Genomic DNA, 50,909 nt, shown 5'->3' with positions numbered 1-50,909 from the left:
AAGACCCAATACTCATACACCATTTTCAGTTTTTATAGTTCCAAACAATTTTTTTTGTTAATTAATAATGATCAACAAATAGTTTCTCGAATTCTTTCTTCATATACTAAATAAATAATAAAGTCACATTAAATTATTCATCGAAATTTTCCTTGGAAAGAGAAATTCCTCTCTTTTTTTCTTTTTTGGACGATTTGCATTTCCAATCTTTATAGAACAAAAGGTTTTATGATCTATGTGTTTAAATACTTTCAGTGTGCATTTTTTACTTCGAGGTCTGTTGCCCTGGGCTTCATCGGTCTACAGCGGTTTCTCGTGAAAATTTGCTAGTGCTTGCAAATGGACCACCGGCCCACGGTGTCCTTTGACCTCTTTTTAATTCCATTTTAAATTATACTTGTACATGACATAAATTATTGCATGCTGACAAACTTTATGTTGCATGTAGGGGACAGAAATATGCCATCATAAACACCAGTTTCTGACATCATAAATGCAAGCTTTAAGATACACATAATTATATTGACATGAAACTTATAAGCATGCAAGTTACATGTATTTATGTCAACATGCAAGTTAATTATGTTAAAATTCAGCTCAGTTATGTCAGTATGAGACTTATTTTTGTCAACATCCAAGATAATGAGTTGACTGTCAACATGTTCTATATGCTGACATTATCAACCTACGTGCTAACATAATAAAATGTACATGTACAGGGTGTCCCATAATATATAATATTATTTTAAATTATTGTCAGAAACGCATGTCTTGACCAATTTTCTTTGAAATTTGCCTCATTAAATATTTGAGTAAGTACAGTTTTTAGCGGGTACCTGTAAACTGCGAAACGAAATAGAAACGAAACGAAACGAAACGAACTGAAACGAAACGAAATCTGCCGAAACGAAACGAAACCTACCGAAACGAAACGAAATCAAGACGAAACGAAACGAAATCAAAACGAAACCTGCCGAAACGAAACGAAACAAAACTTTCAGAATGTTTTTTTAAATCAAGCTATATACATTTACATATAGTTACATTGTATATATAATGTGTAACTGCATATGGTCTGTTTTTACTTCATATGAAATTTATATAGTTCAAGCACCACAGGTAATTGTTTCGCTTCAAGCTCATACATAGGCGACCGAAGGAAATTGAAGGACTGAAAATAAGAGTAAGATATGAAAATAAGAAAATATTGCACATATTGAAATTATACATGCATAGTACGCTCGTGTATATTTGCAACTAGCAAACATGTAAATACATCATTAGACTGAAAAGGGAACATAATTTATCGGTAATTAAATTTTATATTAACAAGTGCTTGAACTATATAAATTTTATTTGAAGTACAAAAAAGTCCACATGCAGTTACACATATATACATGAACCTTGATTTGGGGGAGAAAAAAACATTTTGATAGTTTTGTTTCGTTTCGGCAGGTTTCGTTTTGATTTCGTTTCGTTTCGTCTTTGTTTCGTTTCGTTTCGATAGGTTTCGTTTCGTTTCGTTTTGTTTCGTTTCTATTTCGTTTCGCACTTTACAGGTAGTACCTGTAAAGTGCGAAACGAAATAGAAACGTCAGGTACCCATTTTTAGCAACTAATAATTTCAGTTAAAAATTCTCACAATGTTGGAATAATGAAGCAATATAATTACGCAAAAAAAAAAATCCTAAAAATTGCATTTTAATCAAAGTGGATTTATCAAACAAGCTGGGTACCCTCATTTCAAAACTGTAATTATCAATTCCAGTCTTAAAATATTGTTACAAAACCTTAGTCTAAATCTTAAATTTATCCAAAAGGGTACATTTCCAATGAAAATCTAGTTTATTACTAAATTATTACTAAAGAAAATCCCATCATTGTCTTCAGTTATGGAATTTTGTGTAATAACTAGACATGATCATTACATGTACCCAGATTGGACATCATTTAGGGGACATAATTTAAAAACCATCATCATTTTTCAAAGTGATCTCATTTTGTCATGTTCTTTTTAATGTCCCTCAAATTGTGTGAATAAAATTGGACAGTAAATGCAATGATTATAGTGCATTTGTTTTAATTAATATTCATTACATTATATTTTATTTAAGGAATGAATTTAATAGCTACCCATTTTATACGGTATAAACTGGGTTGGGGCAGTTTACGCTTTATAAACCGCGAAGCGGTTTATAAAAAAAGCGTTAACTGTTCCAACCCAGTTTATTCCGTATAAAATGGGTAGCTATTAAATTCATTGCTTATAATTTAATTTTCATTCATTTGATGCAAGAAAAAAAGGTGATTGTTCTAATAAAATGACTTCAACTTGTACCAAATTTGAATGTAACGTCAGGCGGATTGATACGTTTTTTACGTAAGTCATTGTGACGTAGGCAACCCATTTTATACGATATGAAGTAAATTTTTTATCCAATCAAATACAGCGTTACAATCAGAATTAAATTATATAATCATGAAATGGTATCATATATTCTGGGACACCCTGTATCTTCAATGTTGACACACTCGCATACTAACAGAATAATATTGCATGTTAAGAAAAGTAAGTTGCATGTTGGCATAAATACATGTATGTTGCATGTTAACGTCTATGTGAACTAAAAAGTTTCAATATGCAACCCTCGATATGATTCAAGTTAGAAAAAAACTTTTTTGGTAGTGTTTAGAGCTTCCTTAAACTCGGTTCAAAAACCTAATCAAGGTCCATGCATATATTTTTATTGTATTTCATGCTGCATTACTAGTGAACCCTGGACTGATCATTTATATGGTATGGACATTTTTCTAGTTTTATGAATTTATCTAATGAAAGCGGGATGAAGGTGACTCAAGTTTTTGGCCCACTGGGCCTCTTCCTACATAGGAAGACAAAGATTTACGGTTTAAGACAAGTAGCCTATTCTGACCAAGACAAGATTGAAGCATTGAATTCGTTTTTTTCTTCGATTTCATCTATTGATGATTCTAATGAAATATCACCACAAATGTATTATACTTGTAATGACACACTATGCAACATAAAAATTGACGAACAAGAAGTATTAGACATAATTTCAATACTTCCCGTGAATAAAGCTATTGGCCCAGATTGTATTAGCCATAAAATGTTAAAATCGACTATTTCTACTGTTGTTAAACCACTAACAATGTTATTTAATAGGTCGTTATCAGAAAAAGTTTTCCCATCTTTTTGGAAATTAGCCCATGTGATTCCTCTTTTCAAAAAGGATGACCCCTCTGTGGTGTCCAACTACAGACCTGTATCGTTACTATCTTGTGTAAGCAAAATTATGGAGAGAATTATTTTTAAACACGTGTACAATTTTCTTCATATCAAATATTTATTTTATCGATACCAATTAGGATTTCTACCTAGTCATTCAACTGTATATCAATTACTAGAAACGTCCCATTATATTGTTCAAAACATAGATGATGGCAAATCATGTTGTATGGTTTTTTGTGATCTTTTAAAGGCTTTTGATAAAGTTTGGCACAAAGGGCTTTTATTTAAATTGCAAACTTATGGTATATCTGGTGATATTCTCCAATGGTTTTCCAGTTATCTAAGTCAAAGGTCTCAAAAAGTTATGTACAAAGATTTGTTATCATCAAAGCAAGATATTTTTGCAGGTGTACCTCAGGGTTCTGTTTTAGGTCCACTGTTATTTCTTATTTATATAAATGATGTTGCTGAAAATATGATTTCAATGTGTAGACTGTTTGCAGATGGTAATTCCCTCCAACAATCATCATACAATATATTAGATATAGAATACAAATTGAATCATGATTTACACATATTGGAAATTTGGTCAAATAAGTGGCTACTCAAATTCAATCCATCTAAAACTAAGGTAGTTTATTTCAACAAGAAAAATATTTCTGCTATGCCAAAGTTATTTTTCAAAGGCGATAGACTTGAATGTGTTCCAGTCCATCGCCATTTGGGTTTGCTATTGTCGCAAAATCTTAGCTGGTCTGAATATATTGATGGAGTTGTAAATAGTGCCAATAAAAAACTAGGCCTTCTACAGAAGTTAAAGTTCAAAATGGGTAGAAAAAACTTAACAAAATTGTATATTACATTCATCAGACCTATGCTTGAATACGCTTCGATCGTTTGGGATGGCTGCTCGAAATATGATGCAGAAAAACTTGAAAAAGTACAATTAACCGCCGCTAGAATCGTAACTGGACTTCCTATATTTGTGTCTAGAGATGCACTTTATTCTGAAACTGGGTGGGAAACTTTAAAACACAGACGATATATTGCTAAAATGACTACTTTGTACAAAATTCATACGGGACGAGCACCGGAATATTTGAAAGATATTGTCCCCAATAAGCGTGAACATGTATTTACTTATAATACCCGTAACAAACAAGATTTTATTGTTCCTAGGTGTAGATTAGAACTATTTAGAAACTCATTCGTACCTGACGCTACAAAACAATGGAATTTATTAAAAACAGATACGAGAGAAGCCGTTTCAGTCAAAACATTTAGAAAAAACTTGACAACAATAATTGATATTCCACCACCATACTTTTCTTTTGGCAAACGATATACAAATATCATTCATACCAAGTAATTAAGACATTACTGTATACTAAACCATGATCTATATAAACGAAATATTGTACGTAGTCCATTATGTTTAAGTGGAAAAAATGAAGATGTGTATCATTACTTTTTTGCATGCACAAATTATTCCAATGCTAGAAGTACTCTTTTTAATCATTTGTTCATGCTTGATTTGGTTTCTATTGATATTAATGTATTATTGTGTGGTGATGTTAATTTGCCTTTACAGATAAATAACAGTATTTTTGCTGCTGTTCATAAATTTATTGACGAAACATGTAGATTCTCCAAATGATGTATTACATTATATTGTATCTATTTATTCATGTATCGATTGTATTAATTTTTTTTCTTTTTGCATGACATATTGTATTATATAAGAAGAGGAATTCACTAAGTTATTTAGAACTTGTTTCCAATCCTTTTGATTGATATAAATAAACTACGTTCAAAACAACAAATCAAAGATTTACAAATAACAATTAAGGAGGCTGGCGAGTCAACAAATTAACCACAAATTGACCACCAGATTTACCTTATTTTTTTAGATGTGATATCTTAAGCCGTCAACTATCATTTGGCAAAGAAAATTTTTTTAAAAATTTAGTTTCAAAATTTTACGATCTTCTATATCTTCATATGGAAGTCTTCTTCTAAAGGTGATCAATATAGTCAAAAAATGGCCACAACCCCCAGCCTCTTTAATTAAAAAATAAGACAAAAACACATCGCTTGCAACAATTTTAATTCATTTATACTTACATGTATCTACAATAAATGTACATATATTTAACTTTTTACAGGAAACATTGAATTTGGATAAAAAAAAAATAAACACCGAAGAAAAAAAAACATCAAAGAGAAAAACAAGACAAAACGTAAAAACACCGAAGATATAAAGAAAACACATTCAAGCATTGAGAAAAAAAAACATTAAGAGAAAAACACGGTGTGTGGTACATCGAGATGGGAATAGCCTTTAGAATCGCATAGACAGAAGTTGCCAAATTGGGGAGTTCTCAGGGATTTTTCTACCCTTTTTCCTGGGTGACCTGCAAACAAAAAAGGAGACCAAAATGTAAAAGGGTTGAAAAGACAACTTGAATTAGGCAAAAAATGTAATCAGTTTATTTGATAGGTTTATGACTACATGTGCTGTGCAATTAACACCACCATTATTTTTAAAATCATGTTTCATGTCACTTTGATTTATAAATATGTGCGCACTGACTTGATTAAATGTTTATAAATGTATAATAAATCTGTTACATGTAGCTGTAATAAAAACACAATATCAAAATAAATAATTAGAAATAATATGAGCAACTGGTATACAAAATACTAAAAAAAGCACTTGAATTAATTCATGCACAGAAGTTGTTATCCTGATCAACACGCCTGCCCACCTTAAACATCTTTGACATGTCTACCAAATCTGGTAGTCCTTCGCCCTATACATTTGTTAATTCAAATTTAATTTAAGAAAAGAAAAATACGAATACAGTAATATTAAATTAAAAAAAAAAGCACTCTAAACTACAACTGTAGATTCCTTAGTATAAAGAGGGTGTTCATTATTTTGTTATTAACACCATTCAAAAAGTGTAATTATATGACCAAATCTTTAATATGTGATAGATGCTGAAATTCAAAAAGTTAATAAATGTGAGAACACGGTAGTATTATTACATGTAATCGACACATGTTATTTTGGTTTAATTTATTTTAAATTTATATCAAGGAAATGAATTGATTGAGCTGTTGGTTATGATGTTCTCTCCAAAGGTCAAAGTATAAGATGAAAGGCATGTTTAAGTACATGTATTAGAAAGAAATCTACAATATGTCAACTTGTGAATCGTTCAAGAAGATTATGTGTAAATCATATAATATAAACAATAAGTTAGCCCTCCCTGTTTTTTTTAATTGACCCCCCTCCTCCGAAAAGAAAACAGAGAGCTATATAATTGCAGCTTATACATGCAACTGAGTTTAAATAAATGTTCATACAAAATTCGTCATTATGTTCTAATTCGTTTCACTCAAACGAACATAAATTATTTACAATCAAAACAAGAACACTTGTCTATATAGGTATGGAAGCGCTTGCTTGACAGTATTTATTAGACGTATACATTTACAAAACACAAGTCTTCAATGGTACCGATTCTCTACCTTTCTTCTACAATATATCAAAAATATGATTAATCACACATAACAGTACAAAATGCATTTTAACGCAATGCTTTTATATGTCCTCACTTCACCGATTAAAAACGTAATATAATGCATGTATGAACACAATTATGCTTCCCTCGCCGCCCAGGAAAAACCATAGATAAAAAACAACTTCGATTTATGCTGAAAAAACTATGGAAACCTGTAAGTCCGCAGCAATTGCGAGGTAAACAAAATGAATGGCGGACTCATTCTCACAAACTTACGTAAGTGTCATATATTATAATGTACAATTAATCGACTAGTTTAAGCAAAAAAAAACCTATGCAAAATAAATGTAAGTTAGAACTATCTGTAAACACATTTCGACTATATGTAGCTAATATGTACCATTACACAACAATCTTACATTTATATCAAATTTTACATAAAATTATCTAGAGCGACTAAGCAAATTGTTTCCCATCTTTGACAATCAATCTGTTGTGTACAAATCTTTTAATTTTCTTGTAAAGAAAACAATTACTTTCTTTATTAAACAAAATACAAGTAAAAGGGTGAAGTAAGTAAGAGGGTGGGTGGGTGGGTGTGAATGTCGCAAAGCAAAGCCTTCGAATAAGTTAAAAGCGTGATTAAAGTGAATACCTGTTCACCTGTTCTACAGGTATCGACCTTTAAATACTGACCAATAGCTACTGTCGCTTCTATTACATGTAGCACATAATAAACAAAAGCACGTGTTCCTAGTACATATGATAAATTAATTTATGTTCTAATTCGTTTCACTCAAACGAACATAAATTATTTACAATCAAAACAAGAACACTTGTCTATATAGGTATGGAAGCGCTTGCTTGCCAGTATTTCGAACATAAAGAAAGAGGGCTCTGGTTTTTCTACAAGCTCAAGAAGCAGTTAAAATTTAATGTTCATTTATATACGGAATCTTTGCTAAACATTTTTGTAAATGTTGATCTTTCTTGCATTTTTCTTGATCATACGTTTGTTTAACAAATTCTGGTGGAAACTTTATTTATTTATTTATTTTTTTTTTTTTAAGTAAAACTAGATATGCAATCTTAACCTTTATTTGTCCAAATAAATATAAAGCATTCAAAATGTTTATCCGATTCTTATGTTGAATTTATGTTTGGAACAATGATCCTTTTTAAACAACCTTTTGCAACAAAGCAACCATAGTTTTGACGCTGATACTGGAAATAAAAAACTAGATCGTACTCACTTTGTTCAGGTACGTTTTGCTTTTTCTATAAATGATAAAGAATAAGTATCATAAAATAACATCGAATCTCCAAACATTATTCGTTCAAGTAACACAAACATCCATCTAAGCTATCAAACATAAGAAACTAAACAAATCATATCTTAGTGTTTCATATTATTGATATGGATTTCACCATTAGCAAGATTGAACGCATACATGTATTTCTTTTATAAAAGTATAAGTCTTTAAGATTTCATTTTTCAGACATGACAGATGTTATTAGGTGTAAATCATCATAATATGCACTGTTAATACAGTTTTATTTTCCTTCAATTCACTTAATTTCCTATTAAAATTGACCGTTCAAAGATACAAACATCAGTATATTCTTTTAACTATATAGAACCATACAATTTATGTCTTATTCTTTTAGGATATAGATTTTGATTTTACCATTTGCCAGATTGAACGCAAACATGTATTTCTCCTATGCATTTATGAATTTTTAAATAAAAACGACATCTTTACATTCCAAGCAAAACAAATGACGATTGTTTATCTTATTATAAGTAATCATCATAATTTTCGCCGTAAAGCATTTTCCTTCAATTTGCTTGCCGAAAGTAAATAAGTTCTGAAAATCAATTAAAATTTGCAACAAGCCTTTTAGAATAAATACATGTATATCAATTTTGTATAGCATAGTATCGCTGTAAATAATTTGCTGGCTGCATCATTCTGTGCACCAGAAATCATCATAACACCACTGACAACATACTATTCGACCAGACCTTAACATGCTGCGACGTGCTACACACCAGGAAAATGTTTAGAACTCCACTGACTGCGTCAATACGCACCAGGACTTCCACTGGCTGCAACATGCTATGCACCAGGACTTCCACTGGCTGCAACATGCTATGCACCAGGACTTCCACTGGCTGCAACATGCTATGCCCCAGGACTTTTATAGGGTTGACAGATAATTGGTGTCACAAACGCATTCACTTTCAGTACGACAGCTCAGAAAGTTGGATGATGATCATTCCCACAGACACTTCAAACTTTCCTTGCACAATTTCTGAAAGAAAAGATGACCATTAAGATGCATCATTATTGATATCCATATAAATATATGACAAATAATAAACTAAAACTATACAAAACAATTGGTTTTTTCGACCTGGCAAATCAGTTTACCGTAGAATATAAATTCACTATCTTGCAATTTTTTGTTCAAATTAGGATTAATTCTGATAAATATAAAATTGTGAAAAGTTTATAGATGACAGACTTAGGCCTTAAAATGGTTCAGGTGAGCTAAAAAGAAAAGGTTAGAGCTCAAGCTCTATGCCTGACTGATACTGAAAAAGATGTGATTTTATTGACTTGAAAATAATTAAGAAATCTGACCTTTTGGGGTTTTTTTTTTCATACAGCTCTTGTCCTTGTGAGCATAGGGATTCCTGTAGAATGGATGGTTACTTCATAGTAGATGATTGCAGCATGTTTGATCTAAAATAATTATGCATGCCTGTGCAGTTAGCACGTTTAGATTACCTGTCAGAATTCATTGTTTTAAATTATTAGAATAAGGAATTTAAGCGTGTTAAGAATATAAACCTTTAAATTTTGTTTACATGGCAAACTTGCAATATTTTTTTTTAATCTTATGCTAATAGACATGGATTAATAAAATCAAAGTTAGTTTACTTGGTTTGAATGATTATTTGAGCTAGTTCTCACCATATTCACAAGCCTAGTGAATGATTTGCTAAGCATCTGCATCCACCAAGTTATAAAACGCCATCTCAGGCACTATGCAGCAACTATAAAATAATTAAAATAAGAGCTGAAAATGATCATGAACATGCATTAAAAATACATGTATATAATCTATTACATTGTACATCATACTCTGTAAATATTATCTTAATGCTTTACATCAGTTCGATCCCAAACGAGGAAATTCGAGTTTAAATCCATGATCTTAAATTATTAAAAGTTGAAATAGTGAACTAACAATTTCACCGTCGGGCAGTTTATGTGTGGTGACCGTGTCCAGACTAATGAACAGTAGCAGAAGCGTTCTTCATTCAAGGACACATAAAATACTGTACAATATTGTACCTACCGGGTCTTAAAATGTCTTCATCTTCTTCCATCCCAAGCTAAACATGATTCCCCTGTTCTAGACGTGCACCCTCTTTCCAACTTTCCTTCTGTGCAACATCAACATGGCATTCGATATTTTTGAATTTCGGCGTGTTGTTTAAATTAATTGTTCATCGAGCCCGACTTCGAGCCCGATGTTATTGTACTATTATTCGACAGTTAAAAAAATCTAAGTAATTTTCCACAGTTTTCCAGCGCAGAAAATGGCTAAGTTTCTCATTTTATCCTTTTTTTCCAAAGAATTCCACTACTTTCCAAACCAAAAAATGTCTAAGTCCAATTTTTTTTTCAAATTCCAAAATATTCCAAAAACTTCCAGACACACTTTTCAAGTTTGGTATAGAAATGATTGGAATTCCATGGAATTCCAAAACTTTTCCAAACCCTTTGGAAAATCTACATTAGGGAGGTCTACAGGTCTAGAGCGTGAAAGTAGACTAGAGGTAATGTACATTTTTTAAAAAAACGGAGCATTCCAATCCTTTATTGTACAAACAATTCATAAATCAAACACTTGACCTAGGCCTAGTGAAATTAAGACCGAAGTCAGCTTGAGTGAAACTGGAAGGCTGACGAAAATTTTTAATTCCTGGTTCAAGTAAGTATCTAGTTAATTGGTACATGGTGCAATTCGTAATTTAACAATCAGCTGCATGCACATTCGCAATAACCACGTGAATAGATTGTCACTTGGTGTAAATAACCACAAATCTACCCCTCACTGCCCCATCCGTCCCATTCCCAACCTACGGCCATACATTTTCCTAAAATTGAAAATCATGAAAATACATGGATCTATGTATGTAGATTGAACCTATGAAATGGAAGAAAAACTTACATTCAATTTTCTTCGCCTTTCCCATGCCTGCTGGGGGAAAGCATCCTCCCAGCAAAGAAAACTTAATGACCCTCGGTCGAAAACGTTCTCCATCTTGGTGTATAAATCACCATGCAGGCTAGTAACCGCTGTAACTAGGGAACTGTAAAATCTGAAAATTCCCGCTCAGAACACTTTGTTTCCGGAAGTTAGGAAGATTGAGAATTTAAAAAATACAAAACACAAAATATACAAACATGTCAAAGTAATTAACAACATAATAAATAAAACATAAATTGAATTTATGAAAACATTTAACGTACAGTTATTTTATTATTATTTTTTAAAAATATTTATTAAAAGTTTAAACACAAAAGTCCTAGATTTCCATACGGATCCAGAAGTTTACTAGAGGATGGGAGTTGAGAATAATTTTTTTTTTGGTCGGCACCCCCTCCCTTTGAAAATTTAAGCGTACATTGTATATTAGATATTTTAATAGATTCCAAAGTATCTTTAACAAATGGGATAAACCCATGACAATGGTTTAATTTGGGTACACTGTATATTCATGTTTTTTTTTTCTGAATTGAATGTAAGTTACATTATTTTCTCTGGCATTTTTGAAAAGGACCGATATATAAACTATACTGAAAATATTTTTTTCTTACATTTACATTTATTATAAACTATTAAAACATTTATAAATACCGGTAGATGTTTTACATTATTTGAAAAAAAAATGAATGTGTAAACTTATGTGTACGTTACATTAGAGTCTTTCGAACGATTCAGTTACAATGTATGTGGAAAAAAATCAAATAAATCTCAGAATGTATTTATATTACTTGCTTAGATTTTAACGTCTACCCGCTCTCTTTCTCTTTTTAACCCCTCCCTTTTTCTTGAAATTTTTTCTTTAATTCCATTTTCTATATAAAAAAAAGATATATAGGGTTGATTTCAACCATTACCCCCCCCCCCCCCCCCCCCCCCGGTTTATTGAATCTGCTTTTCCTGATTTTATTTTCGGAAATCTGTTTTAAACAAATGAAAAAAAGCAGACATTTTTTAATATAGGCCTAACAGCCTTGACATCAAATATGCATGACAGTCACAGTCATTTGACGGCATCTTTGACTGACTTCCACGCAAACAAAGAACTATAACTCCAACATACTTCTTCTTACACACAAAGCACACTCTGACACTCGATTCGAGTTTTAAAATTCCCTTCAACAGATTGTTCTATCTTCACACCAGTCAGGGATCGACAAATCATATATTCGCAATATACGATCAAGAAAAGATTTATTTCCTGGGGGGAGGTGGGGGGGGGGGGGGGGTTAGTCAAGAACAGCTTCTTTATTTTGTTTTTTCCAGTCAAGGCCTTATTACTCCAGTATTTATTTTCAATTTTTTCAAGGAAAGATTATTTACGCTGGGAAGATCTCAACCTTGGACTGCACCTTAAAATTAGAGGGAGAAAAAATTCATATCCATGCAGTCATGTTAAACACAAGTAAATTAATTCTAAAAATACCTAATTGGATTGAGGACGGGACATTTAAAGAGAGTCCGGTGGAGGAGGGGGGAGGGCATAGAGAGTAAGGGTGCATAATTTCTTGAGATATCGCTCGGAATTGATTTAAAGTATGGTACACAAACACAATGTATAAATTTATGAACTTGATCTTTGACCTTTTGGCCTCAAAATCAATAGGGGTCATCCTGGGTGTAACCAGTCAGAAAAAACAACAACAACAACATAATTAATGAATTGTGGCCACTGGATATCCTTATTTGAAACAGCTAACAAACGGCAATAACATTTGTGTCTAGGAAATATATAAGATAAACCCCTGATATATTTTTCACACTAAAAATATAATGTCAAATGGATAGAAAATAAAAAAAAATACCATTATAAGTTATACCAAAAAAAAAAAAAAAAAGGATTACAGAAACAAATACCTTGTATATGGATTGCACGGCCACACGGTATTGTGACCTACAGAGGATCACTCGATAGGTAAAAAAATTGTACAAAAATTTTCATTACATTTTCAGGACATACGCAAGGTACCTTACTTATTGATAATTTTTCAAGATATTTTAAATTTAAACAAATGATACCATCACATGTTCTTAGGCAAAAAAATCAGCATGTGTTACCAGGGCTTTTGAAAAGATATTAAAGTTTGAAAATTTTGCATTATTCAAAGAAAACTGTACAAAAATTACAAAACACAAATTTCACGGGTTTTTTTCATCAAAAATATTTTGGAAAGTGTGTACAAATCCATATATAGACTTTAAAAATATTGCACACAAATCCTTCATTTAGTGGAACTCTTCAACTCCAGGGAAGAACCCAATAAAGTATGAAACTACGTTGCGTATGACCTTAACGAGGCCGAGTCTAATTATTTCTGCCCTAGGGATTTTGATAATTTTTTTATAATTAATTTTTACTGTTATATTTATTATTTTAGGATTAAAAAATCGAATGTTTACCAGCCAGATTTCTTAGGGAGCCATCTTAAAAGTTGTAAAATTTTACTATTGGACCCTATGGGAATTTGTTGGAAAATCGCCAAATTATCACATTTTTCCCAGATTTTATGTATTTCTGCCCTAGGGATTTCTTTTTCATTCAAGTAGTTGAAAGTTAATGTAAAAAGTCACCAAATTGTGAAATTTCAAAAAAGTTCACCATCTAGGTTGGTCTAGGTAGTAATTACTACGTTTATTTTTTCGAAGTTCAATACCGCTAAAATTGCCATATTACGGTATAAATACATATCTTTGCATCTGACATTCTGTGAATCTTTTACTCATTTTACTTAATGTCAACACCTGTCATTTACTTGTTCTTCATTATATACATTTTAATGAATTATCATGTATTATTTCTTCAGTCTGGACTTAACGAAGGCCAGTCTAATTCACGTCCAACTCGTCAGGAGTCCGGAGACCACCTCGACCAATCCGACTCGTCAGGACTCTGAATCCGCAGGCCACCTTTACCAATCCGACTCTTCAGGACTCTGAATCCGGAGACCACCTCGACCAATCCGATTCGTCAGGACTTTGTATCCGGAGACCACCTCGACCAATCCGATTCGCCAGGACTCTGACTCCGAAGACCACCTCGACCAGCAATCCGATTCGCCAGGACTCTGACTCCGGAGACCACCTCGACCAATCCGACTCGTCAGGACTCTGAATCCGAAGACCACCTCGAACAATCCGACTCGTCAGGACTCTGAGTCCGGAGGCCACCTCGACCAATCCGATTCGTCAGGACTCTGAATCCGAAGACCAACTCGACCAATCCGACTCGTCAGGACTCTGAATCCGGAGACCACCTTGACCAATTCGATTCGTCAGGACTCTGAATCCGAAGACCAACTCGACCAATCCGACTCGTCAGGACTCTGAATCCGTAGACCACCTCGACAAATTCCATTCATGCGAACTCTGGATCCTGAGACCACCTCGACCAATCCGACCCGTCAGGACTCTGAATCCGCAGACCACCTCGGCCAATCCGACTCGTCAGGACTCTGAATCCGGAGACCACCTCGACCAATCCAACTCGTCAGGACTCTGAGTCCGGAGGCCACCTCGGCCAATCCGACTCGTCAGGACTCTGAATCCGGAGGCCATCTCGACCAGTCAGAATTAATCACATTTAACTTTTCTGTTGGTTGATCATTTGTTCTTTCTCTTGAAATATTTACATTTGCAAATGTTTTCCTTTATATAACACTATTGAAAGCAATGCGTATCTATAACTGTATAAATACATGTATGGGGTCAAGAGGTCATAGATGTGCGTATGGATAAACGTTTGACGTAATTTCTCAGTGACGTCATAAAGGGTCGACGCGCGTTCAGTGGAGTACATACATGCCGTTGGGTTGAAAAACAATGCATTTCACACGTTAAAAGTCAAAATCAGAAAAATATAAAGTATGTATATGTCACAAATGTAAATATAAGTAATAAAGTATCATTTTAAAACATCTATAGGGCTATAAATACGGGTTGGTACGAGATAAAATTCATCATAAAGCCCTTCGGGCTTTATGGAATTTAATCTCGTGACCAACCCGTATTTATATCCCGATAGATGTTTAAAAATGATACCTTTTTTCTTAATTCAACCTTATCCCCGAAAAACTACTCTTAACTCGACTCTGCCAATCTCAACAGTGGTTTATCAGGTTAATACATGTAGCATATCAGAATTCTGTTAATATAACTTTAATATCATTTTTCTTTTATTTTAACGCACTTATGAATATGAAATAGAGGTTGATAAATAAAATTTTTACGATTATATAAAATATATATAAAATGACTAAGTTATTTAAAGTGTTTGTGTTAATTTCTTTATCAAGTGTGTTAAATATTTTTCCCGTCAAAACTCCGCTGAGGGATTGGTGCAAACTTATCACATGACTGGAGACAAAAGACAGGTTTTTGAATTTCTCACGTGTGTTGATCACTCTTGTCCCGTACTGTTGTACAGTTTTTTATTTATCCTGGAAGGTTCAGTTTTGTTTCAGGATGAGATTTATGGATGTCTATATTTCAAATGGTTTAACTTGCATACATTGCTTCAAGGATATGTACTTTGATTTATGTACAGGGCCTATTATAATGATACAGATGTTATTTATTTAATGGAATATATACGAGTCATTTTCAAAATTTGTCCAAATTCCAACACCAGTATTTTGCAAAAATAAATGTAGCAATCTAAACTTTTTAAAGTTTTATTTTAGCATTCAAACATCATAGATGCAAAAACAATGTTAAAGCACAAAGAATTCTATTAACATATACTACAAAAAACATTATATGTACATGGACCCAACAATAAATGTCCATGGTGTTACTTAGTTAAAAGTCATAGTAAAATCATAATTAAAAAAAAAATTAAGGTTTTTAGAATAACAATCTCAACATAGTGATAAAATTATTCTTTTGAATCAAACTGAAGTTTCATAACAGAAAATTATCAGATAAAATATAGCTGGAAGTTGTAAGTGTTGTAACTTTTGTATATATTTTACACGTTTACTTAAGGCATACATCATTTACCTCAGCACAAAATACTTGCTTTGCAAATAAACTTAGTATTAGAAAACGACAGTATTGTGTTGCAAGTTTCAATAAAATTGTATAAAGATTTAGAACATAAATATAGGAAAAATGTGTTGGTAACACCAAGGATATTTGCATAACACAAAGGACATAAAGGTTACACTAAGGATATTTTGTGTAATACTTAGAAAGAAATAATAAAGTTGTTCTCCTTCCTTCCGAAAAGGATAGTAATGAAATTACCCTAGAGGTGAATATAAGAGTATATGGTTTTAACATAAAAAATTGGCGGGGGATTTCTTTCATTGTACATTTTGAGTCTGATTAGTAACACCAAGGATAAAACAGTAACGACATAGACATAACTATCCAATCATAAAATATATGACAGTAGAAAAATGAAATCAAATTGTTATGCCCGAATAATAAATAATTACTATCACATGACTTTGAATCATTGATCAGTACTTGTTAGTGTATTTACATATCCAAGCAGAAGCTGTAACATCAATGACAAAAAATAACACAAAGGACATCTTTAAAAGATTCAAAGGTTTACATAGATGAGTCTTAGATCAGCTAGAACTAATTTTTAATGAAGAAATAATTGTGAAACTAGAACATGTACATGTATTTGTAAATGACCAGATTTCAAATATATAGAATGCATTAATCTTTTTATGGATTTTACATTTTCATTTCATTTATCTACAGCTAGCCTCTTTCCACAATGAGCTCTCTACATAATACACATCTACAAGATATGATGGTGACAATATTATCAAAACATTAGCAATGCTATACCAGCTTTTATCTTTTACAGTTTTTGGCCTGTTAAAAAGGAACATGGTTTTAGGTTCTGTCTAATCCCGTGCATACATTCAAGTTCATTTTTTCTGTATCTTTATCCAGTCTCTCTTCCAAAGGATCTGATTTCTCTTCATCTGTAGTCTGATGTTCATTATTGACTCCAATTCTTTCTCTTCCAGGGTGTCAGTCTTTTCAGTTTCTTTAGTCGGATTTCCTATCAGGAACTCTTGACTTTTTTTAAATCTGTACTCTTTTTCATTTTTTTTAATTGATATTTTTCTGCCCTTTTTGCTCTTGTATCCACTGATCGTTTGCCAAACTTTCATTGACAGTTCTTCAGGGTAACAATCCAACAAAGTGGCTTGAAATGTAGTGGTCTGCCACCATATCTGGCCTTGTTGTTGTCCAATGCTGCCTCGACTATATAATCTTCACCACCACTTTCCAAAAGCTTATGTACATCCAAGGTTAAAAACTTCTTTCAGCACCAACTTTTACAGGATGGAGAACAGTCATGAGGGATTTCAGTTGGACAAATCTGAAGAACATCCTCAACTTAATGCAAAACTGTATTCTAGGGTGATGACTGGTACATTGTCTCCTTGAAAAAATCTTTTGAAATCCTTTTAGAACAGTTATGAACAATTTGTGACTTTTTCATCTAAGGGTTTACATGATTAAAGGACTTTAAATGCATTTGCAAAGAAATGTTCCGTATCTGATATAACTTTAAAGGTATTTTCAATTCAATGATATAAATCTATCTTTTACGTCTTGGATTCTATTGGCTTCATTGCAACTTTTTAATGTGTCTTGTTTACATCATCTTCATCAAGAGAACATAACTAGAATCCTCAGACTAAAGAAAACAAATCATATTCTGCCTTATTTCACATTCCCTTGTGTTACCTAAAACTTCCTTTGTGTTACCATTTTTAACCATCATATATTTTTAGCACTTCATTATTTATTGTTACTTGAATTGCAATATCCCACCACATTTGTTTTCTGCAATACAATGAACACAATTACCACTCCATATGCAATACGCTTGTTTCATTTTTCTATCTTTAATCCTTGCTGTGTCCCTTGAGTAACTGAATTTGTCTATGGTGTTACCATAGGTTACTTTAAAGAGCATTAAAGGGGATATGATTGCATTACATAATGAATTTTTATATTTCAATTTATTCAAAAGAAATAAAAGTTGTATATTTTCCTACAGAAACAAAAGAACATGCAAGAGTATATTAATAACATAAATATTTAATCGTTTTTACATCCATTGTGTTACCAAACATTGTCCTTTGTGTTACTCAAATTATTTATTGAATTAATTTATAGCTCATGGAAACATAATATGAAAAATAAATGCAAATTTGATAAAAATATTTCTGTTATTTTATATTGTAATAAACCTTACACAAATGTTGTATTAAAATTGGGAATTTAAAGGGTTTTTTTTCAATTGGTCCGCGGAGTTACCCAATTCTGTCCTTTGCATAACCAAGACTGCAAAATCATATGATTTTCAAATGGTAAAAACATTTAGTAAATAATTTGGCATTTTAAAATAAAATTAGTTACTGGATAGTTTTAAATAAGGGAGGAAAATAAAACATATGACTCCAACTTTCATTCTTTTTAATTATTTTCTATGTAAATTGTCCATGGAGTAACTAGATACATCCTTAGAGTAACTTTTCTTGCAGTAACAAAATGGACAGTAACACCAGGGAATTATTATATAAATAACTGGAAGTATAAAAGCAATAACTGACTTATGAACATAAAGCACAGCTCCTAGATGATAGGTATTTTGTTATAAACTTCCTCAATGCATCAAAGAAATGGCAAATTAATTTATCATCACAATATCGAAGTAATATAACTCCTAGGACTCAAAAATAAATTACTATTGCAATCAAACTTGCCTTCAACCACATATTGTGCCTATGGTATAAAAGATCTGTGTAAAGTGTCTCATGATATTTTGGCGGAAACAAGACCAAAAGAAGGAGGCTGATAGTGAAGAGTTTCTTTAGGAAAGATAACTGTTACAGATAACTTTTATGTCCTGGTAACTCCAAGGACACGGCCAAAATAACACACACTTAACTTAAAAAAAATCATATTCTTACTCTTTTTCAATCACATCTTAGCATGCTTTTAGACAGTATTTAACATGTACAACACAATAAAGGTCATTTTACACTGCTTAATTATATTTACTATATCAATAATCAGAGTTGAAGTCAAACATCCGGCCAAATCACAAGCAATTCTCTTTAATTTTACTCAGGTTGAAGGACTTTTTTCAGTATTCAAGTCAATTTTTAATCACACTTAATTTTTTTCTACACTTGTAGATTGTTGTTAAATTCATCGGGTAAAAAAAATTTGATTTTTATTGCAAAATTTTCAAAAAAAGCTTGTATAACAGGAATTTGGACATTTTTTGAAAATGACCCATACATGTAACCTCCTCAACCTTTAACCCCGTATTCAATTTTTTTTTTTAGAATAGTGTTAATATCTTTGATGAAATTAACCCTTGTTTTCATCAACATTAATAAGTCCACAAAGATTGGACGACATTCAGTAGATACCATCAAAACAACTTGATTATTATTAAAAATTTCAAATTTGAACCAAATTATATGCGAAGTTATCTCTCTTGTCTTACACAAGCTGTTTGTGACACAAGGAAAACCGCATAAATTAACCTAAAGTAAAAGGCCGAAAGCAATCCTTTTTAATTGACTGAATCGATACACTTAAGGGACTTATCGCATGGTTCCTTCATTTTTGAAATTTTGACAGAAATAGAATATACATGCATCATATCATAAATTATTTCTCTCAAAAACACAATAAACTTGTTCTAAGGTCAAGATCTAGTAAATAACTTGAGACTAATTTTTAGTGCTAGATCCATTATGACGTCATAGACAATTTCAACTTTCTTTTTCCCGTACTTTACGTCTTTAGCAGAATTATGAAGAAAATAGGGTATTTTCATGTCATTCAATTTGAATTTATATGAAAAATAAACCGGATACCTATATTAAATTTGATATTGATTTATAGAAGAGGCCATGAACATACTAATTCCCGTTTTCTGAGAGACTGTAGGCAATCTGGATACATTTTCTTTGCCGAATACGGAAAAAACTTCCATATTTATGACTGGCTTTCTTAATTTTTCATTAAGAATGACAGTTTAAAATACAGCTTTTCATCTTGTTTACCTACAAATTATGCCCCGAAACACCTTATTTGACCAAGCTAAAGTTGTAAAACATCAAAAAAGGAATTTATTTCTCAAGTTTGATAAATCTGTAGGCACCATTCATTTACTAGATCTTGACCTTAAAGTGTGCTTTATGCATATTCTACCCGAGATTTTACGCACCATATTACTTGTGAAGTCAAAGGCGACAATTCGAGCGAGAAAGCTGTTCAGACACTGTGTGGATTATATCCTATATTGGATTCAATAATTACCATTTTCTCGTAAGACGTGGTGATTATAGTTGGGTATTAATGACAATGGTTTATTGTGCTGCCTATGGTTGTTCGAATATTCACAAAAAGAGGAGCGAGCCAAGTTTTTTAAGCTTTCCAATTGATGCTGCACGGAGAAAAGTTTGGACATTTTACTGTCGGCGGAAAGGCTTCGTACCAACAAATAACATTAGATTGTGCTCTAAACATTTCACTACATGTAGGTGTCAGTTAGAAAGGGATCCAGATAGAATGTTGGTAAATGGGTATTCCAGTGCGAGGATTCGGCTTCGCGGCGACGCTATTCCAGATTACCCCTCCTAGTCAAGCCCCAGGATGAGAACGCCGCCATTGTTATCCCGTCCAAGAAGCCCCGGGGAGCTTATGTAAAACGCCAGCGGGCTGATGTAAGTGTGGATTTGTACATCTTAATGAATTATAAAATTATTTATTAATAATAGCAAAAGTGCAGCAAGTCTAAAAGAATTAATCAGTCCGCGTCTCATGAGTGCACTTGCACTTGTAAAAGAACAAAGTACGTTATAGATATTTTTCGACTCAGCAAGAGTTATTTCCCGTTGGTCGCCATATTGGAGGTCCAAATGCTCATATTTCTTCATTGTTCAACCAATTTTAAAGTTTCATATTTGCTCTTATAAATCAGGAATCATTATTTTTCTGAAGTATATAAATTTTTGACAGCCTCCTTCATTTTTAAAAAAAATATTTAATAAAGATTTTCCACCAAATATTTCAGCTATATTTTCTCAAACTTGGTAAGACAAAGAGAGAAAATCACCTAGTCGACCTCCAATATGGCGGCCAACGGGAGGTAACTTTTGCTTAATTTTGGTCAGTCGAAAACTATCTATTAACTATATGAGTCATTATCAAAAACCGCAGAAAAAAATATTGGAAAAATCAACAAATTCCTTGCATTCAGAATTAAATTTTTTTTAATCGATACAATAAAACACATATCTGAAGAACACAAAAACACTAAACTCCCACCTGGAAATCATTTGATTGCAGAGTAAGAAGAAACCAAAATACTGGTTCACCTAACTTTTTGTCCTTCCTGTTACAGACACAAAAATGCAAGTTTTACTATTAAGAGGTGGAAAAAAAATTATAAAATTAGTTCAGCCTAGTTGATGAAAGCATGACAAATAAAGAATCTGCAGTAATAATTTTTCAATGAAACAGTAGCAAAATAATTTTTACAATGATTTTAGAGACAATTTTCAAATCTGAACATCATTTTGGTCAATATTTTCACCATTTTACAGTCGTAAAAGTTAGTATAAAAAGCCGCATTCACACATTTGATAGGAAATGACATTTTATGCATGCATGTACATCCAATCTTGTTACAATCACATATAAACCACATATTTTCATAATTATAGTGCATGTAACAGGAAAGACAGGCCCATAACAGGAAAGACAGTACTTTGCTATAGACATGACTCTCCTGTAACAGAATCCTAAATTCTAGTTTAGAAATGATTGGAAAGTAAATATTAAATCAGTTTCAGTCTGAAATCTGTTAATATATTATAAAGATATAGAGTAACTAAAACAATTCCAGAAAAATATGACGCTGAAAGGTTTTTTGGTCTCTCAGTTAAAAAGTGTAACAGGAAAGAAAAGAACATGCAACAGGAGAGAAATTTCTGTGTATCTACATCAAATTCTTCATTTTGTTAAACACATAATTTAATTAATCCTGAAAATTTACACTGGTATTCCCAAATAATGATAAAACTTTACATTAAAGTTAAGTTAGGAACAAATAGAGTATAAAAATAATGAATATGTATGACTGTTACAGGAGAGACTTTTCCAAAATACACAGTATTGTAATAGACTAGTACAAACAATGTTACATGTTAATTAAATATAACTTGGAATAATTGCTGGATTACATGTAAAATGTAAAGCAAAATAGGATTTACATTAAGAAAATTGCTTGCCTATGCAAATATTGGCGTTTACAACATAAAGGAAGGACACTTTGTAGAGTCTGAAAAAAATATTTAACCTCCATTTAAAAGAAAAACATGGATTTGGAGAGCCATTACCCTTTTGCCTGTATAATTTTCTTTTACCTTTCTTTAAAAGAAAACTTTCTTTTTTCACTGTTTTTCTGAATATAGAAATATAAAATATTACCTGGTAGTTCAAAAAGTGTGTGTTTCTGTGTTTCTAGCAAGTTGTTTGATGAACTTGAGCATTTTCCACTGCAATTTGGAAATGGGTCCTAGCTAGGTCATTACAGTTGGGAATTCAATTTCATTTTATCACTGATTGGGAAATTATATCACATGGCAATTCTCAACAAAACAAAACAAAAACAAACAAACAAACAAAAATAAAAAAAGAAAAAAAAAACACTGAGTCTCATTATGTTTACTATATCTTATTTGAGCCAAATGCTCAGGTGAGCTTTTCTGTTTGAGATTTGTGTTTTGTTAGTTGGTGTCACATTTTTTTTATCTTGGTCATTTTAACTATCTTTAGCACAGAATATCTTAAGAAAAGGAAATTTAAATTGTTCAAATGAAGGGTCACACCCTCTTCTTATAGATAATTAAGAAAGAATAACATTCTTTGACAGGTCATTTAAAAAAGACCAGAAAAGATAAAATTTAAATGTAAAGCTTCATGACATAGTGTAGATTAAAGTTTGTTCAAATCATGACCCCTTAGGGTAGGGTATGGCATTATGAATGATCAAAATATTACTGGTTGGGACACATATCAACAAATCTCTTTTAAGGAACAGCATTCCCTTGATCAGTCAAATCTAAATAAAGGCATTTATACTTTGTGTACATTCTAATTTGTTCAACTCATGATCACTGTTGTAGGGTTTGGCATCTATTGGTTAATTTAGAGTTATATTGGGGTACAAATAATTATGAAAAATCTTTAAAAATCTTCTCATTACCATGTAGCAAAGCCATGATCAGTAATACCAGGGTATTTCTTTGGATTCATCTTCATCTTCAATTAAAGTTTGTTCAAATCATGACCCTCAGGAATTGGGCCTAAATTCCAACCTAAACAGGGCAGTAACAAATCCCTTAAGCTGAGTGAAACTTTTTTTTTTAGAAATGGAAAAATAAATACTGCCTATAGCTAAGTAACATAATTTATTGTGTCCTTCCTGTTACACTGAATTGATAAATAAACAATCATATATTGAATTTATATTATGGGTAAAAGGGCTAAAAAATGATTTTTAAAATGAATTTTTTTCCATCTAACACTTTTCGACAATTATACTGTGCTTAGAAGAAAAGAGTTCTCAAAAATTGTTTATTTTATAGCAATGCCCGTCTTTCCTGTTACAGAATTATATTTAGAAGTCCTTTAATATAAAAAATTATCTTTTCATAGTTAAAAAAAAGAATAAAAAATAGAGTGAATACTACAAAATAATAAAATAAAAATAATATTTAATCTGAAAAATTAATAAAAGTCCACATTTTTTTCTGATTTAAGCAAAATTTTTCCGTACTGTTACAATATGTTATGTCTTTCCTGTTACAAAATCACTTTTTATGTTTCAACTAACAATTAGAAACAATGAATCCTTACTCAAGGTGTATTTGTGTTACTTACTTCAATATTAATAAAAATCATGCAATAAATTTCTTGGTTAATGATGAGATAGGTCTAAAATCCACATTTTATGTAATGTTAGTCTTTCCTGTTACAAAAATTGTCTTTACTGTTACAAATTAACACGTAACAGGATGGACATATAACAGGGTAGACAATTGCTCTATATTTGGTCATTTATTTTCCTTATACTTACCATACAAGCTGATGATGCCAGTAAGTTTGAAACAAAATGTTTCAGTTATTTTGTAAAAGAAGTTAAAATTGTTTCACTCCACTGTTAAAGCTTTATTTCAATGTAACATTATGGACGTCATTTTTTTTCTACTGCGTAAATCGTAGTTATATTTTGGACATTTTATTCAAACTTATCAAATTTAAATAAATTACATTAACAACCTAGTATCATGCAAATGAAACTAAGGCTTATGGTAAGTATGGAACCCAGAAAAGTTCATTCTAAATATTTCTATTTTCTGGATTTTCATTGGCGTAACAGGAGAGACAAAAACTTGTGGGACACACATATAAGTCTTCATATTTACAAGATGAGCTTATTTAAGACAATTTTAGTGTTTTTATGGCATTTATTATGAATAGTTTAAGGCATACAAGGAAAAAAATGAAAAGAAAATGAACAACATTTGGCCATAAAACACTTGTTAATTCAGCGAAAGGAGTGTAGGACATCACAAAATGTGCTTATTTGAACTATTATCAATGCGTTTTTTCTTTAAATATATCACACAGCTATAAAATTAATATTCTACCAACTACAGAATAATGTATTCTAAATAGTGATGTGAAAATTTATGTAATTTTTACTTCATATATTTTTTTATTGGTCTGTGACCAAAATATTGGCGAATTTTGATAATGACTCATATACGGTCGAGAAGTTTGCTATTTTTAAACTACGATTTTTTAGGCAAGTCCTTTATGTTTCGTTTACAATAAGATCAAAGCTGAAGTCAACTTATATAAAAATGACGTAATATGTTACAGAGACGTCATAATACAACACCATACAGCAGTTGCTCAGCGAAATCCGTTCATTTTTCATAAAAAAATCGGTAAATGTTGAAGAAATTGAATATGTTCCCAAGCATTAACCACTTTTATTTTTAGTGTGTAAAATAATTGGCTAAAAATCTCTGTCCAGTATTAAATTTGTGTCGGTTAATGAGTGGGAACAGTATTAATTTTTTATAAATATTAAGTCCGCTGTAATAGTAAGTAAGCTGATTTTACACTGTATTTACCTAGGAAACGAATTGTACACACAGCTGTTTTAACATGTGAACACAAACAAAATTATACAAGATAAAATCCACATATGTTTATAAATTAAAAATTTAGAGATGATACTGGTTATCATATTTTAAAATTATTTTTCAAGTTCATATAATCCATTAAAATTAAGGATTAACCATTCTAGTGTCGGGAATTTCATTTATTGTATGGTTCAGAATGCCTTTCATCTACGTATCTAGCGTTATAATCCTTCCTCAATGAATGTGCATTTGATGGTGACCTGATGAATAAAAAAAAAATACATGTATTTTAGATAATCTTTTATGTTATGCTTTTATTCAAAAGTAGTAAGACTTTACAAGTATATACACTGTAGCTATAACCAGCTACATGTACTAGTATGTGATGGTAGTCCTAATGTTTTTTTTTTTTGGGGGGGGGGGGGTCCTACCGAATGTGTCTTGAATCATTCCGAATTTGTGAACCTTATTTACCACAATGACTGTACTTTGCACAATTCATACGGCTTGAGAATACCCAACAGTCATTAACAACTAATACAGACAAAAAAAAAATATAAAAAAAAAAGATTAAAAAAATCTTATGCCTACTTAATCAATAAATTCGCGATATTATCCTTGAACTTGCTATCCTAACCGAAGAATTGTCCCCTTTAAGAAGCTCTTATGACAATTTTTTTTTTCGATGTCGAAGGTTTGTTTGATATATTATATATACATATAAGAACATATTATAGAACGGCAATTTTGTAAGCTTCAAAAAACATTATTATCATTGTAACAAAATATTATGAATAGAACTTATTTACATTGGCCTTGCTGGCTGTAATGTAACCGTAGCGGTAATGATTTGTAGTCGGCAATAGTCTTATTGAAAAAAAAAATTTAATGTAGCAGAAAGTTGAAATTTTTCGCAATGTAGAGGTAGTTTTGTTGACAATGTGAGCACTTTGCACAATGCACACAAGCTTATTTTAATTTATGTCAAATATTCTGTAATATTGGTTTTGTTTTAATTCCTGGAACGTAAAATATACCAGCGATCAACTGTATAATTATACGCTTACCTCAGATCCGCCTCATCACAATGCTTGAATCTTGAGGGGGCTCGAAGCCCCCCTTCCCAGTTGCATTTTCAGCATTATAAAGTATCTTTCCAAATAAAAAAATCTCCTTGGAAAACACCTCCTCCCCTTGTGAAACACGGATTCCTTGTACATTGTTGTAACAAGGTAAAAAAAAATCCTGAATCTGAAGAAAATTTAATAAGGAAAGTCCCTTGTCAAGACCACCCCCTCTCCCACAAAATAAGATTTTCCCTACGTCTTGAGGTAATATTTGAGGAATACAAAAGCAAAAGGGGGCCACTTTTTTGCCCAATATAACTTACACTACACGAAATGTTCTTGGAGAGGCTGGTTGGTTTTTTTTTTTTTTGCTTGTCAACTTTTTCAGGTAAGTAATTTTTTTTTTCTCTGACTCCCCCCTTTCAAAAACGATGCTACGTGGCTGTACATGGATATTTTATACTTAATCATATCTTGAAAATTAAGAAATTTCATATATTTTTTTAAAATTCTTATATTGAATCAAAGAATTTAATTCTGGTAATTAGGACATTTCCCACATACACTTGTTTCGTATATAGAGCATCCCCTCCTTTCTCTTTCCACGAGTTACTTAGATCAGTTTCAGACATCCTCCGCTTCAATTAAGCTCGATTTTTTATCAGTCATTGTTCTCTTTTAGATAGTTCGCATTCACAGTTTTTTTTTCTTTTCTAATAAATTGTTTCAGACTTCCGTTGTCCAGTCTCTTTCTTGTAAACTATCCATGTACAGCCACATATAAAAATAAACGCACAAAGTTTATACAGGTACACATTTCCAATAATAATGATTTAACCTCTCCATTTCTATGATTATTTGCTCTCAAATAGAAAAGCACAATGACGGTGTCTGTTTGACAACAATTTTTGCCCCATAGTTTCCAGTCCTCCGGGCTTTATTTTTCTAATATCTTGGGAAAAAAATCGCTTCTGCCCTTTTAATATACTGAAGACCGGAAAAACCATTTACAGTCGCAAAAGATTGGTTTTGTGTCCATTTTTATTTTTTTGGGTTAAAAAAAGAATAGACACGAATGCAGTGTTATGATATTACGTAGACATGTATTTATCATGCGTTTCTAAAAGAGTGACCTCAAGTTCGAAACATTTGAGCATTGTGCAGTGCGCCGCCTGTGTAATACAGCTGCTATTTTTCAATAAGACAGATTTCAATCGCGTGTTAAACGTTGGAGAGGGGGGGGGGGGGTGATCGTAATGCAACACAACAAGGAAGGTCATGAGGAACGGCTTTCGGATACACGTACAAAAATCATACTAAATCTACAGCAGAAAGCTAGTCTCGGAGAAAAGGGAAAGGGGGGGGGGGGCAGTACCACGGGCCTGCTAACAATATAGAATTGGTGTTTATTCCCACTGTGTTCCATTACCTGACAGTTTTATTTCATGCAAATAATTTACATGTGTGCAAGATTGATGTCCACGCAGTAAATATAAGCGAGGTTAAACCGGATGACATGGGCAAACGACAGGCTACGCATGCGCGAGAATGCTAGAGTTTGCGCCTTAGATAACTTGCCCGTAAAATAATTCGCCCTATTCGAATTAAAACATGCCATTCATTGACAAATCGTGCTTTTAATTCTATATATCCCATTTACTTATTCATTTGCAGATCCGATTTTCTCTCTTTTACATTAACTTTTATATACATACTAAACATTGATTCTATGGTACAAGCATTTTAAAAAGTAGGAAGAAGTTGCAGTATATATATAGATACATGTAACTTAACAACTTGAATGAAAAACGTCATTCAACGACTATAGTTCTAGATTTTAAAAGATAGAACAAGTTTTCACCAGCATTCGTTTTGTGCATCAAGGCTCGCAAAATAATTTAATATTTCAGCAATCTAAATATCGTTTGATAAAGGTCTGTAGCAACGATTTTAAATGTGTGCTTGGGGGGGGGGGGGGGGGCTCCGACAAAAAAAATCTGCGTACTACAGAGCTGTGCTACTCGTGAACCATCAGATCTCTATTTTCTCATGAAATATTTCTTCCGTATAAATCCAGAACAAGTGTCAAATCCCAGCCAGTATGAGTTACACGTATCAAAATTACCGATTTTTTAAACTGACAAAACTAAGGTCGCTAATCGGAGATAAATTTTAAAATTTTGCTTTGAGACTACAATCAGTCATAAGTAGGCAGATTATTGTAGAAAATGTGAATATTCCCTACACCTAGAAATGTTCTCAATTGAATTTCGGTTAGAAAAAACATGCATATGGTCCACGTATTGCAGTCCTTTTTTAAAGGACAGCAACTTTTTGATAGTCCATTATTTACACACTGAATTTACGACGGATTTTCCGTTATTTCCTGATCTTGCCAAGGAGCACACGGCGGGTGTGACCGGTCAGCAGGAAATGCTCGCTCCTCCATGGTACCTGATCCCACCTCTGATGTTTCGAAGGTCCGTGTTTGCTCTGCTCCTATTTTCTATTATTTTATGGACTTTATGGATATTGAATTCGTTATCTCCATATACTTCATGGAACTGTAACGTGTCTGGGTCCGTTTATTTAGGTTTAGATCCCTAATCAAGCAAATGAGTTAAACAAGTGATAATATAAACAAGAGATAGATCACTAATTAAACAAATGATTTGAAATGATAAATGACAAAGCCTATATGAAAAACAAACGAGTCAATATATACAAATATTACTTAGGATTTCCTATCCTTAACATTAAAATCAACAACTAATGCGTATATATATGGGTCTGTGTCCTGGATGTATCTGTACCAGTATCAGGACAGGTATGTATCTCGATCCGGGACTCGGATAGGTCTAATGATAGGTACGTTTCAGGTTTCTGTCTTGTACCCAGACAGATGAAATAATTAATATGAGGTAAATTATCACTTTATTCCCTCAAAATACTATTATCCTTTAGACCCAGTATACTAGCCACCGTATACTGTATTAAATCCTTTAAAATCCCGTACCTTGCAATTACGCTTTTGCCGACCGTCACTTGTGAGCTCCAACTGGCAACTGCCAGCTTTCAGCAGAACGCTCTTTTATATAGTCAGCATCACGCGGACTACCCTCGGCCGCTATCGTAGAGCATTACGATAAAGTCCGGGTGACGTAATTCAGCTAAGCATCCCGAGCCCGATCCGTCACATTACCCACGCCTCTATTACTCATGCGTCCTCGCATGACAAAAGAAAGTAATGAAATGATGATATATCATGATGATAAACGTTTTAATGAAGAAAACATGAGATATATACACAGAGTGAAAGTTATGATCATGATTATCTTGAAAGACTATCTGTCTTATAAACTTCGCAAGAAACAATCAAAAATTTACATATTATAAAATTCTTCTCTTTCTACAATTTTCTCCACACTTCTGCCATTGTCATGATACTTGGTGACTGTAACCTCTTTCACTCGCATTCTAAAACCTGCCGTCTGGGTCCCCTGATCCACTCTAATGTTTGCATGGGAATCGGTCTGCATCCCCCTATCCACAGTCTTCTCAACATTAGGTTCTGGATCAGGTTCAGATCTGCAGACTACTTTCCGTGTAGTGGGTACTGGGCTAGGTGCGGTCCGCTTTCTGAATATGCGTCCTGTCAGCAAACTAGTGGTTTTAGTTGGGGGTTCAGGATCCTTTTCTTTGGGAGGTTCCTCCAGCTGTACCCCTGGATCTTCATCCCAGTCACTCCCGCTGTCGCTGTTATTCGGTACTGGACTATTTGGACCTGCTTCATCATGCTCTGGCTCTTTAGACGCATGATCGCTTTCTGCATGTTTCAACTTCATGTGCTTCACCAAATATTCCTTCTTCTTAAAGGACACATGACATTTCTCGCACACCAACATGCTGCTAGCACACTTCAACACGTGAGCGGCCCAGGCATCTTTCCCGTCCAATTCAGTAAAACACACCGGACATATCTCTTTAGATTTTCTCGGCGTCACCTTTGTATTAACCATGATTTCACTACAAAGACACATGACAATACATCAGTGCAAATGGTATCAACATTTTTTCATAGCAAAAAGCAAAACAACTTAAATAATAGCAGGGTTATAAGTACTCTGTAAGCCAATTCACGCATAGTTTTGTAAGTTTAATTCAAGACTTAAAGGAAAACATATAGTCTTGTTCTAGTCCTGGACATAATCTTGAAGGTAAGTTGGGGCACGTCTTTCGCGTCTTGGTCTGCGATCACCAACTAATTCATCCGTGACTTCAATGTTGCTGTTAGATGACCCAAAGTCATCATCCTGATCCTCTTGATCTATCTGAACATTGGAACAATCACTTGTCCCTAGCTCTGAACTTTCGAGTCCTGGGTCTGGATCTTCGCCTCGAAGAACTTGATCTCTGCACCTTTTCATCCTGTCGCAATGAATTATCTGATCCTTTCCATTGCGTCCACAATTCACCTTATACAGGACCTCAGAGACTTTTGCCAGAACCTTAAAAGGTCCTCTCCAATATGAAGTGAGCTTAGGTGAGCACCCAGTTTTCCTTTGGGGAAAATAAACATAAACTTGGTCCCCAACTTTGAATTGTTCATAGGACATCTTCATGTCATGATAATGCTTCTGTCGAAGGATTGCTCCTTCTAACTGTTTCCTCACCAAATTGTGAGCCCTTTCCTTTCGATCAGTCAGAATCCACACCCATTCATGATTTGGTACTTGTTTCCAGGATGCGGGCATATCATATATGATGTCCAGAGGGGTAGCAGTTTCTCTACCAAGCATCAGCATGTTTGGCGTGTATCCGGTTGATTCATGCTGTGCCGCCCTGTATGCCATCATCACAAAAGGTATGCTCTCGTCCCAATCCCTATGATTCTTGCTGACATAACTACTCAGCATTGTGGCTAAGGTCTTATTGAACCGTTCCACCATACCATCAGACTGAGGATGGTATGGTGTGGTTCTTGTCTTCCGAATCTGTAAGTGCTTGCATACCTCGCTAAACAAAAGACTTTCATATTGACGCCCTTGGTCGGAGTGGATGGATACAGGAACTCCAAACCTACAAATAACCTCCTCTACGATCAGTTTCGCAACTGTCTGAGCCTCCATGTTGGGCATAGGAAAGGCCTCCGTCCATTTACTGAAATAATCAGAGACTACAAGTATGTAGCGATTCCCCCTTTCTGTGATTGGAAATTCCCCGAGGATATCTGTGGCTATCCTCTCCATTGGGTAACCTACTTGTAAAGGTTGCATAGGTCCTCTCTTTGTTTTAAGTGGAGCCTTCCTCCGGGCACATATGTCGCATCCAGCAACATAACCTCTTACATCGCTTTGCAGTCCCGGCCAGTAGTAACTTTGTCTGATTTTGTTCAGGGTTTTGGTCACCCCTAGATGACCAGATGTCTTGGAGTCATGCATCTGTTGTAAAATAAACCTTCTCTGTGAGAGTGGCATAACAATCTGATATGTCGTGTTATTGCTTTCCTCAAGCTCCCACATACGACATAGCAAGTTATCCTTCAATGTCAATCTACTCCACTGAGCCCACAACGATTTGACTATATAACTCTCAGCAGTAATTTCACTGTAGTCTGGACGCTTCCCCTCCTCCATCCAATCCTTAACAAGTCTAATATCCCGACTTCCATCCTGTATCTCTACTAGACTTTTTGATTCATCTGTCCCATTGTCTTTGATCTCATCCTGTAATACCCTTGCATGTGATTGTTCCCCATGCAAGTCTTCTTTCTCCCAATCATCAAAATATCCGCATTGGACGCATGGGAGTCTACTTAGCCCGTCTGCATTGCCATGCAGTCTACCAGCTCTATGCTCGATCTCTATATCATATGCCGATATCACCTCTAGCCATCGAGCTAACTGGCCTTCTGGATCCTTGAACCTTAGCAACCATCAAAGAGAACTGTGATCTGTTCTGACCACAAATTTACGTCCATACAAGAAATGTCTAAAGTGCTTTATAAAAGTCACTACTGCCAGGAGCTCCTTCCTGGTCACACAGTACCTTCTCTCTGATTTACTAAGAACTTTGCTGGCATAAGCGACTACCCTTTCCTGCCCATTCTGGATCTGAGACAGGGCTGCTCCGATCGCATTTTGACTTGCATCGGTATCCAAAATAAAGGGTAAACTGAAGTCTGGATGAGTAAGGATAGGTGCTGTGGTCAACTTGGTTTTTAGGACATCGAATGCTTTTTGACATTCCCCTGACCATTTGAAGACAACTGATGCCTCTGTCAGTTTATGAAGCGGTCGATCTATATCAGCAAAATTTGCAATGAATTTCCGATAATAGCTACAGAGGCCGAGGAAGGAACGAACTTGAGTCTTATTTACTGGCTCTGGCCATTGCCTCACAGATTCAACTTTCTCTGGATCTGTCTCGACCCCATTCTCCGAAATGACATGACCCAGGTATTTCACTTGTTTTGCAAACAAAGTACATTTTCTTGCCTTTAGCTTCAAACCAGCTGACTGTAACTTCTCAAAGACCTGTTCTAGATTATGTATCATTTCGTTAAATGTTTTCCCATATACAATGACATCATCCAAATAGATGAGGCATATCTGCCATTGTAGTCCCGACAAAACAGTCTCCATAAGGCGCTCAAACGTAGCCGGGGCATTACAGAGCCCGAACGGCATCACATTGAACTCATAAAACCCTTGCCGAGTTGCAAACGCCGTCTTATGCTTATCGCTTGGATCTAGCTCTACCTGCCAGTATCCAGCATTCAGGTCTAGAGTACTGAACCACTTTGCTCCCTTCAGCTGATTAAGCGACTCGTCGATCCGGGGAAGGGGATAGGCGTCTTTAATGGTGACACTGTTCAGGCGCCTATAATCCACACAGAACCTTTTGGATCCGTCTTTCTTCTTCACCAAGACTATCGCTGATGACCAGGCGCTCTGGGAAGGCTCAATAATACCTCTTTTAAGCATATCTGATACATGCTCTTGAACTTCTTCCTGCATATGGAAAGGTAGATGTCTTGGTGCCTGTTTGATAGCTGGATGAGAACCTGTATCTATCTTGTGCTTAACCATAGAGGTTCGACCAACATCTTCATAAGCAACAGAAAACAAATCTGAGTACCTGATAAGTAAACTTCTGGCCTTGTCTCTTTCATTACTCCCAAGATTCACAGTGCTTCTATCAAACAATTCCTTTAAATGTTTTGGCATTTCCTTGCTACTGCTCTTATCATGGCTGGAAGACGATAAGGATACAATCTCATTAACTGGAGACAATTTACCCACAAGAGTTCCTGGCTGTAGAGTCTTATCTGTGGATGACAGATTCATAATTCGTAGGGGCACTGCCTCCTGGCGTCTTACCAGGGTTCTGGCTATCATAGCGGAATCCGATTTTCGGAATTTTTCAGAAGGTTCCACAAGCCCTATATTCACAGGGTATCTTCCATCTGGCCCTGCACATATCTTGCCCTCAGTCATTACTTCAGATCTTGGAGGTACAACTATTCTATTGACCAAAGCAATCTTGTACTCTCGTTCTGTACCCTCCATCTGAATTGGATGTTCGATCCCTGAGATCTCAACCTTGTGTGTGCGCATATTTATGATAGCTTCATACTTGACAAGAAAATCTAAGCCAAGGATTCCATCTACAGATAGATCCGCCACTATCATCTCATGCTTCAGAGTTGTTCCATTTAGCACAAGGTCTATAGAGGTTTTACCATATATCTCTACACAAGATCCATTAGCTGACAGGACGTCCCTGTCTACTTTCTTTAAAGAATGGTTGTCTCCTTGTATGTTTTCATAGCAAACTTTCGATAGTAAGGAAACAGTGGCACCTGTATCAATGAGTAGAAAAGTATCCATCCCACCTACTTTGGCAGTTACATAAGCCCCTGATTCCTTGAAAGAATGAACAATTCTAGAGTGTTCATCAGTCTGTTGCGTTCTGGATTGGGTCCGGTCATCTGACTTATGCTCAGTCATGCCTCTCATCTTCTGTTTAGGTTCTGGGGGAGAGGTTGTATCTTTAAGCACGGGACAATCTCTTTTTAGGTGTTTATCAGATCCGCATTTATAGCATCTTCGAGTACTAATACCATTTCCTGTTGTTTTCTTAATTTCCTCTCTCGTCTGCCTTGTATCGCGTCCATTTCTTTGCATTTGAAACTTCCATTGTTTCATATCTTTTATCTCCCTTTGAAGATATTGCATATTTTTCTCCATGGTCTCTATGAATTTATCTATCTTTGATCCCTGACTGGATCCATGCTTGTCGTGATCCATGCTCATGACATTCTAGGTGCGACGACTCTCTGCTTTATAAAATGCTTCCAGCTCAACAGCTCTCTGTATAGCATCATTAAAACTGCTAGGTCTGGACTGTTTGATCTTAAGACGCATTTCCGCATTATGCAGTCCATCTAAAACTGTTCTGTGGCAAGAATCTCACGTACGTCATCCGGTGCTGTGGGATAGGCTAGGTTCACTAGCCTCCGTATATCTTGGCCCATCTCTGGTAAACTCTCTGATGGTTTTTGTCTCCTTTCCCTCAGCTGAGTCCGATACAGCTCTGTTTGGTTCAGTGGGGCAAACCGATCCTGTAAGCATTTGACTAATTTTCCATAGATCTGTCTCTCATCCCTGGGCTGATTACCCAGCACACCTTGTGCTAGCCCTCTAAGAGACGCAGCTAAATATAACCCCTTTTCCGTCTCAGTCCATTCATTTAAGAGACTAACAGACTCAAAATGAGACAAATAGTCATTCCACATACTGGAACCATCATAAGTCGCAGGTTTAATAAAATTCCTTGGCCTTGATCTATTCCGATTTGTATCTGTCGCCGGATGAGTATTTGTGCCATGTGCTGAATGCTGTCCTCGGTCTCCAGACCTATCATCAGTCTCATCACATGTGCATACATCCTCAGTACTTGCATTTTCAAGCAACCTATCTGTCCGTCTTGTAAACGGAGTACTCGTCCTTGTTTGTTGTATGCGTCTTGGGACACTGGTAGCATTTTCCTGTAGACCTATCATTCGCATAGACTGCTCTATCTCCCTATTCAGATTTTCTATTTGTCTTTCTATCAGTGTTATGTCGTGTAAACTTGCCATTGTGAAAATAACAGTAAATTATCAAATATCATCAAATGTAATTAACAAATTGGATCTAACCCAAATCCCGACGCTGCCGCCAATTTTTGTAACGTGTCTGGGTCCGTTTATTTAGGTTTAGATCCCTAATCAAGCAAATGAGTTAAACAAGTGATAATATAAACAAGAGATAGATCACTAATTAAACAAATGATTTGAAATGATAAATGACAAAGCCTATATGAAAAACAAACGAGTCAATATATACATATATTACTTAGGATTTCCTATCCTTAACATTAAAATCAACAACTAATGCGTATATATATGGGTCTGTGTCCTGGATGTATCTGTACCAGTATCAGGACAGGTATGTATCTCGATCCGGGACTCGGATAGGTCTTATGATAGGTACGTTTCAGGTTTCTGTCTTGTACCCAGACAGATGAAATAATTAATATGAGGTAAATTATCACTTTATTCCCTCAAAATACTATTATCCTTTAGACCCAGTATACTAGCCACCGTATACTGTATTAAATCCTTTAAAATCCCGTACCTTGCAATTACGCTTTTGCCGACCGTCACTTGTGAGCTCCAACTGGCAACTGCCAGCTTTCAGCAGAACGCTCCTTTATATAGTCAGCATCACCCGGACTACCCTCGGCCGCTATCGTAGAGCATTACGATAAAGTCCGGGTGACGTAATTCAGCTAAGCATCCCGAGCCCGATCCGTCACAGAACTAAGTATAAATGTACCTCCATTAAAAAAGAGTGCATTTTTTGTTCGGGAATTTACTTGCGTATCAATGGTGGCTCAAGCGCCCTGATTTTCACGGATTGAAACTTAGCTAAGAATTACACTTAGAATTTCTTTGCATATGACTTAAAATATCTCTCTTAACTAAGAATCTATTTTTACTAAAATGTGTGTCTTAGCACAAATCTTGAGTATCCTTGACAAAGAGATCAAAAATAACGTTCTAATCCGTTTTAGCGATTATGTATGGAATCAGTGTGAAATAAAAAGGAGCAACTTAGGCTGGCAATTGGCGGGATACGGCAGGGGTTCATTTTCAAGAATGTCAACTTTTACATCCTTTGAAAGTTGCCACAAAATGAGCACTATTAGTTTTAAATAAGTGTAGGCAATCCACAGTTTCGTGTTAAAATAAACTCTCTTGGGCATTTTTCTGCCTTTATACATGATTTTGAAACAGCTTCTTGTCATGTTGGAATTTATTTTTACACATTGATCATGTATAGAATTAATATTTTCCAAGTTTTATTCAAAATTTCTTAAACTGGTGTTTAGTAGATGTTAAAGCGACAGATAAAAGATCGGAAGCCTTTTTTTTAAGCTACAGCAGTGCAATATCTCATTTCTCAAAATTAAACGTTCATACAATGAAGAGTGCAAATAACTTGACATGCTTTGTGAGCCTAAGTCAATCCTATTATATAGAAATATATAGAAGTATGCATCATTTTGTATCACTGAAGTAGTATTATACTCATCACCTGCATTTAAAGTCTGAGTTTCACAGCTGATTCGACACGCAAAAAGCATTCACTATGTACGAATTATTTTTAAAAATGTTCATCAAGCAAATACATTGGCAATCTTTTTACTGTCTACATTTTCCAAATTCCTTGGTTAATAAAATGAGCTTGTCAGACTTAGGTTATTCAGATAAATTGTTGTCTATTATTTACTGAATTGCCTACAATATTTCGCGAGATTGCTTGAGCATGACAAGGAGCACACCAAAGTTGTAACCAATCGACAGGAAATGCTTACTCCTCCATGAGTTTCTAATGTCTAAAAAAGTTCTTCATGCAGGAATTCATATTAGATTCAAGTAACAAACAAGGAAACTAAGCTTTGTGTTGATTTATGAAAAATTGAACTATCTATTGAAAATATTTTACAGGATTGATCTAATATTTAGACAGAGAAAAAAAGAAAATATTTTGTCTAAAATATGGATTTTTTTTTTTTTTTTTTAGAAAACCACGCATAATCTCAGTATCTCAAAATCGGATATCTCGAACGTCATGGTTATATCAAAGTGGTAAAAAATCCCAAGCACATATTCTCTAAAGATATCAGCCCCCGTGGGGATCCGGGTTAGAATAGGTCCTCAGTACCCCCTTGCTTGTCGTAAAAGGCGACTAAATGGGGCGGTCCTTCGGATGAGACCGTATAAACCGAGGCCCCGTGTCACAGTACGTGTGGCACGATAAAGATCCCTCCCTGCTCAAAGGCCGTAAGTGCCGAACATAGGCCTAAATTTGCAGCCCTTCACCGGCAATGATGACGTCTCCATATCAGTTAAATATTCTGGAGAGGGACGTTAAACAGTATACAATCAATCAATCTAAAGATATCAAACCCTAAGATATTTCTCATTTTAGAGCGATGATACAATATTGTGAACCATTTGACCTACATGTATTCGAATTTCATATATAGAACAACATACGAGAGTCATTCAAAAAAGTTCGTAGACATATTTTTTTTTATTTAATGTCATATTATATCCAAATTTAATACACATGTTTACCAACAAATTCCAAAAAAAGAGTAAAAAAAAAATCTTCATATTCATAAAAATTATCAAAGATTTAGAACAGCAAAAAATTTGGTCTCGGAGCAACGTAAAAATTGAGAAAACTACTCATTTTCACTTTATAGTATATATAGCTATACCTCTAGTAAATGCAGATGAAACGAAATAATTTTAAGATGCTATCAGGTAATATAAGACATACAAGACATTGCTCCCTTTAAAAAGATATTATTTTCTAAATACATGAACCAGAGACTGTTGATATTCTTGTATCATTAGCTTATTGTCAATAATTTAACTCGTTTTAAAAATTGTCCATACTTAGTGCATGCTCTTGCGTATCGAATCAACTGATATACATATTTAAAACCTATTGAAACAGAACAATTTTTTCACTTATTCACTGAATAAGTATCAACTGATGATTCAAATGTATTGATATAATGTACATGTATATCTAGAGGATAAGAACAAGTTTCATCTATATTTCGAGGTTTGACTGCATCCTCTCTAAATTTCTTTGAAACGTACATAACGAGAGTTGATCCAAAAGTTCGTGGAATTTCTTCTTTACTAAATTTTATCGTGATTTTATGAAAGCAAGCAATTGGCATATTTATATTAAAAAGTCATTATGCAACAATACTGTGGAATTTCAACTTATTCCAATTACCAATAAGGTCACACAGGCTTTCTGAACATGGATAGTTGAAAAAGCCGGGACAACTTCAACGTAACGTCGAGATATAATTTTCGTCTTAAATGCCACTAAGCGCAATCTTTTTCTCATTTCATGAATTAAGAATTCAGATGATAATGAATAAACAATGCTCAGAAACCGACGTCAAAGTTGCAGTATTGTATGCATGGAAGTAATGTCGTCGACTGCTTTTCTTGAACAAGAAAGGAAATTTAACAAATTAATATCTTATTGAAAGAAACACGCGGACTACGTAACATTTAACCAATTACTTATCAGTAACTGATAAATGTTTTGATTTATTTCTATTTAGTGTTTGGTATACTAAATTGCAAATTCCTACAGTACCCAACATACAATAATGAGCTTTGAAAATAAATTACGATATGGCAACTCTTTGGACTATTTATTATATTTTTGTTTTCTTTGCGTTGACTTAGTCTACCTTTATTTCATGGAAATATACCGCAATGCCGGAAATGGATGATATGAAATCAAATGACGAACTTTTAGGAGAATTCAATTCTAAATCGGTTATGGAGGGTGCAGTACACTGTCAAAGGGAGTGTAGCATCTTTGTTTTAATCCGCAGATGAAGAAATGTCATACTCACAAGAAAATTTTCACATCTGGGATGTCTAATGAAGGAAGCTGGAGATATTATGCACTTGACTGTTTGTATAACCGATTTTCCCTTCGTTTGCCCGAATAAAAACAAGACATGTTTTTTATTGCTCAACATTATTTACTCTAAATAACAATCCTGTCTGTTTACTTGTTTCTTGTGTCCCAGTAAACGAAGTTTCGGGGGTATATAGTTTTGCCATGTGTATCTGTCTGACTCTCTGTCTATTTGTGTTTTTGTCCGCAAAAACTTTAACCTTGCCAATTCCTTTTCACTAGGTGGGACTCTGCTTTTCATATTTAAAAGGCGTATTCCTTCTGACAAAACCTTCCAATGAGTACCACCAAATTCCAAAAAACCAAAGTTCTAAATTTTAACCTTCGCCTTAGTTTGAACGGTACGGCCTAAGACTTTCATATTTTAAGTATGTATTCCTTGTGACAAGACCTTTTATTTGATACCAACAACTTTCACTTTCTGACTTTGGTGTTTGACCTGATTTTTAAAAAACTTAAACTTTGGCCATAACTTTTCTTTGGTAAGAGCTAGGGTTTTCATAGTTCTTCTGACAAGACCAGTCATTGGTTACCAACCTAGACCCTTTGACCTTGACCTTGGAGATTAACCTACTCTAAAAGATTTAATCTTTGCAAAAACTCTTGAACGGTTAAGGCTAGGGATTTCAAACTTCACATTTGAAATGTTTGTGACAAGGGCTTTCTTTTGAAGAAAAAAACATAGATAATCAAAGATTACTAAGCTCACCTCGACGAATGTTATCAGTTTAGGTAAAGCAAATCTCACATCATATTTTTTTAACAGTAAGTATTTATTTTGATAACAATATTCAAGCAAGTTCTGTTTAAATAAATCTTAAAATTCATTGGGGATTAACCTGATCCAAAAACTTTAATCTCATCACTCGTTTGGAAATTGTTGGTCAGATCCAGCATCCAAAGCAAGGTTTTATTATCTATCCTAAGATGCATCATCCATGCAAGTTTAATCCGAGTAGGGCTGATAGTTACTTGGGAATGAACCTGCTCCAAAAACTTTAACCTGGTCACTCATCTGAAAAATGTAGGTCACATCCAGCATCCGAAGCAAGTCTGGTAGTGTCCATCCCTAGATGCATTATCCATGCAAGTTTGGTCCGGGTTGGGCTTATAGTTACTTGGGAATGGACCTGCTCCTAAAACTTTAACCGGGACGCCGACGCTAACGCCGACAGCGACGCCGAATCCCGGGGGTATAGCATAAGCTCATCTCGACTTCGTCGAGGTGAAGTAAAAAAACAACATTGATCCTTTGACCTTGACCCTGGAGTTTGACTTATCTTTCAAAGCCCCGGTTATAACTATAGAACAGTTTCAGTTACTAGTATTCCTAAAGATTGTTAGGATCTTCATGTTGATGGACACACTAAATCAGAAGTGTATGAAATCTTTCCCTATGGAACCATTCCCATTCCTGTAAGAATGTATTGAGTCATGACGACAATAGGCGGGGGGTGGACGGTAATGCAATATATTTCAAAGCATAACTTATCTAGTTTGCTCTCTGCGGGTCTGTTGTTCCAAAGAATGTAGGAGAAAAATACGAATATATTAAGTTTTTTTTTTTTTATTACATATTGATGATACAATTGATCAAAACAATGATTTATGTTGCTATATGCATGTTAACTTATAAAGGCATTCCAAAAATGTGTCAATGGATCCCTCAGTTTTGACAAAGATAAAAACATAAAAATGGATTTTGTTCACCTGAACAGGATCTCCTGGTTGGTACGTGTAAATCCCTAAAATTGGAACTTTAAACCGCTGCAAATTTAACAATATGCCTTTATTGTGGCAGATAAAAAATGGAAGCGTATCAAAGATACATCTGATTTTAAAACAGGGTGATATGTTGTGACGATATTTACTAATAGCGTTTATTTTGGTTCCTTAAATCAAAAAAAAATATATAGTTAAAGCAAGACATAAATATCACCCGCCAGCATGGTCTTAATAAGGCCACAATTAGCGACAATGTCCACAACTAAGAAATAATAAAATACATGTACATGTAACTCGTTTATGGAAAAGCATGGAAAAGCTACAAAAATTACTATTTTCTATTGAACAAGGTATATAAAAGTTTTTTTTTGCAAGTGATGGAAGATTAGATGGATTCATTTTTTTCATATAAATTGACAGATATTTCAAAATTTTACATTGTTAAAGCTTAAAGATGCGACTAATACCCCATTCATACGACGAAAATTTACTTATGTGTGCAAATTTACATATAAGTAAATCTACACACGTAAGTAAAAGTTAATTTGCTATGCGTTCAGACGAGATTTATGCGCTATAAGTAAATCCTCATATTTTCATATAAAATAAGGAAATGGACAGATTCAGAATTTTGATTCTTTTATTTTAGAGAAAGGGGGTTCTATAGAAAATAGTAATTTTGTATTTTCCATGCTTTTCCATAAAACGAGTTACATGTACATCCTTAGTTGTGGACGTATGCTAATTGTGGCCTTATGAAACGCAGACTAATGTCAACGCAAATTTTTTGATTTAACGAAAAAATATAATAAATAGTCCAAAGAGTTGCTTGATACGCTTCCATTTATTTATTCAAAGCTCATTATTGTATGTTGGGTACTGTAGGGAATTTGCAAAATCCATTTTTATGTTTTTATCTTTGTCAAACACTAAATAGAAATAAATCAAAACATTCATATCAGTATCACTGATAAGTAATTGGTTAAATGTTACGTAGTCCCACGCCCCCACCTATTGTGTCATGACTCCAATACATTCTTACAGGAATGGGAATGGTGCCATATTTCAATTTGTTTTAGTGTGTCCATCATGAAGATTCAATCTTTCTTGTGTTCTATAGTTATAACCGGGGCTTTGAGCAAGTCGACGACATTACTTCGCTCCATGAGATGAGCTTATGCTATACCCCCAGAATTCTCCGCTGTCGCATTACCCTCAGTTTTCTAGCCCAACCCGCATTGTTTATTCATTATCATCTGAATTCTTAATTCAGATGAAATTAAAGTTTTTGGAGCAGGTTCATTCCCAAGTAACTATAAGCGCCCTAAACTTCATGAGAAATGCGTGCTTAGACATGAAAAACCTTGCTTTGGATGCTGGATCTGACCAACAATTTCCAAACGAGTGATGACGTTTTTGGATGAGTTAATCCCCAATGAATTTTAAGATTTTTCAGAACTTGCTTGAATATTGTTATCAAAATAAATACACTGTCGTCAGATTTGCTTTACCTAAACTGATGACCTTATTGGTAATTGGAATATGTAGTTTTTTTCTTCAAAAGAAATTGTCCAGCAAACATTTCAAATGTGAAGTTTGTTGCGTTCGAGGGTTTTTCCAAAGACTTTTTAATATAAATATGCCAATTGCTTTGCTTTCATAAAATCACGAAAATTATGGCCGAAATTTTTTGAAAATACAGTGTGCGAAAGAAAGTTGTTGGTATCAATTCTTGTCACAAGGAATACATACTTAAAATATGAAAGTCTTAGGCCGTACCGTTCAAACTAAGGCGAAGGTTAAAATTTAGAACTTTGGTTTTTTGGAATTTGGTGGTACTCATTGGAAGGTTTTGTCAGAAGGAATACGCCTTTTAAAAGCAGAGTCCCACCTAGTGAAAAGGAATTGGCAAGGTTAAAGTTTTGCGGACAAAAACACAAATAAACAGAGAGTCAGACAGATACACATGGCAAAACTTATACCCCCGTTCGTTTACTGGGACACGAGAACAAGTAAACAGACAGGATTGTTATTTAGATATACATGTTACCATGTCTTGTATTCAAACATTGGAAAATCGGTTGTACAAAACAAACAGTAGATTGATACTTATTCAGTAGACATAGATGTGAAAATTTTCTTGTGAGTATGATCTGCGGATTAAAACAAAGGTTTTGAATATATAACCGATTTAGAAATTGATATTCGTCATTTGATTTCAATCATCCATTTCCGCATTGCGGTATATTTCCATGAAAATAAAGGTAACTAAGTCAACGCAAAGAAAACAAAAATATAATAAATAGTCCAAAGAGTTGCTATATCGTAATTTATTTTCATTGACAATATATTAGCTAATTTAGATACCAAACACTAAATAGAAATCATCAACATTTATCAGTTACTGATAAGTAATTGGTTGATGCATATTTAGAAAAAGATATTAATTTGTTAAATTTCCTTTCTTGTTCAGAAGCAGGAGCGATTTGCTTCCATGCATACAATACTGCCAACTTTGTCTTATATTACCTGAATTCTTAATTCATGAAATGAGAAAAAGATTACTTAGTGGCGTTTGAGAAATTTATATCTCAACGTTGGTTTCATCTACTCCGCATTTGACCTTTATTGGTAATTGGGATAGCTATATATATTGTTGCATATAAAGTGCTTTTCATAAAATCCACAATAAAGCAAAGAAGAAATTCCACGAACTTTTTCTCAACTCTCCGTTATGTACGTTTCAAAAGAAATTTGAGGATGCAGTGCAAACCTCAAATTTTTTGCTGATATACATGTACATTATATCTACATTTTGAATCAATTTTTATGAATATGAAGAAATTGTTTTTCTCAATAGGTTTTAAATATGTATATCAGTTGATTGGATACACAAGAGCATGCACTAATTATGGACGATTTTTTAAAACGAGTTAAATTATGACAATAAGCTAATGATACAAAAAAATATGTTCTATTTTAGAAAATAATCTTTTTGTGAATATTACCTGATAGCATCTAAAATTATTTCGTTTTCGTGTGCATTTAAATTCGAATACTATATGTGCTAGTGAAAATGATGGTTTCTCAATATTGCTCCGAGACCAAATTTTTTGCAAATCTTTGATAATTTTTATGAAACCCTTGTGAAGATTTTTTTTTACTCTTTTTTTGGAATTTGTTGGTTGTGAGATTTCATCGACATTAAATGAAAAAAAAATATGTCTACGAACTTGATTGTATACTGTTTAATGAAATTCGAATACTGTAGGTGCTCCATTTTTACGATGTATTCATCGGTCTAAAATGAGAAATATCTTAGGGTTTGATATCAGTGCATTAGGAGATATATTTTAACGTCCCTCTCCAGAATTTAGGATATATGTTGCACACTACAGGCTGCAAATTTAGCCTTCAGCAGCTGCAGGGATCTTTATCGTGCCACACCTGCTGTGACACGGGGCCCTTTATACGGGTCTCATCCGAAGGACCGCCCCATTTAGTCGCCTTTTACGACAAGCAAGGGTGCTGAGAATATATCTAACCCGGATCCCCAGCGGGGGCTGATATCTTAGAGAATATGTGCTTTGGGATTTTTTACCACTTTGATATAACCATGACGTTGAGATATCCGATTTTGATGCTGAGATTATGCGTGGTTTTCTAAAAAAAAAAAAAAAAAAAATCCATATTTTAGACAAAATATTTTCTTTTTTTTCTCTGTCTAAATATTAGATCAATCCTGTAAAATATTTTCAAATAGATAACTCAATTTTTCATAAATCAACACAAACTTACTTTCCTTGTTTGTTACTTGAATCTAATATGAATTCCTGCATGAAGAACTTTTTTAGACATTAGAAACTCATGGAGGAGTAAGCATTTCCTGTCAATTGGTTACAACTTTCGGTGTGCTCCTTGTCATGCTCAAGCAATCTCAGCAAAATATTGTAGGCAATTCAGTAAAATAATAGACAACAATTTATCTGAATAACCTGAGTCTAACAAGCTCATTTTATTAACCAAGGAATTTGGAAAATGTAGACAGTAAAAAGATTCCAATGTATTTGCTTGATGAACATTTTTAAAAATACATTCGTATGGGAATTGTCCGTGTGGAGTGGCTGGAAACTCAACTTTAAATGCACAGTGATGAGTATAATACTACTTCAGTGATACAAAATGATGCATACTTCTATATATTTCTCTATAATCGGATTGACTTAGGCTCACAAAGCATGTCAAGTTATTTGCACTCTTCATTGTATGAACGTTTAATTTTGAGAAAATGAGATATTGCACTGCTGTAGCTTAAAAAAAAGGCTTCCGATGCTTTATATATGTCGGTTTCATTCCTAAACACCAGTTTAAGAAATTTTGAATAAAACTTGGAAAATATTAATTCTATACATGATCAATGTGTAAAAATAAATTCCAACATGACAAGAAGCTGTTTGAAAAATCATAAAGGCAGAAATCCCCAAGTTATTTTACACGAAACTGTGGATTGCCTACACTTATTTTGAAACTAATAAGTGCTCCGATTTTGTGGCAACTTTCAAAGGAATGTAAAAGTTGACATTCTTGAAAATGAACCCCTGCAGTATCCACCAATTGCCAGCCTAAGTTGCTCCTTTTTATTTCACACTGATTCCATACATAATCGCTAAAACGGATTAGAACGTTATTTTTGATCTCTTTGTCAAGGATACTCAAGAATTTGTGCTGAGTACACATTTTAGTAAAAAATAATTCTTAGTTAAGAGAGATATTTTTAAGTCATATGCAAAGAAATTCTAAGTGTAATTCTTAGCTTTAAGTTTCAATCCGTGAAAATCAGGGCATTTAGCCACCAGATTGATACGCAAGTAAATTCCCAAACAAAAAATCACTCTTTTTAATGGAGGTACATTTATACTTAGTTCTGTGACGGATCGGGCTGGGAATCTTAGCTGAATTACGTCACCCGGACTTCTCGTAATGCTTCTACGATAGCGGCCGAGGGTAGTCCGGGGTGATGCTGGTCTATATAAAGGAGCGTTCTGCTGAAAGCTGGCAGTTGCCAGTTGGAGTTCACAAGTGACGGTCAGGCAAAACAGTAATTGCAAGGTACGGGATTTTAAAGGATTTAATACAGTATACGGTGGCTGGTGCTGGGTCTGGACACAAAGGATGGGAATAAAGTGATAATTTACCTCATCTAACTATTTCATCTGTCTGGGTACAAGACAGAAACCTGAAACATTACCTATAGACCTATCCGAGTCCGGATCAATACATACCTCTGCCTGATCTGGTACAGATACATCCAGGACACAGACCCATATATATACGCATTAGTTGTTGATTTTAATGTTAAGGATAGGAAATCCTAAGTAATATATGTATATATTGACTCGTTTGTTTTTCATATAGGCTTTGTCATTTATCAATTTCAAATCATTTGTTTTAATTAGTGATCTATCTCTTGTTTTATATTATCACTTGTTTAACTCATTTTGCTTGATTAGGGATCTAAACCTATAAATAAACGGACCCAGACATTTACAAAAATTGGCGGCAGCATCAGACTTGGGTTAGATCCAATTTGTTAAATTACATTTGATAAATTTGATAATTTACTGTTATTTTCACAATGGCAAGTTTACACGACATAACACTGATACAAAAGACAAAATGAGAAAATCTGAATAGGGAGATTAGAGCAGTCTATGCGAATGATGCTACAGGAAAATGCTACCGCTAACCAAGACGCATACAACAAACAAGGACGAGTACTCCGTTTACAAGACGGACAGATCCGGTTGCTTGAAAATGCAAATTGTACTGAGGATGTATGCACATGTGATGAGACTGATGATAGGTCTGGAGAATTGGACGCATTCCATGGCACAAATACTAATACCGGCGACAGATCAAAAGCCAAGGAATTTTATTAAACCTGCGACTTATGATGGTTCCAGTATGTGGAATGACTATTTGTCTCATTTTGAGTCTGTTTTAGTCTCTTAAATGAATGGACTGAGACGGAAAAGGGGTTGTAAGCTCATATCTTAGAGGGCTAGCACAAGGTGTGCTGGGTAATGAGCCCAGATGAGACAGATCTATGGAAAATTAGTCAAATGCTTACAGGATCGGTTTGCCCCACTGAACCAAACAGGAGCTGCTATCAGGGACTCAGCTGAGGGAAAGGAGACAAAAACCATCAGAGAGTTTACCAGAGATGGGCCAAGATATACGGAGGCTAGTGAACCTAGCCTATCCCACAGGCGCCCATGTACGTGAGATTCTTGCCACAGAACAGTTTTGAGATCAACTGCATAATGCCGGAAATCGTCTTAAGATCAAACAGTCCAGACCTAGCAGCTTTAATGATGCTATACAGATCTGAGCTGGAAGGCGTTTATAAAGCAAGATCGGCACCTAGAATGTCATGAGCATGGATCACGACAAGCATGGATTCCGGTCGGGATCAAAGATCAGATAAAATTGGAGAAGCCATAGAAAAATATCCCAATATCTCAAAGGGGAATATGAAACAATGGAAGTTTCAAATGCAAAGAAATGAAAAAGGCAGACAGGAAATGGGAAATGGTATTGGTACTCGAAGATGCTATAAATGCGGAATGATAAACACCTGAAAAGAGATTGTGCCGTACTAAAGATACAACCTCTCCCCAGAAGCCTGAACAGAAGATGCGAGGCATGACTGAAAAGTCAGATGACCGGACCCAATCCAAAAGAACGCGAGACAGACTGATGAACACTCTGAATTGTTCATCTCTTTCAAGGAATCGGGGCTATGTAACTGCCAAAGTAGGTGGGATGGATACTTTTCTACTCATTGATACAGGTGCCACTGTTTCCTTACTATCGAAAGTTTGCTATGAAAACGTACAAACAACCATTCTTTAAAGAAAAATAGACAGGAACGTCCTGTAAAACAAATGGAATTCTGTGTAGAGATATATGGTAAAACCTCTATAAACCTTGTGCTAAATGGAACAACTCTGAAGCGTGGGAGTGGATGGTGGCGGATCTATCTGTGATGGAATCCTTCACTTGAGATTTTCTTGTCAAAAATATGAAGCTATGAAAATATGCGCACACACAAGGTTAGATCTCAGGGATCGAACATCCAATTCGGATGGAGGGTACAGAACGAGAGTACAAGATTGCTTTGGTCAAATCAAATAGTTGTACCTCCAAGATCTGAAGTAATGACTAAGGGCAAGATATATCAGGGCCAGATGGAAGATGCCTGTGAATATAGGGCTTGTGGAACCTTCTGAAAAATTCCGAAAATCAGATTCCGCTATGATAGCCAGAACCCTGGTAACACCAGGAGGCAGTGCCTACGAATTATGAATCTGTCATCCACAGATAAGACTCTACAGCCAGGAACTGTTGTGGTGAATATTCTCCCAGTTAAGATATTATCCTTATGGTCTTTCAGCCATGATGAGCAGTAGCAAGGAAATGCCGGAAAAACATTTAAAGGAATTGTTTGATAGAGAAGCACTGTAAAAGCAATAATGAAGAGACAAGGCCAGAAGTTTACTTATCAGGTACTCAGATTTGTTTTCTGTTGCTTATGAAGATGTTGGTCAAACCTCTATGGTTAAGCACAAGATGGATAAGGTCTCATCCAGCTATCAAACAGGCACCAAGCATGTACCTTTGTATCAGGAAGAAGTTCAAGAGCATGTATCAGATATGCTTGGAAAAGAGGTATTATTAGCCTTTCCCAGAGCGCTGGTCATCAGCGATAGTCTTGGTGAAGAAGAAAAACAAAATCCAAAAGGTTTGTGTGGATTATAGGCGCCTGGAGCAGTCTACAAGCCATTTTTACGGGAATCCCTTCGGATCGACAGTCGCTTCATGATCATTGAAGGGAGCGAGAAGTGGTTCGTACTCTAGACCTGAATGCTGGATACTGGCAGGTAGAGCTAGATCCAAGCGATAAGCATAAGACAAGCATTGCAACTCAGGCAAGGGTTTTATGAGTTCAATGTGATGCCGTTCGGCTCTGTAATGCCCCGGCTACATTTGAGCGCCTTATGGAGACTGTTTGTCGGGACTACAATGGCAGATATGCCTCATCTATTTGGATGATGTCATTGTATATGGGAAAACATTTAACGAAATGATACATAATCTAGAACAGGTCTTTGAAGTTACAGTCAGCTGGTTTGAAGCTAAAGGCAAGAAAATGTACTTTGTTTGCAAAACAAGTGAAATACCTGGGTCATGTCATTTCGGAGAATGGAGTCGAGAGATGATCCAGAGAAAGTTGAATCTGTGAGGCAATGGCCAGAGCCAGTAAATGAGAACCGAGTTCCTTTCCTCGGCCTCTGTAGCTATTATCGGAAATTCATTTGCAAATTTTGCTGATATAAGAATAGACCACTTGCATAAACTGACAGAGGCATCAGTTGTCTTGGAATGAGTAAGGGAATGAAAAAGCATTCGAATATCCTAAAAACCAAGTTGACCACGGCACCTATCCTTATCATCCAGACTTCAGTTACCCCTTTATTTTGAATACTCTGATGCGAGTCGAAAATGCAATCGGAGCAGCCCTGTCTCAGATCCAGAATGGGCAGGAAAGGGTAGTCGCTTATGCCAGCAAAGTTCTTTAGTGAATCAGAGAGAAGGTACTGTGTGACCAGAAGGGGCTCTCTGGCAGTAGTGACTTTTATAAAGCACTTTAGACATTTCTTGTATGAGACGTGAATTATCAGGTCGAACAGATCACAGTTCTCTTTGATGGTTCTAAGGTTCAAGGATCCAGGCCAGTTAGCTCGATCGGTGAGAGGTATGATATAAGAAAAGGTTAAGTGATTGCATGAGCTGGTGAACTGCATGGCAATGCAAACGGCTAAGTAGACTCCCATGCGTCCAATGCGGATATTTTGATGATTAGGAAAGAAGACTTGCATGGGGAACGATCACATGCAGAGAGGTTGTACAGGATGAGATCAAAGACAATAGGAGCAGATGAATCAAAAAGTCTAGTGAGGATACAGGATGGAAGTCGGATATTACGACTTGCTAAGGATTGGATGGAGGAGGGGAAGCGTCCCAGCTACAGTGAAATTGCTACGAGAGTTATATAGTCAAATCGTTGTAGGCTCAGTGGAGTAGATTGACATTGAAGGATAACTTGCTATGTCGTATGTTGGGAGCTTGAGGAAAGCAATAACACGACATATCAGATTGTTCTGCCACTCTCACAGAGAAGGTTTATTTTACAACAGATGCATGAGTTTCCAAGACATCTGGTCATCTAGGGGTGACCAAAACCCTGAAGCAAAATCAGACAAAGTTACTACTGGCCGGGACTGCCAAAGCGATGTAAGAGGTTATGTTGCTGGATGCGACATATGTACCGGAGGAAGGCTCCCACTTAAAGAGAGACCTATGCAACCTTTACAAGTAGGTTACCCAATGGAGAGGATAGCCACCAGATATCCTCGGGGAATTTCCAATCACAGAAAGGGGGAATCACTACATACTTGTAGTCTCTGATTATTTCAGTAAATGGACAAAGCCTTTTCCTATGCCCAACATGGAGGCTCAGACAGTTGCGAAACTGATCGTAGAGGAGGTTATTTGTAGGTTTGGAGTTCCTGTTCCATCCCCCTCCCACCAAGGGCGTCAAGTCTTTTGTTTAGCAGGATAAATAA

The 50,909-nt window shown here is 34.7% G+C and overlaps 1 protein-coding gene and 1 long non-coding RNA gene across 2 annotated transcripts; both read right to left on the bottom strand.

The window, feature by feature from the left end:
* Positions 1 to 9,040: 9,040 nt before the first annotated feature.
* On the bottom strand, positions 9,041 to 9,825 carry LOC134263365 (uncharacterized). The gene is made up of 3 exons (XR_009991250.1): positions 9,765 to 9,825; positions 9,432 to 9,533; positions 9,041 to 9,099 (listed from the first exon to the last, which is right to left on the bottom strand). It is a non-coding gene; the product is annotated as an uncharacterized LOC134263365 (long non-coding RNA).
* A 19,974-nt stretch (positions 9,826 to 29,799) lies between these two features.
* On the bottom strand, positions 29,800 to 30,435 carry LOC134263407 (uncharacterized). The gene has a single exon (XM_062745745.1). The coding sequence runs from the start codon at positions 30,433 to 30,435 to the stop codon at positions 29,800 to 29,802; it is 636 nt and encodes a 211-aa protein (XP_062601729.1).
* Between the last annotated feature and the right edge of the window lie 20,474 nt (positions 30,436 to 50,909).

Source organism: Saccostrea cucullata, unplaced genomic scaffold (genome assembly GCF_032062105.1).
Source record: "Saccostrea cucullata isolate Sc308-1 unplaced genomic scaffold, CSIRO_AGI_Scuc_v1 ctg1596, whole genome shotgun sequence".
In the NCBI taxonomy this organism is placed as follows: Eukaryota; Metazoa; Mollusca; class Bivalvia; order Ostreida; family Ostreidae; genus Saccostrea; species Saccostrea cuccullata.
Note: the sequence above shows the minus strand (reverse complement) of the source record. Positions and strands in the feature narration are given on the sequence as shown.

Excerpts from the sequence above, each read along its gene's own strand:
- LOC134263407 (XM_062745745.1), bottom strand. The coding sequence starts at position 30,435 with ATGGTTAATACAAAGGTGACGCCGAGAAAATCTAAAGAGATATGTCCG.